The sequence below is a fragment of the Cupressus sempervirens genome, chromosome 2, assembly GCF_028749045.1.
Source record: "Cupressus sempervirens isolate cs-2001-9-10 chromosome 2, ASM2874904v1, whole genome shotgun sequence".
Lineage (NCBI taxonomy): Eukaryota > Viridiplantae > Streptophyta > Pinopsida > Cupressales > Cupressaceae > Cupressus > Cupressus sempervirens.
Window position 1 is genome coordinate 314,156,945 of NC_143119.1, and position 72,089 is coordinate 314,229,033.

General features: G+C 34.8%; 3 protein-coding genes and 1 long non-coding RNA gene across 4 annotated transcripts; 3 read left to right on the top strand and 1 right to left on the bottom strand.

The window, feature by feature from the left end:
• Positions 1 to 31,242: 31,242 nt before the first annotated feature.
• Positions 31,243 to 32,170, top strand: LOC149572352 (uncharacterized). The gene is made up of 2 exons (XM_089815816.1): positions 31,243 to 31,896; positions 32,072 to 32,170. The coding sequence occupies exons 1-2, from the start codon at positions 31,243 to 31,245 to the stop codon at positions 32,168 to 32,170; spliced, it is 753 nt and encodes a 250-aa protein (XP_089671942.1).
• A 478-nt stretch (positions 32,171 to 32,648) lies between these two features.
• LOC149572353 (uncharacterized) lies at positions 32,649 to 34,977 on the bottom strand. Its single transcript, XM_089813542.1, has 4 exons — positions 34,242 to 34,977; positions 33,807 to 34,103; positions 33,286 to 33,684; positions 32,649 to 33,159 (listed from the first exon to the last, which is right to left on the bottom strand). The coding sequence occupies exons 1-4, from the start codon at positions 34,974 to 34,976 to the stop codon at positions 32,773 to 32,775; spliced, it is 1,818 nt and encodes a 605-aa protein (XP_089669668.1). The 5' UTR covers position 34,977; the 3' UTR covers positions 32,649 to 32,772.
• A 31,899-nt stretch (positions 34,978 to 66,876) lies between these two features.
• On the top strand, positions 66,877 to 67,456 carry LOC149572354 (uncharacterized). The gene is made up of 2 exons (XM_089815817.1): positions 66,877 to 67,368; positions 67,433 to 67,456. Exons 1-2 carry the CDS (start codon positions 66,877 to 66,879, stop codon positions 67,454 to 67,456), a joined length of 516 nt encoding a protein of 171 aa, XP_089671943.1.
• Positions 67,457 to 67,530: 74 nt separating this feature from the next.
• Positions 67,531 to 67,980, top strand: LOC149572355 (uncharacterized). Its single transcript, XR_016359095.1, has 3 exons — positions 67,531 to 67,567; positions 67,706 to 67,789; positions 67,901 to 67,980. It is a non-coding gene; the product is annotated as an uncharacterized LOC149572355 (long non-coding RNA).
• The last annotated feature ends 4,109 nt before the right edge of the window (positions 67,981 to 72,089 follow it).

Here is a 72,089-nt window from a genome sequence, read left to right on the forward strand (position 1 = left end):
GATACGAGGAAATGTAGGTTGTATCTTAAGCAATATTACACCATAGCTTTCCACTATATGGCCTTGATATCATACACATAATCTAAAATTTTAAGCTTATTCATGTATAACTTTTAATCTTGCATGAATTTTAATGTAAAATTGTGGTATCAATTTTTTAAAAACCTAAATCTAATTGTTGTTTTTAAAACCTATTCGAACAAAAATAAATTTAAAGATTAATAGTGTAAAAGTAAACTTTAAAGTATCCAAAAGAACTAACAATTCATTGCCAATGCTTGCTAATTGAGATTGATGTGGAATAGAATTGTATCTAATGCTTGGCTCTAGCAACTCAAAATATTCATTGAGAAGTGACTCTAGAAATGAAGAGTACACATATATACTGTCATTTTCATAAGAAATCAATGATGGAGTGGGAGGAAGAGAATAAGGAATACAACTTATGTTTGTTATTTGTGTTGGATTATCAAAATAATTATACCTTTTCATTTCAATACCTAGGAACCTCCTCATAGTTGTATGAAAAAATGGTGGGTGGACTTTGTGAAGAAGAGATTTATTGTGCATTGGTTAAAGAAGAAATCCAATATTTTGCATTGTTTGATATCTAAGTCCTTGTCATTTATTTATAAATTGGCATTTTCTTTTGATGTAGTGTATCAAATAGTCTTTTCTTGGATATTGTTGTCCTGAGGGATCCATCATATGCCATCAAATTTGGAAAGGGCCTATGTGTGTGAGGAACTATACCTTGGGTAATAAGTTTTTTGTTTTGATGATTGTTCCAATATTTTTCTATTTCATTATCTTCAAGGCAAATATCCAGTGATCAAAGACCATTTGAAATCATTTGACAAATGAAATGATTTCATACCAGTTATATAGATTTTTTTATATATTAAATATTCAAAAAGAAAGAGGCAAAAAAAAAACTAATAAGAATTTTTTTGAATAGAATTAGGTTGACCTATTAGCGCGATAATTAAATCTTCTTCATTTGGTAAAATATCTCCTAATCTGATGTTAGGTCAAAGACAATTTAACCCTCACAATCTATTGTTCTTTCTAGATCAAAGAAGACTTAAAAAAATCTTCTGAGAAGAACAAAAAAATTCTCTAAACCCTAGAATTGAAATCTAGATGTAGGAATAACCCTAAACCTAAATCTTTAAACATTGTAAATAGTATTTAATAGTGTTTGTAACCACTTTGTTAATCTTTTGTAGATTGGATCATATATCAGTGAATTGGCCTAATGACACATTTGTCATTGATGTCAATGGAGGAGAATAATATATACATGAAAAATACCTAAACTACTTAAAGGATAGATGAGAATTTATAGAGTAATACATTGATTCTTGATCAATGGAGGAGATGTACTTCATGGTTGAGATTTGAGCATGAAAAATATTTACAACTTGTCTAAAAGAGAGATGTATGTTTGCATTTGTTGGAAACAAGAATGGAGTAGTAAAGGTGGATGTCAAAGACATATATTTTGTATTCATGGAACATTGATTTTTTTCATCATATGTTTGTTAATCTCATTGCAAGATATATTGTCAGTTAGGTTCAAAATACTTAGTCATAATGGATAGACAGTAGTAACTGAATTACTAGTTTGTAATGTTAACTAAGCTCACAAAGGAACCATGCAAATTTTTTTAACTATGTAGGAAGTAAGCAGTGTCAATTGAGTTGCTGGGTTAACCGAGTTGATAGTTCACACCAAGCTATAGTGTCAACCAAGTTGGCAATGTCTACTGAGCTCTAGTGTGAACTAAGTCAAAAAAGAAATTTTGTTCCAAGATGAAAATCAAGCTGGCAGAACAATGTGAATTGAGTTAGAAATGTCTACCAAGTGATCAGCATGAACCAAGCATCTAGAATCAGTTGATTTCCAGAGTTAGGCAAGGTGATAGTGTTTCCTGAGTATCTACAATATTGCTCATGTAAGCCATTGGACCCAAGTTACTATACTGAGATGACTTAATAATTATTTTTGGAATTAATTATGTTGTAGCTGACCTATGATGGAATTATTTGGATGAATATAAGTATAAGGATTTTTTTTAATCCAAAATATATCATTCGTTGTATTACAATTCAAGCATTAAGCAAATATGGAAGAGTAGATTATTTGAAGGCTACAAGCATTCCAAGGAAAGGAAGAGACTTATCTATCATAGTCGGGTGATCATTTTACTTCAAAGGATATTCATCAACAATCAGAATTGCATTTTAGAGATCAATCTATTGAGTCATCGTAATAGGTTCATCAGTCCCAAATCCTTTAACCAGATGGACCTAATAGTCCTTTTCAAAAACTCCTAACGGATTACATACTTAACTCTATTGTATTAATCCTTTCACAAGGTGGACCTAAAAGTCCTTATTGCTCTTAACCCAGTAAGATTTTTAGAAGTGATCATCTATAAGCCTTAATAGGCTGACTTTATTACTACATTAGTGAAGCATTGTGGGTGTGATCCCCACCCTAGTTTTACCTTCTATTTGGAGGGTTTATGGGTTACAAATTTTGTGTTATGGTGTTGTTACTTTACTATTTTATGTTTCATGCATGCAAGTATATTAGACAACTTAACAATGTGTTTTAGTTTAATAAGTTCCTGATTCACCTCTAGACCCCCCGTCCCCTCCTCCCTTCCCTCTTAGTTACTGAGGTCGCATTACATTTTGAACAATTGGTATCAGAGCAAGGTTCTCATATCAAAAATTTTAGCAACTTGAGAGAAAAGATCAAAGACAATGGAAGTATAAAAGATAGAGAAAGCCATTAAGAATGTAAAGTTGGATCTACGTGTGGCCATGGAACAAATGAAGAACTTGAAGGAGCAACTCTCTCAATCCCTAAAAGGAAGAAAATAATTAGCAAAAAAGATAAATGAAAATCTCTACATAGAAGAAAGAATTGAAGATATTTGTGAAGAGATAAGTTCAGATGAAGTAGATGCAGCTATAGAAGATCTACTTGGAAGGAACCTTATTCTTCAAGAAGTTAGAATAATGAAAAGTGAACAGTAGATTTATTCAATCCAAATATGTGAAGTCATGGAACAAAAGAACCAAGCTGAAAATGATAAAACTATGGTAGAAGTCAAAATGCTACTCAAAACTAGGATAGAAGAAAAGGACAATAAAATCCACTAGCTTTTACTACATCAACAAGATACTGAAAATCATTTGAACAATGCAAACCAAGAAATCATCAATTTAAGTACAAAAAATGAAGGACTTGGGAATGATCTTAGAAAAGAAATAGAAACCAATGGGAGAATGATGAGATCACAAGCAAGCATGGATCAGTTAGCTGAAATATCTTAGAAAACACTTAAAGGGAAAGAAGGATTGGGCTACACTGAAAAAGGAAATTCATCACAACAAGGAGATCAAAAAAATAAAGGCCTACAATAATGTTACAGTTTCAAAAAACATGTACATAAGGCAAGTGAATGCACAAAGAAAACCATGTTTGAAGGAAAAAATTTTACATGCAATAAACAAGGCCATAAATCTTTAGAGTGTAGAACCAAGAATTAGAATCCTACTGAACAACTCTCTAAAACAATCTTTGGCTGGGACTATAACACTTGGTATAGATGTTATTTAGGTGGAGATTTTGGACATATAGGAGCTAATTGCATGAAGACTCATCTCAGAAAGAGGAATCCTACCAAAAGATGCTATGTATGCAAAGAACTTGGTCATCTAGAAAAGAACTGCATGAATAGAGATAAAGTTGCAAATGAGAAGAAATCAAAGGTTGACAATATTAGGAATCAAATGAAGTAGAAATGGGTGAGGAAATTTCCAGAGAATTCAAGTGAAAGAAGTGAGGCTATTGACACCCAAGACAATGGGTTGGGTGATTCAATCATCTCTACTTGAACAAGAAATGAGACCACTAGAGTTGTGATCAAACTCATATTCCACATCAGTTCTAGTCATCCAAGACAACATATCAGATGCACTTGGACATAAGTAAAGAAATAGACCAAACCAAGTTGATAGTTCTAACCGAGTAACTCCTTTGGCCTAACCAAGTAGTTAGACCAAACCAAGTCACTCCTTAGACCTAGCCAAGCATGGGTAGACTCGACCAAGCCACTGATGTAACCAAGCATCATAAGTTAGTGATAGCTAAGCATTCAAGGATTGAAGACCTAACTAAGATTCTTCTAGCTACCTAGGTATAGAGCATTCAATGAAGAACTAAATAAAAAATTTGATAAAAAGGTAAAATCACAATTTCATTTTCACCAAAAATTTAGAGCTTTCTAAAGATTGCAGTATTCATCGAGCTTCAATGCACCTAGCTAGGAAAGAACATGGAGAGAATTCAGGCCTCAAACAACAACACATGTAAGTTCAGTTCACTCTTAGTTTTTTTGTTCTTTTATGTTCAAAAATTCTTTCCTTCAAAAGGAAATGTTGTTTGGAAGAAAGAAACCCCAGTTCTATGTCAGAAAAATGAATTCATAAAAGAGATGGGTGAAAACTTTGAAAGCATCATGGATGCATACTTTGACAATTTCAAAGAATGGATGTGAAGCAAGCTTAGGATCCCTAAGAAACTTGTAGAAGGTCTATGAGTAGGATATATATTTTCTAGTTGACTATGACAGAGTTCGCATATAGGAAGTCAAACCCAAGATTGCATGGGTAAAACCTCTAGCATATGAGGTGAATATTGATGGTACAAAAGACATTGTTGAGACACTCATCAATGAGCCTATAGATCCCAAGGCTACTTATTTTGGAATATATGATGAAGCTAAGACAAAAATCTCACCTCAGATTCAAATTCCTCAAATTCTAAAAAGAGGGAAGAAGAGGCTAGAAAGCATTGGAAAGAAGCTTGCCAAATCAGACTCTCCTCTCGAGCTCACTGAAGGCAAGGGTGATGATGTAGAAGAGGAAGAAGAATAAGAATAAAAGGTAGAGGAACCTCCAAAGAAGAAGGTGAAGACTCCATCCAAGCCTCCACTTAGGAGATCTACAATGTCTACCTCTATGATTACTACCTCCAAGCCAAGAAAACCAACAAAGAAATTAAAACTGCAGGATAAGGATGAAGATGAAGACAATACCCCAATTATATCTTTGAAGAAGGCACCTCCTACCTTTGAGAAACAACTAGAAAGTATAAGGGAAGGAAGGACTATGACATGATTTAAATACTTCAAGTATGACTCCAAAAGAAAAGAGGACCAAAAAAAAATTGAGGAAGCATTGGTTGTGAAAATGGAACAGTAGAAATATGACCCTTCTAAGCTTAAAGGAAATGCTCCTAAAAATATATTGAAGTTTGTTTGATGCCATTAGGACAATGCAACAAAAATACAGGACATTAGAAAGTAGAACCTAAGAATTTTCATGCCTAATCTCTCTGATTAAGAAATAGAGAAGGAAATGTCAAATAATGAAACCAAATAAACTCCAAGATTTAAAAAATTTCAAGTTTTTTAAAATAATATAGAATATGTTGGAAAATACACAACAAAGACATGGAAGAACATTTTGACATCAAGGAACAAGGCACTCTTCCAGAGATTCAAACAATTGAGGGTTCTGATGTTGAGAAGATTGCATCAGAAGTCATGGCATCACTCCCCTCCACTCCACCTAAGTCATCATTTGAGTATCAATCGCTTGATTTGAACATAGTTTAATTGAGATTTGAAGTGAAGTCTATTTTACCTTCATCAAGTTTTGTCACAAAAGAAACTAAGTAGCAGGCTCCCATAGTCTCAACAAAGCAGCAACAAAAGGACTTGGTTGACAAAGGAAAAGTTATTATTCCTTCTTTAGCAGCCAAGAGAAAGGGAAAAGAGAAAATAGTTGATGGTATTGATCTTGATGAGGAGATTTTAATCCCATATTGGGACCAATAAAATCTACCAGCTGAGGAAATGGACATTTTGGGAGAACTATGGAAGAAAAGAGAAAGTCAATGAATGCTAAGAGCTAATAGAGATAGGAACAAAGTCTTGGAAGACATCAAAGAAATATTTGTAGATGCTCTATCCATAGAGGAAAATGATTAAGTCCCTATTATTGATCAATTAATTGATATTTTGCATTAATTCAATGAGGACACTAATGAGCAACACAAATCCTTATGAAAGCTAAAAGGAAGTTTGAGAATAAAGTGCTTGAAAATATAGCACAGAAGATTGCATTAGATCAAGTAGAACTATCTACTTTAATTTCTAAATTAGAAATTGTTGTAAAAAATGTTGTATCTTTATTTTTAAAGTTAAGTGATTCCACTAACTTTACCTAGGAAATAAAAGAGAAACTGGTCAAAGTTGATATGGACTTGAAAGATAGCACACAAATAAATTGGCACTAAATCCTAGCTCCTGTTCTATTCATTTTACAAAAACCAGATTCTTGATAGATCTTTAGGCATAACTACTAAGGGAAGAGGCCATAATAAGAGCAACATTGATTGATATACAAGGTATGATACTTCCTCACATGGACATTACGCAAAAGAGAATGGATCATACAAGGACATTGGTCAAAGACAAATCAATGAATTGTAGACCATATGTATGAGTTATTAGCAGAGCTTCAGATTGATCTACACATCTTGAAGGTGCTACAAGATAATTGGGACAAGAAATTATCTATAATTTTGAAGGTACACAATGATTTTATTTCTCATTTTGGTATAACCTTGTAAAATTTTGGCATTTATAACAAAAAAAAGAGGGAAAGAAGATGCACAAAGGAGAAAGAAGATGTACATTAGGGAAAGTATATAGAGAAAGTAGAATGTACATATTTATAGAAAGTCAGCTCTAGTAAAAGGATGTTCATATTAGTTTATCAAAGAATACAAGACAATAATAAAATAGCTAACTTTTCATTGATATTTCACCTCTAGAATGTCAATTTATGAAAGAATTCAACTTTGTGCCCTTAGTTGTATCCAAAAACAGAGAACCCCATCATTCCATTTCTCTAGAATTTTATAAACATAAGTGAATTCTTGTCATCCCTCAAGATTTAGAGCTCTATTATCTCCACCAAATCCAATAAGAATTTAAGAATACATCATAGTACATCTAAGCTAACAAGTTTAATTTAGTTAACTCACCATCAAATCAAAATAATGTCTCTACCATATTGGCCTTCTTTGTGGACCAAACATTCGGTGTGATACCTCACACAAGGAACCATTTTCATAATTTTTGGGTACCTTTGGTTATAAATGTCATAGTAAATGTGGGATATTTTCTTATCCACAAGAATTTTGGGGTTAATATTGAATTTTGGTAGAAAAAATTCCCAAAGCCATAACTTTGTACTCATATGTTTGAGTTGCTATTGTAATATAACATTCGAACATTTGAAAAAAGTAATTAAATATTTCATCCATTTTATGTTCTCTTTCTTATAGAAGAAATTTTGATAAACTTTAATATCTCCCAAACAATAGAAAATACTATTCTTTGACTATATTTTTTAAAATTTGTTAAGAAAGGTTCACTTTGTCCTTGAGAAGTAGTGTTCCAAAAGTGTTTTATTTTACTTTTACCAGTGGAAAAGTGTGTAATATGATAACTTAAACTTAAAAGAGGACACACTAATTCTAGCTACCCAATTATGTGATAGGATTTCATAAACAATAATACGCCGCATTTTAACCTAAAAATAAATTTGCACCAAATCTTGAATGTTATTTTTTAAACTTTGTTTAATGTTTGAAAAGAGGCCTCCAACTAATTTAGGTTGACAAATTTAATTAGTTTTTAAAGAATATTGTAATTAATTTCTTTTTTTCATTTCTAAGCCTTCGGAATTATTTCTTCCATTTAATCATGTTTTTCTTGGCTTAGATTATATATATATATATATATATATATATATATAGTTTTTTTGATTTGATAATGTAGACTTATGAATATAAAACAACTTATCTAAAAGCTCTATAGTTGTTTAGCTCCTTCCATAATTTGAGATTTACTAGTTGTGTCAATATAAGAACTTTAAAATGTATTGTACGAAACCAAAATAGTTAGAAACTACAATTCCAAGTATATGCAAAATGTACTGACATAATGCCTCAAAGTTACAATAGAATCTATGGCTGGACTATTAGTTGACCATCCTCTATATATGTTATTCATATTTTAAAGATTTTTCAACCTTGGGCGGGGACTACAACTACATGGTAGCAATTTTTATTATTATTATTTTTTCTCTAGAAAGGATATGGTTCATATCACCACCCTTAAAAATCACACACTAAGGGAAGAATTAAGCTGGGGAAAAAAATTCAAATTTGACTATTTAACACTTTTGGTCTAGTAATTAATCTTAGAGTTTGATGTTTAAGTTGTTTTGGATCGGAAAATGACTTCACTATTGTTCTTGGTTCTCGCATTTGCTAAAAAAAAATTGGTCTTGCAATCCAACTCCCACACAATCCACACCCAACAGATCTAAGCATACTAAATCTAATCTACACCATTTCCCAATCATCCAATGGGATTAGAGCGCAGTGCATCACATGGCCATTCTTGAATCTCCCAATGAGATTAAATCCTGAGCATTTCCCACCAAAATATTTGACTTACAAATTTAATGCCCGGGCTTCGCTTTTTTGTTTCTAGTTAACATCTTCTTTTTGAATAGCCTATCAGCTAATAATCTTGGGTTGTATATTAAATAATTGTTCTTGTGTGTCATTTAGTGCACATTTAATTCATTTAATTACTATTCATACTAATAACTTTATGATACAAAATTACATTCACCTAGATGTTTTTTCTACACTGGTATTATTTTATGATTGTTTGTTTGACATTCTTTTCCATGAACATTTTAATTAATTGATATTTTTGTTCTAGTTAATGTGTGTTTATTGTCTTTTAAAACATTTATGAAGACGAGTACGAGTTTTTTTATAATTTTTTTAGTGTGTTTGTTACCAACATTTTGATTCACAATGATTTGTGAGTAGGAATATGGAATTACTTACCCTGATGATGGAATCATTAGTTCATTCTTCATGTTGATACTAGATAATTTTTAAAAGTAGCAAGCCACTAAATTTGATAATTTTCTTGAATATGAACTTCCTCTAAAATTGTGTCATTCATCTCATCTTAAATGATGCTTGCCCCATGAGAATGTATGGATAAGTAGAATGTAATATCCCTGTCATAAAATAGACTTTTAATCATACTATTGTTAATGGTCCGATTGATTTAATATATCTCAGACCCCTTTTTTTTTTGTTTTTGTAGTTGTGTTATCAGTGGCTATCTTTGTACACCCTTAGAAAGTTTTCCATGATGGGTATTTAAGAATGGATTGTAGGTAGTCTTTAGGTATGCAATTTGGATTATTTTCCATATATTATGAATTCCTGTTGGAGTTATCTATTGTTCAGTATTTCGGAAGTGAAAGACCTTCCATATTTGGTTTATCCAATTTCGGTGGGATTTCACTCTCACCCTTTTTCGTGGCCTATAACACTTCTCTCAGATGTGGCAAATCGAAGTTTCATCTTTCGACATATATTAATTAAAGAGTTATTCATATTCAAGTCTCTATTATTGTGTTTGGGTTTCATCTAAATCTATTGTGTTTATGTATGAACAAGATTGCATTCACTGTTGTGGATTAGATACCTAATCGTGTGGCTTCTAGACATTCCTGTATTGCTTCCTCGTTACTCGTATGACCTTCATTCTTACCATCCACCCACACCTCCATACTTCCCTTCCATCCTCCATCTATCCACCATATGGCTTACCGTGTAGCCATGTTGGCTCTCACATTGTACACCATCCCCTCCATCCCCATTGTAAGGTCATTCTTGACCATTGTAGGACACCATTGGATCACTATACAACCTTCTAAACCATACAAATTGCTTCTTCTTCCACCATATGACCAGAACATAACTTTTATATGACCATTCCTATGTCTTCCATATTGTATGATCTCTACCCTAGACAATCTGTACTACCATCAAGCTAGTCATCTCTAGACCTCTACAATTGGGAAGATTACAGTGGTATTGGAGCTTCAATCCTACCAACCTATGGATTGTGAATGAGATTTTATAGCCAGAAGAGATGAAGAACCCATTCTATTGATAGAATGGTCACCGAGTTAGAACCCATAGTTGCCAAAATTGTGGCACTACTGAGAGAACTTGTGAGGAATCAGGCACATGTCAATGATACTCAATGACTCATGGAAGAAACTCTCAAGAAGTTGGTAGACAATAAAATATCTGGTGAACTAAATGGTCATAGCGCGGACTCGGTGTTGGGTAAATAAAACCCTCATATAGCACGCTCTTAACCTTCCATGTCATCTTTTCCACCACAGATGGAGGCACCATATAGAGGAAAACAACTGACCTTTCAAAAAATGCAAGAACAACTAAGGAAAGACAAAAATGTAAATTTGGATGAAGATATATCCTATAAAGATTACACAGATCTGAGAATGAGATACTCAAGAGGTAGAAACAAAGGAAATTTTAACGATGATCTCAGGAGGAAGTTGAGTAAAGTAAATTTATCTCCATTTGAAAAATCTAGATCCATATCTGTGCAAGCATGGGTAATGAAGGTCAATACGTACTTCCATCTTAATCCCATGCTAGAAGAAGAAGCAATTAGATTTGTGGCATTATATTTGGAGGGAGTAGCACATGAATGGTGGCATCACAACACCATCACACTCAGGAATTATCAAATAAATACATATTCAAAATTCACTAAGAGATTGATAGATTTATTTGATGGTAAAGATATGGAAATCAATTTCAAAGATTTAACAAAGCTAAGGCAAACTAGATTAGTTGACCAGTACATTGCAAAATTTTAGAAACTCTTTGTTTTGGTCACAGAAATTTCTGAAAGAAGAAGGATAGTGCTCTTCAAGGACAGATTGATAGAACCACTGAAAGGTTGGGCAAAAGCATTCAATCCTACCACCCTATCAGAGGCCATTAAGAAAGCATAGACTATGGCATCATTATCAGCATTATCCTCTCAAAGTTAATCAAATTCCAAACCAAAGGTATTTTTGAGGGACAAAGATAATATACCTCCACCCAAGAAGTCATTGTTGGAATAAGCTTTTAGATAAGAGCTCTAAAGGAAGAAACTATGTTTCAACTACAAGGGACCTTGGGAATGTGGCCACAGATGCCTCAGAAAAGGAAAGACCCTCTACATCGAGGTTGTGTCTGAAAACAAGGATGAACAATAAGAAATACCCTCTGAAGACAAGCATCATCATGACAACATCAACATGGTTAGTTTAAACCATATGAAAAGAATTGTAGCATTGGTATGGTGCGAAGTAACTATCGCCCTTATCGATAGCCTAAGGTTCATAGTGTTTCATGTATGGGGAACCCTTCAAGGATAAAGGGTTATGGTGGTGCTTGATAGAGGGGCTACTCTAAACTTCATAAACTCATTTTTGGTGATATGAAGAAGTCTATAGATAGAGACAAACATAGGATTCCAGGTCAAGGTTGTTGGAGGGACTCTTTTGCCCTACAAATACCTTGTTCCTTAGCTAAGTATCACAATGGTATCATTACATGGTGACTGAGGATTTCTTCATAGTGGACCTTGATGATATGGAGGTTATTCTGGGCATACAGTGGATGGAGACACTTGATGAAAACACTCAGAGCTTCAAATGGATAGACTTCACTTTTTTTGTAGATAGAAAGAAGGTTGTTCTCTATGGAATGGTAAATGAGGGTCCAAAGGAAGTTTCCACACATTAGTTGGAGGCAATTTTTTTGTGTGATGTCATTGCTTGGGTTGCACATTGTTTTGTCTCGATAGAACCTATAAAAGGGCAATGCATACCTCCCTAGGATGATGATCTCCAAAATATTTTGAGTGGACATGATACAAATTTTATAGACATTCCTCCTAGCATACTGCCTCATCGAGGGTTTGAATATACTATCGAGTTGGAAGCTAGAGCCAAGTTGGTCACAAGCACACCCTACTATCATCCCAAGAAATTCAAAGATGAGATCGAAAAGATGATTTAGGAACTACTAGAGAAAGGATGGATCTATCCCACTTCTAGCCCCTTCGCATCATCAGTCGTATTGGTCAATAAGAAGAACAAGACAATGCGCATGTGTGTGCACTATCATGTGTTGAACAAAAAAACAATAAATAATAGATATCCCATTCCAAGGATAGATGAGTTGCTAGATGAATTACATGGCGTAGTCTATTTTTCAAAAATAGATCTCTATTTTGGATACCATCCGATCCATGTGAGGGATGAAGACGTGGAAAATATGGTATTTCATTGTCACTATGGGCATTATGAGTTCCTGGTCATGCCATTCAGATTAATGAATACAACTTCTATGTTCTAATCATGTGTGAATCACATTGTCAACAAATAATTATGTAAGTACTTGGGTAAACATACAAAGTTGTGTAACCTTTTAGGCTGACTTATCAGAACAAGTGAATTTGAGTAGTTCTATCTAAAAATCTATTTTTAAAAAAATTATGATCTAGATAAAGTCATTCTAGCTAAGTTATATATGTTCTCACACTTTTCCAATTGGAAATGTCCAATAAATTCATGTTTTATACTAGTTTGTATCGAACTACTAAAGAAATAAAATTATTTCTAAAAAATGGTATTTCAATAACTCTTACTATTTTTTATGATATTTTTCTTAATAATATGTAAACACCATTTTATAGAGCTCAGTGTCAAGATTATTCTCATATAGAGTTTATAATGTTTTAATTAGATATAGTATATTGTAATTAAAAAAATCTACAACCATGTATTTTAACACTTGAAAAGATGTCAGTTTTGAGAAAGAAAAAAATATTTGACGATATCAAAAAAATCTTAAAATTATATGATGTTCTAGAGATAGAGTCCACTTCTAGAATGCATAATTTTTCTCCTGGTTAGAATAGATTTGTTTTGAAAAAGGTAGTAGGAGATGAAAACTTTGATTTCAGGTGAGTTGAGATTTCAATCCTTATAAAAGAGAAAATAGGTCTAAAGCCAAAAGAAAAAAATTATTGTTCTAGATATATATGTTATCTATAACATTTTCTGAGATCAAAGGGAAATAAGTTTATTTCCATATAGTTTTGTGGTGGGAACTAGACCCCTAATTTTCAGCGTTTTTCAACACCTAAAAAATTAGGAAAAATATATCAATTCTTATTCCAAATAATTATTAAAAATTATAATCCTAAACTTCATCCATTTCTACACATTTCATTAGTTTACGTCATTTCCAAATTCAAAATAATAATGCCAAGTTTATGTCATTGAAGGTGAACAATTATACTTTTGTTAGTCTTTTCCTTTACAAAAGAGTGATAGATTTGTGCTTTTACCCACTTACTAGTATTTTTTGATGATATTCTTATTTATAGTAGGACAGGGGAAGAGCACCTAAAGCATCAGGATGAAGTACTAAGGATAATGCAATATCAGTCTCTGTTAACCAAGCGATCCAAGTGTGAATTTGGTATGAAAAAAATATTGTACCTAGGACATGTTGTCAGTAAATACGGTGCTCAAGTTCATCAGGGGAAGATTTGGGCCCTATTGATAGGCCTCCTCCGAAATCACTCATGGAGTTGCTAGGAATTTTTGGACTATGTAGTTATTACTAGAGGTTTGTAAATGGGTTCTCTCAGCTCAGTGCACCACTAATAGATCTGACAAGAAAGGGATATTTCTAGCGGAATGAAAAGGCACAAGTCACCTTTGATAAGTAGAAAGAGGCAATGAGCACTTGTCCCATACTTGCATTACCTGATTTCACTCGACCATTCATTCTAGAGTGCAATGCATCCAGAGAAGGCATTGTCATTGTACTGATGCAAGATAGACAACTGATAGCCTATGAGAGCAGGAAGCTTATGCAAAAAAAACACTTATATTCCATCTATGACAAAGGGGTTTTGGCCATTGTACATGCACTAACCAAGTTCCAACAGTATCTAGTGGGTGCCAAGTTTTTCATTCATACAGATCACAATAGTTTGAGATATTTTCTGGAGCAACGAGACTTAAATGAGAGACAACAAAAATGGGTAAGAAATGTTTATGGTTTTGATTTTGACAATAAATATGTGAAAGGAAAGAACAATGTGGTTGCAAATGCTTTGTCTAGGAAACCCGCCATCTGCTTACTAACCCAAATTTCAGATAACTGGAATGAACATTTGTTGGTAGAATATTCCAAAATCACATTTTCTTGTGAGATAATGGATGGAAACACCTGGGATGATTGGTACAAAGTGGTGGATGACATAATTTACCATAAGAATCAAATATTTTTAGTGTCAGAATCCAAATTGAAGTAGAAAATATTGAAGGAAGCACATGACTCACCCTTGGCAGGACACTCGAGTTTCCTAAAAACTTACAAACATCTCAGGGAGAGGTTTTCATGGAAATGTCTTAAAGTGATGTATTGGTATGCATGAGAGTGTGCGGTCTACTAGCAAAACAAATCCGAACATACTCTACCTACCAGATTACTGCAACCTTTGCCAATTCTAGAATAGAACTTGGAAAGTATCTCAGTGGATTCCATTACTAGACTTCCTAAGGTCAATGGAAAGGATTGTATTTTCATGGTGGTTGATAGACTGATGTAGTACATACATTTCTTCACCATCCCCTAAGACTTTCAGGCCACACAGGTATCCAATCTATTTTTTAGAGATGTTTTTTGTCTACATGGGTTACCCTAAAACATTATCAATGATCGGGATGGATTCTTTATCAGTATCTTCTAGACAAAACTATTTTGACTAGTAAGGATAGAATTGTCACCAACTACTAGTTACCACCCTCAGATAGATGGACAAATGAAGATTGTGAATAAGTGGCTTGAAGGTTACATTCAAAACTATGTTTTAGCATAGCAATAGGCATGGGTCAAATGGATACACCTTAGGGAATATTGTTACAATGCCACATGCCACGTGTCCATTGGCACGGTACCATTCAAAGCTCTGTATGGGTACAAACCCCTTTCCTTCATCGACACAATTCTCGGTGATTGTCGTGCATTGAGGGTGAGGGACTGGCTTTAGGAGGGACAATACATTGTAAGATGCATGAAGGAGAACTTACAATACACATAGACTCAACAAAAGATTCACGCCAACAAACACTAAATAGAGTAGATTTTTGAAGTAGGAGACTTGGTCTACCTCAGGCTCTAGCCATACCAACAATTCATATTGAAAGAAAAGGGAAAAGAAAAATTGAAGCCACAATTTTATGGCCCTTATCGTGTAGTGTGCCGCATTAGTGAAGTCACCTATGAGTTGGAACTTCCAGAGGGGAGCTGTATTCATAACATTTTTCATATTTCTTTCCTGAAGAATGTTGTGGGATAGAACGTCACAGTAGCTACACAACTTTCACTGCTCAACGAAGAAGGAAAGCTCATATTGGAACTAGTAGAGATTATTGAAGTATGTGGGAAGACCCTATGGAATCAAATGATGAAGGAATATTTGGTAAACTAGAAACACTTATTATTGGATGATGCAACCTAGGAAGGCAAGCACATTCTATAGTATCCAGCATTATGTTTACTTGAGTACAAGAAAATTTTGGGACAAGAGGACTGTAATACATCCTTCATAAAATAGATTATTAATCAAACTATTGTTAATGGGACAATTGATTTAATATATCTTAGACCCATTTTTTTTTGTTTCCATAGTTTTCTTGTCATCGGCTATCTTTGTACACCCTCAAAAAGTTTTTCCTAATGGGTATTTAAGCACGACTTGTAGGTAGCCTTTAGGTATGCAATTTGGCTTATTTTCTCTATACTATGAATTCTTGTTGGAGTTCTCTGTTGTTCACCATTTGGGACATGAAAGACCTTCCCTATTTGGTTTATCCAATTTTAGTGGTATTTAACCCTCACCCTATTTTGTAACCTGTAACACTTCAATCAGATTTGGAAAATCAAAGCATCATCTTTCGACATATATTAATTGAAGGATTATTCATATTCAAGTCTCTATTATTATGTCTAGATTTCATCTAAATCTATTGTGTTTATGCATGAACAAGATTGCATTCACCGTTGTGGCTTAGATACCTAATCGTGCGACTTCCAGACATTCTTGTATTGCTTCCTCATTGCCCGTACAGCCTTCATTTGTTCCATCCACCCACACCTCTGTACTTCCCTTCCATCCTCCATCTATCCACCATATGGCTTAACGTATGACCATCTTGGCTCTCACACCATACACCATCCCCTCCATCTCCATTGTACGCTCAGCATAGACCACCGTACGACTATCCTTGACCACCATACGGCCCCATCAGATCATCATACGACATTCTGAACCATACATATTGTTGCCTTTTTCCACCATACAACCAAAACATAACTTTCATATGGCCATTCCTTTGTCTTCCACACCATATGGTCCCTACCCTAGACAATTTGTATGCCCATCAAGCCAGTTGTCTGCAGCCCTCTGCACTTGGGAACATTACATAGAATATACTATATGATGAAATAACAAAGTAGAATATACAATATGATGAAATGACAAAGTATAATTTTATATTAGATAAGATTGAGTTTAAAATCAGAGGATTATTCTAAGGGCACTTGCTTGAACAAAATACCATTACACTTTGATAGATTAAAAATCTAATTCAGGATCTAAAGCATTTTGGGAATAGGACCCAGTACTTGAATGCTTTCTAATAGTTATGATAGGATTTGTTCACTTGATACCTACACTTATTGGCTTAATGCCCAATTCTTTTGACAACATTGTACCAATACTTGTAACTATAAAGTTTTTAGTACAATGACGACTACCAAAAAATGAATAAAATGTACCCTTAGCTATAGAAATTAACCAATAATGTGATACCACATCAACTGTGCAAATGTGGGTACCTTTATGCACGACCATTCTTCTCACTTTTTATTTGGGTTATTTTGGACAACTTTCCAAAAGGCATGCTAATGTGGCATCATAATGGGTAATGTGGACTTGAAACCTTAGTTATAATTAGATGACTCACCAAATAAGCTACTATAAAAAATTGGGAGTGATTTGAAATTTCCACATAGGATTTTCATAAGTGTGAAGTTAAGTTGTTCAAGTACTGGGTCCTCTCCCCTACTAACTCAAGGACTATTTTCCCACTTTTAAAATGCATACATCATCCTATCCTACTACTTGCATGTGGAGTGCAACTTGTTTCTTATTTCTTAAAATACCCTTTCCATATTTGCTTCAATTTCTCAATTCTTGCAGTGAATAATGTTAGCAACACCAATGCCTCTTCACAAAATCTATTTGGCATTTTAGTACTACCTAATTTAATATATCTCAATTGAATAGCTTTTTTGTATACTCAACAAACATAACTCTATTGAACATTGAATTTCATACATAAATAAATCTAGGCCCTTGCTTAAGTCAAAAAGTGCGAAAATATTTTTGATCCTTGGTTGCATTTTGAGAGATTTGGCTTCCATGAGATAATGTTCACCAATTTCATTGGTGCTCATTACTACCAAATGAATCCCCAAATCCATTCTTTTATGGGTATCCTCAAATTGGTTCCACAAACATTCCCATAGTTCCAACCACTCTCATATATGATGGTTGACAACTTGAATCTTCCATAAGGAATGTATTGTTGTCTTCTATTGGTGCTTATCATATACTACAAAGTATGAAATTTCTACAACATTTATTTTAACATCATTCCCTGTTTACTAGCCTAAGTCATTTGGGTTATTTTCAGTGATAAGTATGTGGAAACATTTTTTTGTAGTGACCGAGATGTAAGATTGTCATATTGTCCCAACAATCTAGCTAAAGTCTTTCTATGAGAAGTCTATCAACTTAAATATAGTCAAGGTTTTATATACATAAATACATAGTAATGCCCCACCAAGGGATCCAAAAGAAATAACCTAAAGTTTTACTAAGTTTGTCACCTTTTTTCTAATTTTTAAACAAGAAAAATAACATACACATCAAAGACATAGTAGTGGAAGCAAAAACATACAATCAACTATAAGCATACATAACAGGTTACATTCCTTAAGGATCCCATGACATTGAATCACATTTAAATTTAACTAATACTAAGTCCATCAAATACCACATCCATATGAAAGAATAATTATAAAGTCCAATGTCCATTTAAATAACATACATTTGTTCTGAATGCCTCTTCGTAAATGAAATTTGGAATGCTCAATCATCCACTGTACATGTCACAAGGTATGAAAGGCTAAAAGTATATACATATGTAGAAATAGAAATACATCATCCCCCTCAGATCCATGATACAAAGTACAATAAAAATAAATGAAACCATCTACCATACATGATATATCCATCCATCATAAAAGATATAACATCCAACATGAAATATAACCATCCATCATAATGATAAATAGAAAGAATGAAAGTAAATGTAGACAAGGAAGCTCCAGCCATGGTGACTAAGAATGCATCGCAATGGTAAGAGCGAAAAAGCACTACCATCCAACTGCATGGAACCTAAATGGCCCACTCCCACCACACCAAGGATATGGTCTCAAGTCCCAAAAAAGATATCATACCAAATTTATCAAAATACTCTCTAAGTCTAGGAAATCCTAAAAGCATTCTAACTCAAAGGGTTCCAAGATAGGTCGACATCTATACCCAGAGGCACACAAAGACACATAGGAAACCTACTATGTAAACGGGCAAGTGTCATCACATGAATCACGCTGAAGTTACCCTGGCAGTTTGTTAGGACTCTTGGTCCCTAGTGATCCATATGTGGCCACTAGTATCCTATCGTATTGACAAGGCATACTATGGATGCAAGGTCACAACTAAGCATTCTCTCTACTCTCATCCTAGTATGTACTAGCACTCGGGGCATGGGTGAGAACATACAAGACTCTTATTAGGTTCATTTTATTCCCATTTAGTGTAATGTTTTCACTTATTAAACAACTTATAATGAGTTACCCAACCACTTAGGGCCCCAACCCCCATTACAAGCCACTTCTTGACACTACAAGTAGATAACCTACCCTAGGCTCATGAAATCACAAATCACACAATCATATAAAATCACCTTAGTCCTATACGAGTGACTGGAAAGCATCAAAGATAAATCATAATAACCACATCAATTCTCTATAAGAAAGTCGAAAGCATCCCAAAAATACTCATCAAAGACTCCAAAATGGTCAAGTCAATTATGTCATAACATTACATCATCAAGAACAAATCACTCAAAACACCTCAGTCCTATAAAAGTGACTCGAAAGCTATTCAATTATAACTAATCGATTACTCAAAAATGGTTAAGTCAAATATGTTGCAATATGACATCACCAAGAAAGAAGTAAACTAACACCTCAGTCCTTTCAAAGTGACTGGAAAGCAATCCAAATATAATTGATAGAGGACTCAAAAATGGTTAAGTCAAGTAGGTCATACATTCACCTTAGTGTCACACAAGAACATTGGAAAGCAATAACAATCAATAGAATAATCACACATCATAGAGCATACCAGACACATTACCATGGTTGGGTTAAAAAGATCAAGATCAAAACATCATAACATCACATTCTCATATCTCCCAAGCCTTTGGTAAATGTCCTAAATTGGTCAACACTCTACTCAACCCCAATCCCCAAACATAGAAAACACATAGAAACAAGATAATCTCATAGTTGTGTTTGATTTGGGAAAATATTGTTGAGTTAATGTAGGGTTTAAGTTCCAGTTTCATATATGTTTCAAGTAATAAGTTTTCATAGTTAACCCTTATAATGAACCCATTTCTATATTTAAATGATTGTATAATTACTCTATAAATAATCTAAGGATAATAATTTATTTAACGAAGTTATAAAAGAAACAATTATTGATTTTAAATAAAATAATTACAATTGTATTAAAATTAATATTATCGATAATTAAATAAATTAAAATCCCATTGAATAACTTTAATTATCAATTAACTTAACTAATTAAATTAATTAATAATTATATAAATATCTATATTAATATCCCAATAATTATTAGTCATTAATACTTAATAAAATTATCAATAATTTCATTAATTAAAAATTACTATATTAAAATGCATTAATATTTAAATTAATAAATAATCATAAAACATGTTAATAAATATTATCAAATAAAAATAAGTAATATTAAGATCTTATTAATATATATTATTATTATTAATTAAAAATAATAATAATAATAATGAAATATATTATTAATTAAAATAATAATTAAAAATTAATATTAAAAAAAACTATTAACAAAAATTATTAATTTAAAATAAAAATAAAAAAGTTTTATTAAAACAAACTTTAACACAAATCGCCGACCTTTTAATAAGTCGTGCGGCCACAGACCTATTTGTTGCTGCCAGTAGCAATTATAACTCCTACCGCCAATAGCAATTATAACTGTTGCCGCATACAACAACAAGGCTTGTGTACATCGGTAGGGGTGTTGTGAGGTAGGGGAGTAGTCTCCCCCCCCCCCCTCGCTATATATATTTTTAATATTTTATTTTATAAAATTAATTCCTTTCAAAAATAAATTTTATTTGAATAATAAATGAACAACCCCCACTATAAAACTATATTTATATATATTATAAATGTTTGCAATCCTAGTTTAAGAGGAGAAATTTGACTAGCCATTCGAATTTCTAAATTAAAATTTTCTTTTCTAGATCTCAAACCCTCCTTGTTTTAAATACAATTTCCTTTTTCCTCTTTCAATCTTATTATACAAATGAGATACATTACAAATATTGTAGATTTAGAACAAGAGAGCGATAGATTCATGCAACGAAATCTAGAGAATCGATTTCAACAATCACGAAGAAGACAAGATTATCTAAATAACATAATTCTAACTGGGTGAACAAAACTCAAGAACCTACCTTGTTTTCATGCTAAAATTGCAAACACCCAAGAAGATGGTAGCAAAATCCCTCCTCTCAATGTTTTCTCCCTTATGAAATTCTTTTTCCTCCTCCAAACTTCGCGATCCCTTACCAAAACTTTGGTCCCTTGAAAATGAACCCTCAATTGGTGATAAAGAGTTCCCTCCTTAAATCGGAGCACTAATTGTGCGTTCACCCGAGAGAACTCTCTGCTCACCAAACTTCGTCCCTAATTAACTTTTCTTAATCTTTCCTTTATCTTTTCCATGCACATTAATTGAATTATTAAATTACTTTATTTAATTTTCACTTAACATCTTTTTAATTAATTAATTACATTTTAAACTCATGCACGCATTATGCAATTAATTATATCTTTATTAAATTCACTTGTTTTATCTTTTTACTTAATTTCTTATATTTTAATCTCATGCGTACATATGCGATCTAATTTTTTTTAATAAATTAATATATTTTTACTTTTTAATTTATTTTCGAAACTTAATTGATAAAATATTTATTAACTTAAACAATAATAATATTTAGCATTTATTTAAAAATGAACTCTAAATATATTATTATTAAATTAAATAAATATTACCACATTCTAAATTTATTCTTATAACTTTTATCTTCAATTTTAAAAAAAAAAAATTTCCAATTAAATATTAAAATATCATAATAATTTTTCACTAAATTAAATCATTAATTTAATCTTTTAATTAAACTTAATTAATAGATAATTTACCAAAGGCTCATAAAATAAAATATGAAAACCCATCATAGAAAAACACATACAAAATTAAACTAAAGGGTTATAATCACATATTAACATCATCCGACACATTCAGAGGGTACACAACTCAGATACTTGTCCTAATTTTCTAGGACAAATGGCTCAAAGGTTTAGGATTTGTACTTAAGAATTTATCTCCGATCTCTTACCATTGAGATAATGAGATAGGGTATGCTCATCCTAACAATTCAAGGAAGTTGATACCTAGTACTTGCAACTTGCATAAAATCCACACATGTACAAACACAATATTCTAAGCTAAACAGGCAATGGCAAGAAGTGGTGCATCATGTAGATCCTGACTAGTAGGTGACTACGACTCCCTTCCTTAACCACATTAGAAACACCATACATAAAAAAAACATACACGCACACCATACGCATGCATTATGGGGTAAGTATCCATAAGAAAACACATAATAATCCATCTAACTAATCATCATCAATAATTGAAAACACTATAATAATCATCATGCATAAGTGACGTATAGAGTACCAAGTAATCTCATCATAAAATCAACTAAATCTGAAACAATATCTAAAAATTTCAAAATAATGCTACTATTCATCGAGCATAAAATAGGCCTAAAAGAGTTTAGCAATAATAATAAAATGCAAACTAGGAGTAGCCACCACACACACACACTATTTTTAATAACATTTACATTAATAATGAATGGATGTCAATGATTTTATAATATATTTATTTTGTAATATAACAAAAAAAATTACAAGTTATTTGGTCAATAAGCTCTAAATGTACACATATTATGACTATTTTCAATAAATAAATCCTATTTGTTATCTTATAAACATAAAATAAATAACAATAATTTATACTTGACATTTATTATGGTTTCTTATAATAAATGTCTTTAAAAAACATGTAGTGTAGTGATCAAAAGTGTTTGAATTGAAAGTGAAATGTTGTGTATTCAAATCTTATAACATCTTATTATACTTTCAAATTCAAAATATAGGGTAGTTATTTTAATTGAACAACTAAAATAAATATATAGTGCAATGTTTACTTTGTAAAGATTGTGAGTTCAAAACATATTGTACTTGATACTATTGCATTCACTTTGTCTAATCGTTCAATTAATTTGAACTAATAGAAACACTTCATTTTTTTCACTTCCTAAATAATTACAGTTTGTATAATGTTCAAATTTGTATTTTTATTTATTTTTAAATTAAAAAATATGTATTTGCACTCTCATTGATTCAAACCAATTTGTGTTATAGGGACGTTTTTAAAACTATTTAAACTATATGGTTGGAAAATAATTAGATTTTTTTATTTTCTATATTCTACTACACATATGTTAAACTTCGGAATAATTTTTTATTTACACATTGTATTAATAAATACCATTTTTATCTTTATGTTTCTTTATAAGAACAAATTTTAAAATTGTAATACCCAATATAATTATTTTAAAGAAAATTATATTTTTAATTTACTCTCTAAATACATTAGATCATCAAACATGATAAAAAAAAAAAAAATGAATAGTGAGAACACAATTATTTTTTAAAATTTCACTCCCCACTCAATCTTGGTTAGGTTCTCTATCTTTTCTATATTCTACTACACAAATATTAAATAAGGGAATTGTTGTTTAACATATTTTAAAAATGTAACACATTACTCTCTTTTTTATCGGTAAGAAGGTAAGAAGCTGAAGCTAATATTAATTATTGTGTTGTAGTTTATTATTATTATGATTAATTATTAAGTGTGAGCACGAGTAGATTCAAACCCAAGACCTGTTTGATAAGAGACTCACAATTTACCGTTGTGTTCTAGGCTCTTGCCTAATAAATACAGTACTTCATTAAAGATAATAAAGAATATTAAATGAATACTTAGATCACAATTTATTTTTTAATCCAGTAAAAACTCAATATTATTTTTAAAAATATCAATTTTCCTTATTAGAAAACAATAATATGTTTTAGTAACATAAATGTTTGACTTTTGATTCATTTGAATTCAAAGAAAAATAATTAATTTTAAATTAATACACACCAAAAAAAAGTTGTAGTTGGATATTGGAGTTAATGATCTAATTTCATGAAATCTTTAAAATAAATTATCTATAGTATAATCTATAGTAAATGTTACAAATGATTTATAATTAACAAAGGGTTAAAGACTTATTTTAATGATCCAATAGTGTTAGTGTTTAATACAAAAGCATGACAAATTTTAACTACTTATATTTAATGTTATACTTACAATTTATTACATATTAACTTCTTTTTATTTCACTTTTTATAATAATTTTTTAAAGTTTTTAAATAATAAATAATAAATATACCATAAATCATATTAAAAATATTCATATAAAATTTGAGTGGTTGTTCAATCTCACAAAGTCCAACACTAAAGTAGTATTTTTTGTAATTTTTTTCTATTTATATATTCAACTTATGAAAAAATAATATATTAGTATTTGTGAACACATGAATTATATTACATTTAAAATATTATAAAATCAGTTTATATTCAATAAGGACAATACAAATACAATTAACTATAAGACAAGTACAAGCCACTACGTGGCACTTGTTACTTTTAAGTCTAAACCAGATGCATTGCCAAAGAGAGTGGTGGTGGGCAAAATTTTATTTTGAATTATTCAAAATCTTTTCCTAAGAAATAGAAGCCCCTAATTTGTAGGAAGTAAGTGGAAAAGGGGTGGGACTATTTCTTGCCACTTGTCAAACATTTGAATTTTATACTTTTAGTTAAAAATAATTTTATGAGAAATTAATTCTTTTACTTAATTTTTTATTTATTTTCCTTCAATTTTGGAGCAGCTTGAATATAAAATATTTCATGAGACCCTAATTTTAAAATTTGGCTCTATTTTATAGGAAGCCCCCTTTCGTAAGACCTCAGAACTTTGAAAATGAGCTAGTGTATCCTCGTCTGAGATTTTGGCACAATTGGTGTTGATTGAAATAAGTAGAATATATCGTTGATAGATAAATGTATAAAGATACATAAATAAGTTGTAAACTAAAAGCCAAATAGTAGTGCCACTACCTCTTTGAAAGAATACATGAGAATAACTTATTAGACAACAGCCTAAATGATGGTATTCAAATATGTTGAGAGGCATGACAAAAAACAAAAATATCAAAAACAAATCATAGAAATTGTAAAATCTTTCTAAGTGTAAGAGCGCAAAAATTTATAGCATGCTTTAAGGAAGAAGGAGTGGGATATGTGGACTGTAAGAATAGTTCCAACAATGTGGCATTCTCAATAAATAGATTAACGACTCAATGAATAGATTAATGAGGAAGGTAGGAGGGGTTTTTCGCTTTGCTAGGGTTTCTTGCTTCATGCGATCTTTCAACCTTTTGTGTACTGCTTTTCATCTAAACTTTCCCTCTAGTAGATCCACTTGTCACACTGCATTTACTATGGGAGTTTTTTAGGCTAGGATATAATGGCTCTGGCTAGTGGTGAACCGGTTGTTTCTGGTGTTCACACCGTTGCTTTAGTCTGCCATGGTGCCTCCATAGAAAAAACATCCGCACAAATTTGTCTCGAAGGTTTTTCACGAGGTAATCCTGACATTATCCTTCCTTTGCAAGAATTTGATGCTGCATGTGATTGGTTAGAATAGCACACCTTGATAGGTTATTTTGTGGGTAGGACTCCCCCTGAAGCTATGCTCCTAGAATGGGTTAACAAGAGAAGGACTCCTCATGGAGTCCACCTTGACGCTGTGCAATTTTTATTTTTATTTTTGCTTTACTAACCCTTTGCCGGAAAACGCGGTCTTTAACAATGGACCATGGTCTATGCATTCTTCCTTGCTTGTTTTTCAAAAATGGTCACAAGACTTCATAGTCTTGGATGATAAAAAGCTTAGGGTTCCTGTATGGGTCAAGTTCCCAAGTTTACCCCTGCCTTGCTGGCCTTTCATTGAGTCCATTGCCAAAACCCTTGGCAAAGTTGTCACCAAGGAGCCTAAGAAATTCTTCAATACCCGCTCATAATGACGCATTTACATAGAGGTGGATATTTCCAAGGATTTCAAGGATTCTGTGAAAATTTGGATTGGGACTAAAACCTTCTCTCAGAACATTCTTTACTTGAACCTCCCCAACACCTTTTATAGGTGCTAGTCTGCAAAATACAAGATCAAGGATTGCCCTCTAGCTACACCTAGGTTCAAGCCCATGTCTAAAGAGGCACCTGTCAAATAGGTTGAAGGGAAAAAAGAAGAATGGGTTACTGTTGAGCGTAAGGACAAGGCTCCCTCAAATCCCTTGCCCCCCAAGAAGTCCTACGCTGCGGTCACTGTGGTTCCTCCTACCCCTACAGGAGCGTCAATTCTAACCAGCGTAGGGATGTAGGCAACAGAAAAAGGAACTGCTTTCGAAGTTTTGCAGGTTTCAAACCCTACTGGTTTGCAGGGGATTACGATAGCCACTAGGGTTTCTACCTTGGTTACAGTGTGAACTCCTCTTTTTGCCTCTTCCATAGCACCACTAATGACACGACATTCTTGCAATCATCCTAGATGTGTGGAGATAAAAGAGGTGAAATGTCAGGCTATAAGTCCGGAGGGTTTTCCATCTGACTTCAGCCATGTTTCTACCTTCTTGCAGAATAACTACTCCTCTCTTGAGGACGAAGATGATATGGAAGAGTTCTCATGAACTTCCTATCATGGAATGTTCGAGGTCTCACAGACCTCTTCAAAAAGTATTATGTTTGGGATGTCCATCATAGACTTGGTAATTTAGATTTTCTCTATCTGCAAGAAGTTAAATTTTTTGGTTTCATGCTTGCTTTGGCATGCCATGTAATTTGGCAGGATGGCGTGATATTTTCTTCCCAGCATGAAGCTGGCCGAGGTGGTGTAGTTACTCTCCTATCACCTCACCTTCATTCTGTTATTATTTCGCATGGTTGTAACCCCATGCATAGAATTATTTGGCTTTTTCTTTCCATTAACAATCATTCTTTTGGAGTCATTAATGTTTATGCTTCCAATGATGCTAGGGAAAGATCTTAGATGTGGGCTTGGCTGGCTGAAAACTTGCCTACAACTACTTAGGTTATGTGTGGGGACTTTAATATTGTTGAAGTGGCATTTGACAAAGATGACATTCTACATTTTCACTGGACAGCTGAGGAAAGACAAGCCTGGTATTACATGCACAATAAATTGGGCCTTTTTGATCCCAATACCAACCACCACCATAGATAGTGGGGTTTGGCACACTTGGTCCAACTTTCAAGCTAGATCTAACTACATATTAAAATGCCTTGATCATGCTATGATCACTGGGAAATATTTTTTCTCTTTTTCTAAGGATCGAGATTTGCTTGTCATTCTCCTGCTAGATGTGATGTTATCTGACCACTACCTCATTTATTTTGTCATTTCTTGGCAAACAACTATCCCAAAGGTGGCCAAGTCTCAATTCTTCGTCAACACGTCTGTGTTGATGCATGCTTCTACCATTTTGCACATCCTACGTGTTTGGAACTTGGAGCCACGTCCACATTCTCAAAGCGGTTGGATTCAATGGTGGAATGATGCCATTACTAGAACTACTTGGTTCTTGTGCATTTATGGTTGACAATTGGCTATGTTCCGTAAACGGTCATATGAAGTCAGCATGCTTGCCCTCAAAAAATCCTCTGAGGCCCTCACCCTCAACCCCTTTGATGTGGACTTGCAAGTTTAGCTTACCAAACTTGACCATGACAAACAAATTGCTGATAATTATGTTGTGTGGGGAGCCCAAATCAAAGCCCATCTCCACTAGTTGGAGGTCGGCGACAAAGCCTCGAAAGAGTTTTTTTCAGGCTCTTCATGCTCATCATACCTCTATTGGGATTAAAAAAATAAAACAAGGAAATGTTGTTCTGTCTAGTCTCCTTGCCATCTTGCAAGCTTTTGTTCAACACTATGAGAACATGTTTGCTTCGTAGCGAAATTCGGTTTCTCAAGAGGAAGCTCTCAAAAAGGTGTATTTATGTTACTTCAAACCATCTAGTAGCTAAGAAAAACACTTTTTGTGAGAAACTTCTTTCCCTCCAAGACTTTAAAGAGGTAGTCTACACCATGGCAGATGACAAGTCCCCTAGGTGTGATGGGTTCCCTTGTGAATTCTACAAACACCTTTGGGAGCATATAGGTCTTGATCTACACAAAGTTAATCTTGAAGCCTATCACTCTAAAAGCTTAGGAGCTATTATAAACAAAGGAAATATCAAATTCATACCTAAAGCTGGTGATCCAGAGGATATATGTAATTGGAGACCCATTACCCTTCTAAATGTGTCATACAAGATCATTGCCAAGGCACTCTCTCTCAAAATCAAGCACATGTTGCTCTTAATTGTGCGACCACAGTAAACTGGATTCATCATGTCCAAATATATTCTTGACAACATCATTGCTATCTGGGAGGGAATGGAATGGGCTCGCAAGTCCAATAAGAAGGCCATCTTTTTAAAGATAGATTTTGCTAAAGCCTTTGATCGCATTGAATGACCCTTCATCTTGGCTATGCTCTAGGATTTGGGTTTTCGCCCCAACTTCCTCCAGTCCATGGAGATGCTCTTTGCAAATGCTAATGCTTGAATTACTATCAACAATTCACAATCGGAGGCTTTTGGAACTTTTTTCGTTCCATCAAACAAGGTTGTCCGCGAGCTCCTGCACTTTATGTCCTTGCTATGGAAGGTTTTTGATATTTACTTGTGCATTCTATTTCCTCAGGACTAGTTCGTGAAATTTCCTTGCCTGAATCATCCTCCCAATTAGTCAATGGACACTTTGCTAATGATTCTTTTCTCACTCTTTTAGAGGATGAAGAAAACATCAATAATACTTTAAGTTTCCTGGACACCTCTTGTCAAGCTTCTGGTTCTGCTATTCAATGGCATAAAATGCTCTACTTCCACTAGTCCTTTCTACCAGCTCCACCTTGGCTCAGCCAGTTTGAGTGGAAATGGGTTGCTCACAGAGAAATCTTCTACTTTCTTGGCATTCATTTTGCATTCCAGGCATCGCTTGTGGAACTTTGGAATGGTGTGCTGGCTAAGATTAGCAAAAAGCTCGACTACTGGATCGCAAAGCCACTCTCCTTTGCAGGAAAATTTGAGATTTTCTCTAAGATTCTTGCAGCCACTCATATGTATTACTCCTCTTGTTGGGCTCCATCCAAAGCTTCTTACATGAAGCTAGAAAGATTGCTCAAGAATTTTCTCTGGACCTCTAGCTTTGATCACCATGGCTTTCACAGAGAGGCCTGGGATTTCTGTTGTCTCCCAAAAGATTTTGGTGGTCTTGGCTTGCTTTCCACTCAGAGACAAGTTCTTTCTCTTTGTGCAAAATGGATTATTAGGGCTCTCTCAGGAGATGAAGCTTGGAAGATTCTGGTTTGGCACTGCATTTCTTCTAGCTTCCCTGTCAACAGGCCTGCTTGGAAGGGGATTGGTTTCCAAACCCTTCTCATTATGCATGAGCCTGTCATCATTCAAAGCTCCTTCGTCATCAAGAGCATTTGGAAAGCCTAGGATGTTGTTAAACCTTAGCTTTGATGGGCTGGAGATGAATTTTGCAATGGCCTCTCCTTGAATCAACATAACATATGGTGGTCTCCCCTATTCGCCATTCAAGGTACTCCACTCGCCAAGACTCAAGGGGCCAGTGCTCTACATTTTTTCAAACATGGCATCAAAACTCCTAAGGACCTCTTTTCACGTGTCACCATGAGTTTCAGGACCTAGGAAGATATGCAAGTACAATACCGCCTTATCCACTCAGACCAGTAGACTTTTTACCTTCTGCTTTCTTTCATCCCTGTTCACTTAGTCTATAAAGTGGGGATTCAATCTATTTGCCCTTAGTGGCTTGATTGGAGGTGGTTTCCTGCCACTCCTTTTTCTAATTACAAGCCAAGTTTGGGCTGTAGGTGGCTTTCGCCTCATCTTCCCATGGTGGATACGCTAAACCATAGATGGCATTTGCAATCTTCCCTTTCTTAATGGAGAAAACGCTTTGACACCATATGCTATAACTGAACCCAAGATTGCACATTTTTCTTGGTGCCTGGCCTTCCAAGGTTTTCCCCTGGGGCCTCGGCTCAAACACATTTGGGTTCCTGACCCTAGATGCCCCTTTTTCGGACAACCAGAGTCTTTCTTGCATATTTTTTGGTTCTGCAAGCATGCTTAGAATTATTGGCACTGGATTCATATTTTTTCAAGCCATTCAGACTTGAGTCTTTCTCTTAGCATATGATGTTATTGGGTGACCCTCCTAGATTTCCTCAGAAGTTTACCTAGATTTGGCATACCTTTAGGCTGAAGATCTTGTTTTCTCTATGGAAAGATAGGAATGTTGTTCTTTTCACACACAGTTTTTTGGATGTTAACATTGCTATGTATACTAAGGCATGCATTTGTAATAATGTAATTATGCAAATTCAGGTGCAAGCTAATAAAGTTTCACTCGAAGTTGATCACCTGTAGGAGCTACTCAATCACTGGGGCAATGCACCTTGTACTATTGCCAAAGTTCCTCCAGATGCCTCAGTGGAGATCTTGATGCACCACGACCACCATCCTTGGTGCCACTCCTCTAGCCACTACTCGCACACCTCGTGCTCCTAGGCTTCCCACTGCCACTCTACCAATGGTGGTGATGGCAGATGGAGGCGCTGCTCAGCTTCCCCACCCCGTGGTGGTACCGGTTGGTCCCTGGCTCCTCCTCTTGGTTGTCATCATGCACGCTCAGGGAAGTGGCCTCACCTATACCTGGCGATTTCTCCTCCGTAGCTTGAGGTTAAAGATGCAGAGGCTGCCACTGTTGCTGCTACTGGTGATGATGGCTGGACTGTTCCCAGCCTGCCCCCCAATCCTAAAGATGATCCACCACCCTCTGTCGGCACTGCTTTGGTATCCTAAGGTTGCCTTATATGTTTTTCTTTTATGAATAGTTTCTGATTCCAGCTGTGGCCGTGTTTTTAGTCTGGCTTTGACTGTTTGAACTCTTTCGCGGGGTGATATTGTATCCCCTGACCCCTTTTTTGTGAATTGTAAACTGAGTATATTTTACTAATAGAAAAGGCCACTATTCATCAAAAAATGAACAGATTAACTGTTCCTGCTGACGTGTACTCTTATTGTTGGAACAAACATGTAGAGGAACCGTTGCCCCAAATGCGAATCTCTCCACCATTATCTTTAATTTGGGCGCCAAACAGAAGAATTCCTTAACACTTCTAGTGCCATTATTTTAACACCAGATCAGGATTCACAACACTTGAAGGTATAATGCTTCAGCTCTATGCCCTTTCATTAAAATCTGGTCCAAGTTTCTCTTTTTTGAGTTCTTGGAGCTTTATTTCCTCCTTGCTTTTCAATGGCAGACAAAACCTCTGAAGCCATGAATGTGCACTTTCTCATAAATACTAAAAATCAGCGCATCGTATATGCGGAGGCTGGTAAAAAGTTTGTTGATTTTCTCTTCAGTTTTCTTCCTATGCCCATCGGATTTGTACTCAGATTGCTATCTGAATCCCAATCTGAATATGGTGCAAGAGTTGGCTCTGTCTCCAATCTCTATCATAGCATTGAAAAGCTGCCCTTTCTGTTTATGGGCACCGACAAATCCCAGCTGCTTGACCCCAAATTTATTACTTGCTACTCTAATAACTCTCTCAGGATTGATGGTGGAAATTATTACGTCCGTTGTTATATGTCGAGTAATACAGCCTTAACTCACAATATCAGCTCTAACAACACTGATAGATGTATCTGCGGGTGTTATATCAATCACCTCGTTCAGTTGCGGCAGAATACCAATAATGTCAACCAGGCCAGCGGAAGCAGTAGCAGCCAAACTGCAGGTCAAGTGAATGGCGGTTATGTGAAGGAGATGATTACATTTATCATAACTGATGATCTCAAGATAATAGGGAGTTCAACGATCACTAGCATAACGTTGCTCAATCAGCTCAACATCAAAGATTTAACAGATCTTCAAGAGCGCAATGCAATTGTTGATCGCAGCAAGGTTAGGGGTTCAATTAGTTGTATTCAGTTTTGCTTGGGTATACGCATCGCTGCATTTGATAAGAAAATAATAAATTTTGATTAAATAAAGGAAGGCGGCCAAAACTGTAGGGATTTAATTTTGTTACAATTGAGTAATTTAATCAAATCTTTATAATATTGTTAAACTTTTACAGGCTCTCGAGATTCTAAGGGCATCTTTGGTTTCAACAACTGTGTTGAATGATGTCTTCAGAGCCGAGTTTTCTGTGTCAGAAAAGGTAAAGTTTATTTAAAATTTCTTGATTACAGGGAGATGAAATTCATCTTCAGCTTCGTTAAACACTTGCTTGATATCTTATTTTCTAAGTTGCCGATTCGGGTTCGGGGACGGGTTCGGGTTCGGGGTTCGGTTCGTGGGTTCGGGCAATTTTTTTTTCCCCATTTGGGTTCGTGGGTGGGTTCGTTAGTGTGTATATATATATATATATATATATATATATATATATATATATATATATATATATATATATATATATATATATATATATATATATATGCAAAAAAAATATAAACTCATATAGTTGTAAAAGTAAAACTGAGTCATTCCATAGTATGAATATATCAATGTTACTTGATTATTGATCAATGCCAAATGTCAAAGATAAACATTAAATACTCACTCATTAATCTATGCTAATGTTGTAAATAAAATCATACATTGAATTACTAAAATGCAAAATGGAATTTCAAAACATAGACTACTTCATCAGATTGATAGATAATAAATTATGACTTAATAAAGTTTGAAACTGTGAAACATAGTGATAAATCATAAATGACTCAATGAGTCAATGACAAATGTTTAAACATAGTTTATCAAAGATGCAAATGCCCTTCAAGGGTCAAATGGGTCATCAAAATATGAGGGATCAATGGCTTCATCCTCATCTATATCATTGACATTTTCCACATCATTGGAACCCAAACCGGTTCCACTAGCCCCAGATGCAGCCACATCCTCCTCCTCGTCCTCCTCAACATCTAGCAAGGCAATTCTAGATATATCTTGGACAGTCATATCCAAGTTAGAAGTCTCAGGTAGTACATCCCACAACTTCTCTGGTCCCTTCTTATATCCTGGATCCTTGCGTGATAAGAGGCGCCAGTTGTTGTGAATAAATACCAAGTCCTCTGCTTTCTTTGAACCCAACCGGTTACGCTTCACTGAGTGGATAAAGGAGTATGTACTCCAATTCCGCTCAGCAGCAGAAGAGCTTGCAACCTAGAGAGACAACCAACAAATTTTAAAAAATTAGCTAAGTAATTTTACAATACAATAGGAATTTAAGAGTGCTAATTCGACAAGCTAAGTAGCCATAAGAAAAGGAAAAAAAACTTAAATACATACTTGTGACAAGATCTTAATGGCAAGAGGTTGGAGGTACAGGTAACTTTCCCCATGTAAGTACCACCATCCAATGGCATCCAATTTACTTTGGTCATTGATTGCATCAGGCTCTGCATTTTTGCTTGAGACAAAATCAACAAACTCTCTCCTAACATTTGATGCCACATCAGGATCACTAAAGAGCCTGTTAAGTGCCCTCTTATACCCAGCAGCAACTTCAGGATCTCTATATGGTGCCACTCTACCAGGAATCGCAAGTATCTCACTGCTATAATATCTAGGAGAAAGTGCATATGCCAAGAGGTGCAAAGGTGTAGTCATCTTGTTCCAACGATGTAGAACAATTTTCTCCACCTTAGTGTACAAGGTATCAGGATCCTGCTCTCTCCTCTGAATGACCTGGGATGTCAAATGATGTACATGTAAGTTATCTTGATGTAGTGTTAATAACTTAATTAAAATCAAAAATCAAAATCTCTCAATAAACAAGGATAAAGTATTGTATAAAAATTTAAACTTACTGATTTCATTCTTTCTAGCATAGAGTCCATGGCATCATATATGTTTCCCAAACAAGGCTCATCCGTGTCGGCATACCGAAGCATAGACATGATGGGCTCGGTGAGTTCTAATGCATATTCCACCCTATTCCAAAAATTATCACTCAAGATCAAATCCTTTACAGTTTTGGCCTTTTCTGTATCAGCTTGCTTCCATCCACCCCATTTGTTGCTAATAACCATTTGACCCAATGCCTCTTTCACCCTCACAAGTCGTCTAAGGACGATTGTGTGTGAAGCAAACCTTGTTTCAGCAACCTATTACCATGTTAATTCAAATTGTAAGTTAATATGATAAGTTGATAACACAAAAATTTAAGAATATGTATTAAATTTTGTAAAGTATGACACAAAAATTAATATGATAAATGAAGCTAAATAAAGTTTAAAATTTACCTTCAATAATTCCAAGCGGGAGAAAGTTCTGAAAATTGCTTGTGACATATGGTGGTTTGTCACAAACATTTGGATCTGCTCACCCTCCTCATACACATTTTTCATCCATTCAATTTGGCTGCCCATTGTTTTCATCACCAAGTTCAAGGTGTGGACAGTGCATGGTGTCCAAAAGATATGCTCATATCGTGCTTCTACCAAAGCACCTGCAGCCTTACAAACTTTAGCATTGTCCGTTATTACTTGGACAACATTGTCAACTCCCACGGACTCTATGGATTCAATGAGAAGTTGGGCAATAAAATTTGCATCCTTTACTTGCCCTTCACAATCAACCGCCTTCAAAAACATTGCCCCCTTGGGGCAAACAGCAATCACATTTATTAAAGGACGGTTTTTGCAATCTTTCCATCCATCAGAGACAATGCTCACCCCCGTTTGGATCCAAGAATCTCTTATTGGTTTGAGGAGGTTTTCTACATTCTTTCTCTCCTTATGCAATATGGTGGTTCTCAACTTTTCATATCCAGGGGATTGGTAACCATGAGGTGCATCATTTATTGCTTTCACCATCTCTCTCCAATAAGGGGATCTCACTAGATTGAATGAAACACCATTTGTAATGAGGCAACGCCCAACCTTTATATCAGCAATTTCTCTCTTGTCATTTTCAAATGCCGTATCTAATGGGCCTCTCTTGCGGGATGCGGGTGTTTCTATTTCATCTTCATCCATAGATGGGGTAGGTATGAAGGGATGTGGTTTACTAATTGTTTGAGAGGGTGGTGTTGGTGGTATTTGCTTTGACTTATCTTTTTTTACCTTTGACACTAACCTATCAGCCTCTTCTTGTTCTTTTAACATGCCTGCTATTTGAGGAGCTGACAACCCTTTTTTACCTCCCTCTGGGGGCCCCTCACACATGGAAATCCCTTGACCTGGTGGACCTATCAAATGATGTTTAACCCGGAAATAGGAGCTTCTATATTGGTTTTGGCAAAAATTGCATTTCCATATATACCCTCCCCCACCAGCACATTGCTCAATTCTTGTTGTATACTTCCACAAAGGAGAGCCTTTATCAATTTTAAATCTTTGGGATCCCACCCCACCCACTGAACCCTGACTACTCATTCTTGGATTCTTGCAATCTATAAAAACAAATTTAAAAAAATATTTCAAAACTTATACAAAACTTGATAAAAATTTAGAACAATAAATATAAAAAATTTAAAAAACTAAAAACAAACTATGAAAGAAGCAAAAGGAAGGATCAAATGCATACCTGGAACACTCAACACTGATTATTTGAAGGATTTGAAACTCCACAAATAATCTCTACAACCTTCTCTTCAAACTTGCAAAATGGCCACACCAAAATGAGAGAGCAAAATGACAAAGCAAATGAGAGATTAGATGAATGAAATGCATCTAATAGGCCTTACTTTAGGGTTTGGCAAAAAAAATAATGAAAAAAACATTATTTTATTGCTTTTTTGGGCCACTTTTTGGCCCCACCTGCCGCGGGTCCGCCCGGATTCGCCCGGGTCCGCGACCGGTCCAGGCAGGGTCCGCATTTTGGCCTGCGGGTCCTCCCGGGTCCGTGCAAGCACGGACCCGGGAGGACCCGCAGGCCAAAATGCGGACCCTGCCCGGACCGGTCGCGGACCCGGGCTCGGATCCGGACCCGAATGAATCCGGACCCGGACCCGAGCTCCAGGGTGCGAATCCGGTAACTTAGCTTATTTTGTGTTAAACCCTTGTATGGTGTTGCAGGCGTCTATTGAAGAATGAGAAAATGGATATCACGAGGTTAGAGTTGCAACGTTTGCAATACTACAAAAATTCAATCATGCTAATAATAATCTGATTTATTTACAGTTATGAAATTTTTTAATCTGCTTCAACAGTTCTACCTATTTAATAATTTATAGTCTTGTTTGTACGAATTGAGAAGAAATTGGTCAGTTTTTATAGGCATACTGATATAAACAGATTTTCCATAAATGTAACAGACTCTGCATGTTCTTTATATTATTATCTCTACCTTTTCTGGCAGAGATTAATGGGTTCAACTTGTGGAGCGGTTTTCCACATCTATTTTCAAATTGGCTTTAGAGTACTTTTAAAGTTGGTTGCTTATTAATATTTTATTAATATAATTTCTTGTTGAATTTTTCCTTTTATAATTGGTTGTTTTCTTTGAATTTGCTCATGTGCAATTAACCACATGCCTACCAAACGAATCTGTTAAATGCTTATTCTCCTTTCCGCTTTATGCAATATAAAACCCACGTGTTACTTAGCAAATAGCGAAGATGCTTTTGTATATTTGCTCCTCTACGTTAGAACAAGCACGTATATTCAGGTTGTTAGTGTGTATATTCAGGGTGTTAGTGTCCATAGCGATTCAATCCCTATTATAGCACAGGCCCATTTACATTGCTTGGGTTCCATCAATAATTTAGGATTTCTATTGAACGATATTGACAGGTATCGGTCATTGCATTCGTATTCTTGCATCCTTGATCGGGAATAATTATAATGGTGTTTGACTATAATTAATGTCCGTTTCACTGTATTTGCTTTAGATAACTCATTCTTGTGAGAAATATAAGTTAAAAATTTATATCTCACAACTTTAACTCAAAAATCTTTGTCAGAAAGCTAGAGCTTTAACCTTTCAACCAAACTTGTCGAATGCAATGAATAGAAGAGGAAGATAGATTCAAGTATGCTTGCTTGCTTTCTATTCAATCTTTCATTAAACTATTACAAAATCTGTGAGCATTTGGCTTCAACCAGAAAACTCTAAAATAACCCTAAATTGGTAAAAATTCAAACAACTTTAATACCTCAAAACTTTAAACCTACAACTCTAATGGCTGCATACAATGGTGCCTGGAGCAATCACTGCTTCAACAAGACAAGTTCAACAATAATAAACTTATAGAGAGAACAAGGGAAACATGTGCAACTGCAGGCACAAACTTCTTTTCTTCTTCCTTTTTCTGTTCTGCTCTGCAACTACTGATCTGTTGAATATGCTTGAACTTACTGAATGAATGAATAAACATTGCTTTTGTCACATTCCATTTTCCCCCTCTTTTTTTATTTCAAAAATCTCACCTACCGTATTTATGTTTTTGTCTGTTCTAGACGTCAGAGGTGGTAGGTGAGTGTTTGGCTCTAGGGGCCAATGTCGACTACTGCATTAAATATTCCAACACTCCCCCTTTGTCTTGAGCCAAACAAACAAGGATCAATGCTGATCCAAATCAATTACACCAAGACACTCTCTTAGGTGTACAAAAGATCCAATGCCTAAAGGCTTAGTAAAAATGTCTGCTAGCTGCTACTCAGACTTGCAAAATTCCATCATGATATCCCTATTCTCCACCAACTATCTGACGAACTGATATTTGATCTCAATATGCTTGCTTCTCCCACGGAAGACTGGATTCTTGAACAATGCAATTGATGAGATGTTGTCACAATAAATTGTGGTTCCATCCTTTTGCCTTTCATTCAAATCTGTCAAGATCCTCCTTATCCAAATTGCTTAACATGCTACTGCATTTGCTGCTATGTATTCAGCCTCTGCTGTAGATTAAGCAACAATGGTTTGCTTCTTGGATGCCTATGAAATTGCACCCGATCCCATGTGAAACATGTATCCGAAAGTGCTCTTCCTATCATCTAAACTTCTAGCCCAATCACTATCAGTATAACCTACCAACTTAAATTCATTTGATGTAGTATATAAAATTCTAAATTCATTGGTACCTTTCACATACCTTAGGATCCTCTTTCCCGCTTGCCAGTGGGAATCCTTTGGTGTTTCCATAAATCTAAAAATTAAACTTGCTGCATGCATTAGGTCTGGCCGAGTTGCAGTCAAATATATTAGACTTCCAACCATACTCTTGTATAATGTTGGATCCACTCTCTTGCTAGAGTCTTCCTTGCTCAATTTCAGACCTACTGTTGTTGGTGTGGGGGCTGCCTTACTATTCTGCATTTTAAATCTCTCCAAGATCTGCCCTGCATATTTTTCTTGAGAGATGAAGATGTCATTATGCATTTGTTTTACTTCTATGCCTAGAAAGTATTTCAGGAGACCTAGGTCTGTCATTTCAAATTCACTTTTCATGGCCTCTTTAAACTCACCAATTAGAGCCTTGTCATTTTCAGTAAAAGATAAGTCATCTACATACAAGACAACCATCAATACATTACCATTTGTTGCCTTGATGTAAAAAGTGGGCTCACCATTGCTTTTGCTAAAGCCATTGCTCATCAAATATGAGTCAATCCTGCTGTACCATGCCCGTGGAGCTTGCTTGAGCCCATAAAAAGCTCTCTTCAATCTATATACTTTTTGTTCTTCACCTACAACTTCATAACTAGGTGGCTGCTCCACATATACTTCTTCTTTCAATACACCATTTAGGAAGGCGGACTTCACATCCATTTGAAATAACTTTCACTTGTGCCAAGCTGCAATTGCTATGACAACACGCATGATTTTCATTCTTGCAACTGGTGCATATGTCTCATCATAATCTCTTCCATACTGTTGTTTGTAGCCCTTGACTACCAGCCTTGCTTTATGCCTATCAATTTTTCCTTCAACATTACATTTGGCTTATAGACCCATTTCACTCCAATCACTTGCTTCTTGAGAGGCAATTTAGTTAGCTCTCATATCTCATTTCTTTCTATAGCATCTATCTCCTTATCCATGGCTTTACACCATTTCTTCTCTTTGATTGCTTCTTCAAAATATATTGGATCACTATGAGAAAATAATGCAAAATCAACACTCTCATCATAATCTTCATACCTTTCATCTTGGTATATCTCCCTAAGACTTTTAGTCTTTCTTGGTAATAGGGAGGAGAGTGTGGGATCAGAATATTCACTACTGTTGCATTGTCGACTAGCTCGATCTTCACTGGTACTTGGTACTGACACTCGTTCATGCCTATAAGAGCTCGGCAATGTCTTAATTTTCTTGCGTTTTCTTCTATTTGCTCCTTCTTCTTGATGTTCGTCAGTGTCTTCTTCACTCATAATTGGCACTTTACTAGAAGTGCTTGGTGACTCATTAATTGAACCATACCAAGACTGATTTTCAAGAAATTTCACATCTCTTGAAAGAGTCATCTTGTTGTTCAATGGGTCATACAATCTGTATTCCTTTGATTCTGAGTTGTACCCTGTGAAGATGCACTTTACACCTTTGTCATCCAATTTATGCCTTTTTTCTTTAGGCACATGTGCATATGCAACACATCCAAACACCCTTAGGTGTTCAACTATCCATCTTCCTCATGACCATTCTTCCATTGGAATTTTGTCATGGACTGCCTTTGTAGGACACCTATTAATTAGCTAAACTATTGTTGCCACAACCTCTCCCCAAAATTCAGTTCGGAGACCTTTCTCTTTCATCATGCTCCTTGCCATTTCAACAATGGTCCTATTCTTTCTTTCAGCCACTCCATTTTGTTGTGGTGTGTAGCTGGTTGTGAGCTCTTTCTTTATGCCATGTTTCCTTCAAAAATTTACAAAAGAATTGGAGGTATACTCCCCTCCTCTATCTGATCTTAGGACTTTGATGTAGTGTCCACATTCTCTTTTAGCCTCGGCTTTAAATTCTAAAAATTTATCAAATGCTTCAGATTTATTTTTTAAGAAATACACCCATGTCCTACGACTAAAATCATCAATAAATTTCATGAAATAAGTACTCCCCCAAATGGAAGTAACTTGCATAGGACCGACTAGGTCAGTATGCACTAACTCTAATGGATATCTAGCCCTCCTAGAATTTTTAGAATTAAAGGGAAGCCTATGTTGCTTACCCAAAATACAAGCCTCACACTTGTCACATGAATTCCCTATGCGTGGCAAACCTTCTACCATTCTTTTATTTGACAATAAATTTAAACCAGCATAGCCAAGGTGACCATACCTGAGGTGCCATAGCCGTGAGGGGTCTTCAATCACACTCCTTAGAGCTAATTGTGTGGGAGGTGCAGCACCAACTTGAGATGAGAAACATGTCTCTATCTTCAAGGGAAACATTTTGTTCTTTGTCATTTGAACTGCTGTGAGTAAGTTCTTGCTCCCATCCTTTTCATTGATGACACACTTGTCATTCTCCATCAGCACCTTGTATCCATTTTGAATGAGCTGACCAATGCTCATCAAATTGTGCTTCATACCAGGGGCGAAATACACATTTTGTATTTCCTTCTTCTCACCTTTCTTGGTGCGGACCATAATAGATCTTTTGCCCACAACTCGTAGGGTTCCATTGTTACCCATCTTAATTTCTGATTTGAAACTCGTGTCAATGAATGAAAATAAGGTTTCATTACCACTCATGTGGTTGCTACATCCACTGTTGAGATACCAAACCTCAGGGCTTCCTTCTTCACCAACATTACACATGATTATGGTAGTGGCATTATTTCCACTTCCCTGACTGATCATTTTGCTTCTTCCAGCATTCATTTGCATAATGCCCATATTTTAGATAGTAGTAGCATTCTAAATTACTCTTATTTGAGTTGTATTTTTTCTTACCTCCTCTTGAAGTATTTTGTGAGATACTTGCTCCATCTGCTCTTCTTGAGATTTTTGCTGCAGCATTCCTTTGTCCTCCATTACCTCGGCCTCTACCTCTAGAGTTTCTACCTGAGCTATTTCTTCCTCTCCCCCTTCCTCTTGGATTTGACTGAGCCTTGAATGCTTGCTCTTGGGAAGAAGAAGATGTAGATCTATTGATCCTATGCTCATGGGTTTGAAGTGTACCCATTAACTCATCCATTGTCAAAACAGTGAGGTCTTTTGCCTCTTCTATAGTCATGACCAAATTGTCATATTTATGAAGTAAACTCCTCAATATCTTTTCCACTATCCTCTGCTCTTGATAATCTTCTCCATTTGACTTCAATTGGTTAATCACATTGGAGGTCCTTGAACTAAAATCTGCAACTAATTCATTTTCCTTCATCTGAAGGTTCTCAAACTCCCTCCTTATGTTCTGTAACTTTACAGTGCGGACTTTATCAGTCCCCTTGAAGTTTGTTTCAAGGATATCCCATGCTTCCTTTGCATAATTTGCTGCTACAATATTTGGAAATACTATCTCTGTCATTGCTACTTCAATAAGACTTAATGCCTTTGCATCTTTCCTCCTTGACTCTTTCAAATGAGTCTTTTGTGCATTTGTGAGGGTAGCATACTGAGTTGGATCAGTCATATCATTGAATCTATTAACAACAAACTCCCACAAATCATTTGCAACCATAATGATTTTCATTTTATTTGCCCATGATCATAATTTTTCCCATTAAAGGGTGGTGGCTGCTGCCATATCTAACCTGCATCTCCTACCATGTCAAATATCCCAAGAAAACAAATGCCCTAACTCACTATGGAGGTGGGGCCTCAAAGCTCTGATACCATGTGAGAAATATAAGTTAAAAGTTTATATCTCACAACCCTAACTCAAAAATCTTTGCTCAGCACATGAAGGTGCCAAGTGCCAGTTTTACTCGGCACATGAAGGTGCCAAGTGCCAATTTTGGTCAGCACCTAAAGGTGTCAAGTGCCAGAAAGAAAAAATAGGTGCCAAGTGACAAACAGAAAATAGGTGTCGAGTTAGCTCGGCACAAGGAATCCGAGTAAGCTTGCCACACAAAAGGCAATGCTCGGCCACAATGAAATTCTCGGCACCAATGTATGCCAAGTGAGCTCGGCTCCAATTAAGATTTATAATTTAGAAAATATTAACAAAAAAGAGGATACTGAGTGTTCTGTTTCAAACTAAAAATATTATAACTTAAAGAAATTCAACGTGAATGCTTTCACCATTAAAACCAAAAAGCCAAAGCTTTAACCTTTCAACCAAACTTGTTGAATGCAATGAATAGAAGAGGAAGATAGATTCAAGTATGCCTGCTTGCTTTCTATTCAATCTTTCATTAAACTATTAAAAAGTCTGGGAGCATTCAGCTTCAACCAGAAAACTCTAAAATAACCCTAAATTGGTAAAACTTCAAACAACTGTAATACCTCAAAAATTTAAACCTGCAACTCTAATGGCTGCATACAATGATGCCTGGAGCAATCACTGCTTCAACAAGACAAGTTCAACAATAATTAACTTATAGAGAGAACAGGGGAAACACGTGCAACTGCAGGCACAAACTTATTTTCTTCTTCCTTTTTTTGCTCTGCTCGGCAACTACTGATCTACTAAATACGCTTGAACTTACTGAATGAATGAATAAACATTCCTTTTGTCACATTCCATTTTTCCCCTCTTTTCTGATTTCAAAAATCTCACCCACCGTATTTATGTTTCTGTCTGTTATGGACGTCAGAGGTGGTAGGTGAGCATTTGGCTCTAGGGGCAAACGTCAACTGTTGCATTAAATATTCCAACAATCCTAGATATCAATTCATTTCAGTTGAGGATAAAATACATTTTCCTTTGATCATAGAATACAACGCCCTCATAATTCAATACGTTCTCAAAAACCTTAAATTTAGTTCCACTGGAGATCCATTTTTTAATTCATTTGATTACCGTCAAAACATTTTAATTCTTTAAAATCAATATGAGAATGCACTCGGTTATCATCTACTATAAATCATTATGGAATCTGTCTAGATTGAAGGGAATGTATGATAATTGTAAGGCTACATTATTAGCCAATCAAATATATATATAGAGAGACTGTGTTTGTAAGTTAAGGAAAAAAATTGTGAAACTTTTACAAACTTTTATATTGAGAAATCAAGGAGTGCTCAACTTTTTCAACACAATAAAATTTACAAATTTCTTTGTATGACAAGTTGTATCTCTCTGTGAATGTAGAATTTTGCTTGGAGAGATTTGAGCCTAAAAGTTCTAAAGTGACATATGTACCCTTTGCAATATGAGTCTTACCATTTCATACAAAACAATTCTTTTTAACCTATTTACATACTTAAAAAATATTTTGTAGAGAACAGTTGGCTAGATTTGTGATGTTTATAGTCTTTTCTCATTAACTTTCTTATAATTTCTCCATCGACTATATTACTAGACATTTATAGATTTTTATGTAAGCATCAGATCTATATCAAATCATTGTGGATCTTGAGTGAAAGTATAATATTTTAGCATTTGAAGATGTAAAGAGTTTGATATAAATGATTAATAAAAATAGAGTTGTTAGCACTTAGATGTGTTGAATTATATTTCTTTGTGAATTTCTATGTTCATTTTCACTTCATCCACCTCCAACAAGTGCTATCAAGGCAGACGTTAATTAAAAATCCTATCACCATTTTTGATAGATGAAGCTAATCAAGGTTACTAGTCAATCATTTCACCAATTGTGATAAATGTAATAGGGAAGTTAATCAAGAGATACATACAAAAGTTTGGTAGTCACTATTTAAGATTTGCGATAGCAAAGTAGATATCACAAAGAGGATTGGTGATGAAGTTTGAGGAGTTTCAAAGCATTAAGGTGCTTACATATTTTGCCAAAACATCAAAGAGATCAATTGACACCACTTGTAGCAACAAAGTATTGAATTGATACCACTGCAGAAAGATGAAGTTATTGAAGTAGACCAAGCCTAGCTACTAATATAAGAAAGATCAAATGAATATGGGAAGCAACAATGATAAGACATCTTAGCTTATGTAGATATGGACTTCAACACATCTTATGTTAGGAACAAGTGTATATTATAACATTCTTATAACATTCAAATGTATAGTTCCTTTCGTACATTCTTTTCTTAGTTAGAAGTAGTGTGATCACCCGATCCATTGGATTGGGTGATCTCAACTTTCACTAGTTCCACTATTGAATGCTTCTCCCTTCTTTTTCTAAGTTTTGTTCATCTAGCTCCTTGCCAAATCTCAATAGTTTTTTCACCTTTTTTTTTCATTGCTAGGTGTTGGTGATCTGATTTTACAATTTATGCTCAAGTGACCATTCTTATGACAAAAATAGCAAACTACACTTCCATTGATTCAACTCTTATATTTGCCTCTAAAATGTGTCCTAAAACAATTTTTTGCAATATGTCCATATTCACCACAATAATGAAAACTATAACATGTCTTGTAATCCCAATTGTAGGAATGATCTTGTTTGGATGTATTTCCTTGCATTTTGGTTGTCCAATTAGGTTTTGCCTTATATCTCTATTCATGTGCCTTATGGCCATACTTATGACAATTATGGCAATATCCTTCAAATATAGGTACAACAGGTGTGTTATTGGTCTTTGATATACATTCTTGTGCTTGATATCCATGTTTGTTATATGGTTAAAGTAATGTCAACTGAATTTAGGCTTGGGATTGGAGTTACCAATCTTGATCTTGCAGATTTTTGTTGTATGTCCTAGTTTCCCACAATGATATCATATGGGTTTGTTGATTTTTGGCTTTGCATTCCTTCATTCTCCACTCTTTGATGATTCATCTTCTTTAGTAGGTGATAGGTTCTTGGTATAGCCTAGTCTAGAGGTGTCACTAGATCTTCTTTGTGTTCTCATTAGTTTCAAAAAGTATCGTGCGACTTCATTATGTTTAAGTTCTAATTGTCCTGGTAGACATGCATGCAAAATTAACAATATCAAATTTTCACAATCCATTCGTAATGCAAGTTCATTTTAGATTTTATTGTGTGTGTTTTTTAGCATCATCATTTCATATCACTCTCTGTAATCCATCATCAGCTGGATGAGAGAGTGCAAGATGCATGCAAAATGTCAAATTATAGGTAAGGCATGTAAACTGTTTTATAGAACGCCTCAAAGAAATGTGGTCTCTTTAACTTGCACCACAGACTAACACTAAAGCATTAGTAAGGTGGAGTCGACAAGGTTCAAGAAGAGGAAACAACTGTAGAAGAAGAAAGTGTTTTTCCTTGTTGGTTAGGTCTCTCCAGTTGTTGGTGATCCCAAAAACCTTTGATCTAGCTGAGATAAATAGTCCAAAATGTTCTAATGAAACTTTAAAGGTACTAGTGGAAGACTTTAGCAAGCATAGGTTCACATGCCTGAAATTATCAAAACAAGCATTGTCATCAGACCAAATGTGTCCAATACAGTTATTTCAAGCTTGATGATGAAGATATGGAAGAAATGGAGCACACTTTTATAACATTATCTAGGAATTGGAACTACATGAAGCCCAGGAGATAGTTACTATAATAAAGGATGTGATGAGGGGATGATTACCATCATAAAGAACATGATGGGAAAAGCAAATATTTCCCACCAAATGCGGATGAGATAAAAGGTCATAAAGCACAGTTAAACATATGACTAAATGGAAGATGAAAGGGAACCATACAGTAATGGTTTAAGTTTCTCCACAAGAATGAAATGGAGCCATATATTAGCTATGCCTAGATATCTTAGATCTATAATAGTCAAGATAAGAAATTAAGGTAAATAATGTTTTTTATCAGTAAATTGAGGATTCAATGTTTGAATACCTCATTAATGGGCATGTTAAGACACTTAAAGAAAATTGAATGGTAGTAATTTCTTATTTCTCAGTAGCAAGTTTTATTTCAAATTTGTAGAAAACATTACACTACCTAATCAATCACAAGAGTTGATAGGTCTTTCATTATTTGCTGCAGATGATTACCACAAAAAATATATATGTAGCAAATACAATTGGAAAGAGTGAAAGTAAATTTGTATCACCTGGAGAATTTCCCTTTCCCTTTCAGCTGTTAGCACTTCTGTTTTCTTCATCCTGGCTAGCTATTGTGTACTGAAACCTTGTGAAAACAATTGTAACCAAAACTCGAAAAGTCATAATACAAGCATATCTTGATGCCAATGAGAAAAAAACTTATTCGAACACTCAAAATCCCAAAACTTTATGAATTCTTCAAAAATAATGAAAAGAAAAAAAGAGAATCCTCTTCACCGAGTCAAAAGATTGATCATTCTCGTATCTAGTTTTTGGACCATTCAGATGCATGCCCATGTCAACTTCATTTGATCCCTACACACAAAAAAAAACAAATAAACTCATTCAGTATATGGCACTATTATCCATTCTCAGACTAGATGCGCATCCTAAACAGGAAGAAGTGAACAACAGCATAGATCTTTTTGTTGCCGTAAGCGTTGTAGGTAAGCATTTTTCTGTTTACGAAACTTCATTGAAAGTGCCTGGAGATCTCTGGCAAGAGGTCTCTGCATGTAGAATAAATTAATTTGATTGTTAAGTATAATGATAATGAGATTCTTCGTACTGATGTCTTTAAATAGGACCTTGTTTATTGATTTAATCTCTTGATCATAACTCACATATTCTAATAGTTGTATTTTATTGGCTAGAAGACACACCTAAACATTCTTCTGAACGTTTGCATCCTTAGATAGGCCTTGCCCTAAAATCTTTTGCAACATCTGCTCACTTCTTTTCAGCAAGCATGTTATCTCTTGGGTCAGTTCTTCAATTGCATGTTGATTTGTCGTTGTGCCACCAAATGTTGGCATCAATGCCTTAGCTTAAAACTTTTTTAGCACAACAATTTTGCTGGGTGTGCATTGCATGTTAGTTGCTATCTCTTTTGATATATCCACCCATGCTAGAGGTAGGCCAATAACTACAACATCTCCTCTCTGAAACACACACATGCATTTAAGGGTTAACATAATAATTTTCAAAACATAATAGAATTTTATCAATACATGGACTCCACATCAGATCCAACTCAAAAAAAAAATGTGAGTTTTATATAAACAAAATGTTGTTGTTCTAAGTGCAGGAATCTATACTTATAGTAAAAGCTAAGCCAAACTACTCCAAATAACAAATCAAAAACCTATTCCATGGTGAAAAGAAAAATAAAGATTTTGGCAGATAAACTTTCATATCAAGAAAAAATATAGGAAATGCTTTGATTTGTTTTGATTTATCAAACTTCAAGAAGTTTCCAAAAAACAAAAATAGAAGATATTGCCTACAAAAAATATTGACCAAAAGAAAGTGCCTTGGCATCTGTTTTGTACCTAGTGGATTGCTTCCCATGTTGCTTGGGATAATGAATGTCTTGCATCTATTTTCACAACTAATTCATTGTTGAAATTAAGTTTCCAAAGGAGGAGATGACCTGTGCTGAAGAAATACCCAATTCCATTATATAATGCATGGCTCAATGTAGGTTCTTTCACTTTGGCAATGAAAGGTTTCAAATCTTCTTCAGTAAATTGAAGAAACTGGGATCTTTCCCCACCATCTAAATTTTAATACGTTAAAAAGTCAATGGCAGTAAGCTGGGCATGGTTTCTTGTTGGCACAAACACTAGAGCTAGTTTGCCTCCTTTTGCATTCTGAATTATTGATGTGTAAGTTGGCTTGGTCATTTCTTGCATTCAAGCTTCAAAGTAGGCTATATCAACACCCTAGATATGAATCTCTAATGGTATAGGATAGACATCGGGGGGAATTAAAAAGGCCTTGTGCAGTAGCTCCAATCCACTCACCAAGATCTTTAGCATTTTCAAGTGAAGTGGAAAGAGCAACAATGTGAATATGATTTTTAATTTGAGGACAAAAAGATTGGCAAACCAAATTAGGAACCATTGAGATTAAAAAAAATAGGAAAAGATTAGAGAAACTATTAATGACAAAGAAACCTGAATTATGTTTAGGAATAGGAATCTTCTTTGTTATGTATTCACATACAACATCAATGTTGTACTTTAGTTGTGCAAATATTAATACAATTGGAGCTCGATCAGCAATGGTATCCTAATAGAACCAAAACATTTACAACACCTTAGAGTCACAAAGAAAAACAAATGATGATATTAGAATTAGTAACAATCATCAATGCATTTAGCATTGAGATTAAATATATTTAAAATGCACAGAATGAATTTCAACTTACCTGAATAAATTTCTGAATTGCCTCGTGCTGGTTGTTTGCTACACTCTCCTGGATGAGGTCACTTTTTTCCTATAGAATAATAATATGCTGAAGATTTGCATAAACAAATTACAAATCACTAAACTAAGTTATTATTATACACATCTGGAAATCAACAAATGAAACATATTGTAAAAGCTTTATGCATGCATTTTCAAATCCAAGGACATCACACAAAGGACTGTCTTCATTTCCACTACCATATGCCCTACAATGTGAATTGAATGACGTTAATTATTTACCATGCTCCAAACCAAAGAGAAAAGCATCATTCCACTTTCATAAACCTTTCAATCATCCATTATCAATAAGAAATAGTACTTATCTAGACCATCCTTGTTCACAATGTCCTCCATACATATGCATGAGAAACTAAAAATTTAGAAAATTTTAGATAGAACCGAAGTAGGACACAATAACTTACTGGAACAAAAAGATGTGTCAATTTTAGCATATGATTGACTTACCTCAAACAAGCTTCACCCTTAGAGCCAATTGAAGATGAAGATGATAATTTCTATTTCATACAAAATTAAGAGAATGACTAAAAAAGCATTAATAATAAAGGAAATAAGGTATGTTAGTTTGAGCTTCTCTTCATTTCGAGAATACTTTAATATTCTCTACTTAACAAGGCCAACCACGTGAAGGTGGAAGCTCATTTGGCCTCACCCTCCTCCCCCTAACATCAATCTAAATTCCCCATTAACATCTAATTACATACTTCATTCATTTCATTCATCCATTTATGAACTATAATATTCAATCAATACAATCACATAACATTCATTAATATGATATAAAATTCATTAATACACAATAGTAATCAAGACTTTATATTATATTATTAGAAGATTTTACAAAAAAAATTTCCTGTTCAACTATAGGCACCAAGGCAAATGAATAGGGCAAAGAAAACCCCCAGTATAGCCCAAGACTAGAGTCTTGTATACATTATAGATGCCCTTTATAAGGGTCTTTAAGAAGGCAGACCTCCTTTTATACAAGGGGAGAATTTTTGATAGAAGACCTCCAAAAATAAATATAAGGCTGGATCAAAATCTGTCTCAGCCAAATTCCCTTCCCAACATATTGGGGATTACAAATAATAGCGGCTAAAAGAGTTACAAATATTAATGTTGGAGGAAATTGGAGTGACAAATTTTTTAGGAGATCTATGGTTTGGTTAAAGAAATGGTGGACATTGGAGGTAAATGTTGCAATCCTTGAATAACCTAGAATAAAAAAACAATGTTCCATGGCAATGAAAAGAAGGGGGGTAATGATTCACTTTACTGATGCAAGATAGACAACTGATAGCCTATGAGAGCAGGAAGCTTATGCAAAAAAAACACTTATATTCCATCTATGACAAAGAGGTTTTGGTCATTGTACATGCACTAACCAAGTTCCAACAGTATCTAGTGGGTGCCAAGTTTTTCATTCATACAGATCACAATAGTTTGAGATATTTTCTGGAGCAATGAGACTTAAATGAGAGACAACAAAAATGGGTAAGAAATGTTTAGGGTTTCGATTTTGACAATAAATATGTGAAAGGAAAGAACAATGTGGTTGCAAATGCTTTGTCTAGGAAACCCGCCATCTGCTTACTAACCCAAATTTCAGATAACTGGAATGAACATTTGTTGGTAGAATATTCCAAAATCACATTTTCTTGTGAGCTAATGGATGGAAACACCTAGGATGATTGGTACAAAGTGGTGGATGACATCATTTACCATAAGAATCAAATATTTTTAGTGTCAGAATCCAAATTGAAGTAGAAAATATTGAAGGAAGCACATGACTCACCCTTGGCAGGACACTCGAGTTTCCTCAAAACTTACAAACATCTCAGGGAGAGGTTTTCATGGAAATGTCTTAAAGTGATGTATTGGTATGCATGAGAGTGTGCGGTCTACTAGCAAAACAAATCCGAACATACTCTACCTACCAAATTACTACAACCTTTGCCAATTCTAGAATAGAACTTGGAAAGTATCTCAGTGGATTCCATTACTAGACTTCCTAAGGTCAATGGAAAGGATTGTATTTTCATGGTGGTTGATAGACTGATGTAGTACATACATTTCTTCACCATCCCCTAAGACTTTCAGGCCACACAGGTATCCAATCTATTTTTTAGAGATGTTTTTTGTCTACATGGGTTACCCTAAAACATTATCAGTGATCGGGATGGATTTTTTATCAGTATCTTCTAGACAAAACTATTTTGACTAGTAAGGATAGAATTGTCACCAAGTACTAGTTACCACCCTCAGATAGATGGACAAATGAAGATTGTGAATAAGTGGCTTGAAGGTTACATTCAAAACTATGTTTTAGCATAGCAATAGGCATGGGTCAAATGGATACACCTTAGGGAATATTGTTACAATGCCACATGCCATGTGTCCATCGGGACGGTACCATTCAAAGCTCTGTATGGGTACAAACCCCTTTCCTTCATCGACACAGTTCTCGGTGATTGTCGTGCATTGAGGGCGAGGGACTGGCTTTAGGAGGGACAATACATTGTAAGATGCCTAAAGGAGAACTTACAATACACATAGACTCAACAAAAGATTCACGCCAACAAACACTAAATAGAGTAGATTTTTGAAGTAGGAGACTTGGTCTACCTCAGGCTCTAGCCATACCAACAATTCATATTGAAAGAAAAGGGAAAAGAAAAATTGAAGCTACAATTTTATGGCCCTTATCGTGTAGTGTGCCGCATTAGTGAAGTCACCTATGATTTGGAACTTCCAGAGGGGAGCCGTATTCATAACATTTTTCATATTTCTTTCCTGAAGAATGTTGTGGGATAGAACGTCACAGTAGCTACACAACTTTCACTGCTCAACGAAGAAGGAAAGCTCATATTGGAACTAGTAGAGATTATTGAAGTATGTGAGAAGACGCTATGGAATCAAATGATGAAGGAATATTTGGTAAACTAGAAACACTTATTGTTGGATGATGCAGCCTAGGAAGGCAAGCACATTCTATAGTATCCAGCATTATGTTTTCTTGAGTACAAGAAAATTTTGGGACAAGAGGACTGTAATATATCCTTCATAAAATAGATTATTAATCAAACTATTGTTAATGGGCCAATTGATTTAATATATCTTAGACCCATTTTTTTTTGTTTCCATAGTTTTCTTGTCATCGGCTATCTTTTTACACCCTCAAAAAGTTTTTCCTAATGGGTATTTAAGCACGACTTGTAGGTAGTCTTTAGGTATGCAATTTGGATTATTTTCTCTATACTATGAATTCTTGTTGGAGTTCTCTGTTGTTCACCATTTCAGACATGAAAGACCTTCCCTATTTGGTTTATCCAATTTTAGTGGTATTTAACCCTCACCCTATTTTGTAACCTGTAACACTTCAATCAGATTTGGAAAATCAAAGCATCATCTTTTGACATATATTAATTGAAGGATTATTCATATTCAAGTCTCTATTATTGTGTCTAGATTTCATCTAAATCTATTGTGTTTATGCATGAACAAGATTGCATTCACCGTTGTGGCTTAGATAGCTAATCGTGCGACTTCCAGACATTCCTGTATTGCTTCCTCATTGCCCATACAGCCTTCTTTTGTTCCATCCACCCACACCTCCGTACTTCCCTTCCATCCTCCATCTATCCACCATATGGCTTAACGTATGACCATCTTGGCTCTCACACCATACACCATCCCCTCCATCTCCATCGTACGCTCAGCATAGACCACCGTACGACTATCCTTGACCACCATACGGCCCCATCAAATCATCATACGACATTTTGAACCATACATATTGTTGCCTTTTTCCACCATACAACCAAAACATAACTTTCATATGGCCATTCCTTTGTCTTCCACACCATATGGTCCCTACCCTAGACAATTTGTATGCCCATCAAGCCAGTTGTCTGCAGCCCTCTGCACTTGGGAACATTACATAGAATATACTATATGATGAAATAACAAAGTAGAATATACAATATGGTGAAATGACAAAGTATAATTTTATATTAGATAAGATTGAGTTTAAAATCAGAGGATTATTCTAAGGGCACTTGCTTGAACAAAATACCATTACACTTTGATAGATTAAAAATCTAATTCAGGATCTAAAGCATTTTGGGGATGGGACCCAGTACTTGAATGCTTTCTAATAGTTATGATAGGATTTGTTCACTTGATACCTACACTTATTGGCTTAATGCCCAATTCTTTTGACAACATTGTACCAATACTTGTAACTATAAAGTTGTTAGTACAATGACGACTACCAAAAATTGAATAAAATGTACCCTTAGCTATAGAAATTAACCAATAATGTGATACCACATCAACTGTGCAAATGTGGGTACCTTTATGCATGACCATTCTTCTCACTTTTTATTTGGGTTATTTTGGACAACTTTCCAAAAGGCATGCTAATGTGGCATCATAATGGGTAATGTGGACTTGAAACCTTAGTTATAATTAGATGACTCACCAAATAAGCTACTATAAAAAATTGGGAGTGATTTGAAATTTCCACATAGGATTTTCATAAGTGTGAAGTTAAGTTGTTCAAGTACTGGGTCCTCTCCCCTACTAACTCAAGGACTATTTTCCCACTTTTAAAATGCATACATCATCCTATCCTACTACTTGCATGTGGAGTGCAACTTGTTTCTTATTTCTTAAAATACCCTTTCCATATTTGCTTCAATTTCTCAATTCTTGCAGTGAATAATGTTAGCAACACCAATGCCTCTTCACAAAATCTATTTGGCATTTTAGTACTACCTAATTTAATATATCTCAATTGAATAGCTTGTTTGTATACTCAACAAACATAACTCTATTGAACATTGAATTTCATACATAAATAAATCTAGGCCCTTGCTTAAGTCAAAAAGTGCGAAAATATATTTGATCCTTGGTTGCATTTTGAGAGATTTGGCTTCCATGAGATAATGTTCACCAATTTCATTGGTGCTCACTACTACCAAATGAATCCCCAAATCCATTCTTTTATGGGTATCCTCAAATTGGTTCCACAAACATTCCCATAGTTCCAACCACTCTCATATATGATGGTTGACAACTTGAATCTTCCACAAGGAATGTATTGTTGTCTTCTATTGGTGCTTATCATGTACTACAAAGTATGAAATTTCTACAACATTTATTTTAACATCATTCCCTGTTTACTAGCCTAAGTCATTTGGGTTGTTTTCAGTGATAAGTATGTGGAAACATTTTTTTGTAGTGACCGAGATGTAAGATTGTCATATTGTCCCAACAATCTAGCTAAAGTCTTTCTATGAGAAGTCTATCAACTTAAATATAGTCAAGGTTTTATATACATACATACATTCATACATACATACATAGTAATGCCCCACCAAGGGATCCAAAAGAAATAACCTAAAGTTTTACTAAGTTTTTCACCTTTTTTCTAATTTTTAAACAAGAAAAATAACATACACATCAAAGGCATAGTAGTGGAAGCAAAAACATACAATCAACTATAAGCATACATAACCGGTTACATTCCTTAAGGATCCCATGACATTGAATCACATTTAAATTTAACTAATACTAAGTCCATCAAATACCACATCCATATGAGAGAATAATTATAAAGTCCAATGTCCATTTAAATAACATACATTTGTTCTGAATGCCTCTTCGTAAATGAAATTTGGAATGCTCAATCATCCACTGTACATGTCACAAGGTATGAAAGGCTAAAAGTATATACATATGTAGAAATAGAAATACATCATCCCCCTCAGATCCATGATACAAAGTACAATAAAAATAAATGAAACCATCTACCATACATGATATATCCATCCATCATAAAAGATATAACATCCAACATGAAATATAACCATCCATCATAATGATACATAGAAAGAATGAAAGTAAATGTAGACAAGGAAGCTCCAGCCATGGTGACTAAGAATGGATCGCAAAGGTAAGAGCGAAAAAGCACTACCATCCAACTGCATGGAACCTAAATGGCCCACTCCCACCACACCAAGGAGATGGTCTCAAGTCCCAAACAAGATATCATACCAAATTTATCAAAATACTCTCTAAGTCTAGGAAATCCTAAAAGCATTCTAACTCAAGGGGTTCCAAGATAGGTCGACATCTATACCTAGAGGCACACAAAGACACATAGGAAACCTACTATGTAAACGGGCAAGTGTCATCACATGAATCAGGATGAAGTTACCCTGGCAGTTTGTTAGGACTCTTGGTCCCTAGTGATCCATATGTGGCCACTAGTATCCTCTCGTATTGACAAGGCATACTATGGATGCAAGGTCACAACTAAGCATTCTCTCTACTCTCATCCTAGTATGTACTAGCACTCGAGGCATGGGTGAGAAAATACAAGACTCTTATTAGGTTCATTTTATTCCCATTTAGTGTAATGTTTTCACTTATTAAACAACTTATAATGAGTTACCCAACCACTTAGGGCCCCAACCCCCATTACAAGCCACTTCTCGACACTACAAGTAGATAACCTACCCTAGGCTCATGAAATCACAAATCACACAATCATATAAAATCACCTTAGTCCTATACGAGTGACTGGAAAGCATCAAAGATAAATCATAATAACCACATCAATTCTCTATAAGCAAGTGGAAAGCATCCCAAAAATACTCATCAAAGACTCCAAAATGGTCAAGTCAATTATGTCATAACATTACATCATCAAGAACAAATCACTCAAAACACCTCAGTCCTATAAAAGTGACTCAAAAGCTATTCAATTATAACTGATCGATTACTCAAAAATGGTTAAGTCAAATATGTTGCAATATGACATCACCAAGAAAAAAGTAAACAAACACCTCAGTCCTTTCAAAGTGACTGGAAAGCAATCCAAATATAATTGATAGAGGACTCAAAAATGGTTAAGTCAAGTAGGTCATACATTCACCTTAGTGTCACACAAGAACATTGGAAAGCAATAACAATCAATAGAATAATCACACATCATAGAGCATACCAGACACATTACCATGGTTGGGTTAAAAAGATCAAGATCAAAACATCATAACATCACATTCTCATATCTCCCAAGCCTTTGGTAAATGTCCTAAATTGGTCAACACTCTACTCAACCCCAATCCCCAAACATAGAAAACACGTAGATACAAGATAATCTCATAGTTGTGTTTGATTTGGGAAAATATTGTTGAGTTAATGTAGGGTTTAAGTTCTAGTTTCATATATGTTTAAAGTAATAAGTTTTCGTAGTTAACCCTTATAATGAACCCATTTCTATATTTAAATGATTGTATAATTACCCTATAAATAATCTAAGGATAATCATTTATTTAACGAAGTTATAAAAGTAACAATTATTGATTTTAAATAAAATAATTACAATTGTATTAAAATTAATATTATCAATAATTAAATAAATTAAAATCCCATTGAATAACTTTAATTATCAATTAACTTAACTAATTAAATTAATTAATAATTATATAAATATCTATATTAATATCCCCATAATTATTAGTCATTAATACTTAATAAAATTATCAATAATTTCATTAATTAAAAATTACTATATTAAAATGCATTAATATTTAAATTAATAAATAATCATAAAACTTGTTAATAAATATTATCAAATAAAAATAAGTAATATTAAGATCTTATTAATATATATTATTATTAATAATTAACAATAATAATAATAATAATGAAATATATTATTAATTAAAATAATAATTAAAAATTAATATTAAAAAAAACTATTAACAAAAATTATTAATTGAAAATAAAAATAAAAAAGTTTTATTAAAACAAACTTTAACACAAATCGCCGACCTTTTAATAAGTCGTGCGACCGCAGACCTATTTGCTGCCGCCAGTAGCAGTTATAACTCCTACCGCCAATAGCAGTTATAACTGTTGCCGCATACAACAACAAGGCTTGTTTACATCGGCAGGGGTGTTGTGAGGTAGGGGAGTAGTCTCCCCCCCCCCCTCGCTATATATATTTTTAATATTTTATTTTATAAAATTAATTCCTTTCAAAAATAAATTTTATTTGAATAATAAATGAACAACCCCCACTATAAAACTATATTTATATATATTATAAATGTTTGCAATCCTAGTTTAAGAGGAGAAATTTGACTAGCCATTCGAATTTCTAAATTAAAATTTTCTTTTCTAGATCTCAAACCCTCCTTGTTTTAAATACAATTTCCTTTTTCCTCTTTCAATCTTATTATCCAAATGAGATACATTACAAATATTGTAGATTTAGAACAAGAGAGCGATAGGTTCATGCAACGAAATCTAGAGAATCGATTTCAACAATCACGAAGAAGACAAGATTATCTAAATAACATAATTCTAACTGGGTGAACAAAACTCAAGAACCTACCTTGTTTTCATGCTAAAATTCCAAACACCCAAGAAGATGGTAGCAAAATCCCTCCTCTCAAAGTTTTCTCCCTTCTGAAATTCTTTTTCCTCCTCCAAAATTCGCGATCCCTTACCAAAACTTTGGTCCCTTGAAAATGAACCCTCAATTGGTGATAAAGAGTTCCCTGCTTAAATCGGAGCACTAATTGTGCATTCACCTGAGAGAACTCTCTGCTCACCAAACTTCGTCTCTAATTAACTTTTCTTAATCTTTCCTTTATCTTTTCCATGCACGTTAATTGAATTATTAAATTACTTTATTTAATTTTCACTTAACTTCTTTTTAATTAATTAATTACATTTTAAACTCATGCACGCATTATGCAATTAAAATATCTTTATTAAATTCACTTGTTTTATCTTTTTACTTAATTTCTTATATTTTAATCTCATGCGTACATATGCGATCTAATTTTTTTTAATAAATTAATATATTTTTACTTTTTAATTTATTTTTGAAACTTAATTGATAAAATATTTATTAAGTTAAATAATAATAATATTTAGCATGTATTTAAAAATGAACTCTAAATATATTATTATTAAATTAAATAAATATTACCACATTCTAAATTTATTCTTATAACTTTTATCTTCAATTTAAAAAAAAAAAAAATTCCCAATTAAATATTAAAATATCATAATAATTTTTCACTAAATTAAATCATTAATTTAATCTTTTAATTAAATTTAATTAATAGATAATTTACCAAAGGCTCATAAAATAAAATATGAAAACCCATCATAGAAAAACACATACAAAATTAAACTAAAGGGTTATAATCACATATTAACATCATCCGACACATTCAGAGGGTACACAACTCAGATACTTGTCCTAATTTTCTAGGACAAATGGCTCAAAGGTTTAGGATTTGTACTTAAGAATTTATCTCCGATCTCTTACCATTGAGATAATGAGATAGGGTATGCTCATCCTAACAATTCAAGGAAGTTGATACCTAGTACTTGCAACTTGCATAAAATCCACACATGTACAAACACAATATTCTAAGCTAAACAGGCAATGGTAGGAAGTGGTGCATCATGTAGATCCTGACTAGTAGGTGACTACGACTCCCTTCCTTAACCACATTAGAAACACCATACATAAAAAAAACATACACGCACACCATACGCATGCATTATGGGGTAAGTATCCATAAGAAAACACATAATAATCCATCTAACTAATCATCATCAATAATTGAAAACACTGTAATAATCATCATGCATAAGTGAGGTATAGAGTACCAAGTAATCTCATCATAAAATCAACTAAATCTGAAACAATATCTAAAAATTTCAAAATAATGCTACTATTCATCGAGCATAAAATAGGCCTAAAAGAGTTTAGCAATAATAATAAAATGCAAACTAGGAGTAGCCACCACACACACACACTATTTTTAATAACATTTACATTAATAATGAATGGATGTCAATGATTTTATAATATATTTATTTTGTAATATAACAAAAAAAATTACAAGTTATTTGGTCAATAAGCTCTAAATGTACACATATTATTAATATTTTCAATAAATAAATCCTATTTGTTATCTTATAAACATAAAATAAATAACAATAATTTATACTTGACATTTATTATGATTTCTTATAATAAATGTCTTTAAAAAACATGTAGTGTAGTGATCAAAAGTGTTTGAATTGAAAGTGAAATGTTGTGTATTCAAATCTTATAACATCTTATTATACTTTCAAATTCAAAATATAGGGTAGTTATTTTAATTGAACAACTAAAATAAATATATAGTGCAATGTTTACTTTGTAAAGATTGTGAGTTCAAAACATATTGTACTTGATACTATTGCATTCACTTTGTCTAATCGTTCAATTAATTTGAACTAATAGAAACACTTCATTTTTTTCACTTCCTAAATAATTACAGTTTGTATAATGTTCAAATTTGTATTTTTATTTATTTTTAAATTAAAAAATATGTATTTGCACTCTCATTGATTCAAACCAATTTGTGTTATAGGGACGTTTTTAAAACTATTTAAACTATATGGTTGGAAAATAATTAGATTTTTTTATTTTCTATATTCTACTACACATATGTTAAACTTCGGAATAATTTTTTATTTACACATTGTATTAATAAATACCATTTTTATCTTTATGTTTCTTTATAAGAACAAATTTTAAAATTGTAATACCCAATATAATTATTTTAAAGAAAATTATATTTTTAATTTACTCTCTAAATACATTAGATCATCAAACATGATAAAAAAAAAAAAATGAATAGTGAGAACACAATTATTTTTTAAAATTTCACTCCCCACTCAATCTTGGTTAGGTTCTCTATCTTTTCTATATTCTACTACAAAAATATTAAATAAGGGAATTGTTGTTTAACATATTTTAAAAATGTAACACATTACTCTCTTTTTTATCGGTAAGAAGGTAAGAAGCTGAAGCTAATATTAATTATTGTGTTGTAGTTTATTATTATTATGATTAATTATTAAGTGTGAGCACGAGTAGATTCAAACCCAAGACCTGTTTGATAAGAGGCTCACAATTTACCGTTGTGTTCTAGGCTCTTGCCTAATAAATACAGTACTTCATTAAAGATAATAAAGAATATTAAATGAATACTTAGATCACAATTTATTTTTTAATCCAGTAAAAACTCAATATTATTTTTAAAAATATCAATTTTCCTTATTAGAAAACAATAATATGTTTTAGTAACATAAATGTTTGACTTTTGATTCATTTGAATTCAAAGAAAAATAATTAATTTTAAATTAATACACACCAAAAAAAAGTTGTAGTTCGATATTGGAGTTAATGATCTAATTTCATGAAATCTTTAAAATAAATTATCTATAGTATAATCTATAGTAAATGTTACAAATGATTTATAATTAACAAAGGGTTAAAGACTTATTTTAATGATCCAATAGTGTTAGTGTTTAATACAAAAGCATGACAAATTTTAACTACTTATATTTAATGTTATACTTACAATTTATTACATATTAACTTCTTTTTATTTCACTTTTTATAATAATTTTTTAAAGTTTTTAAATAATAAATAATAAATATACCATAAATCATATTAAAAATATTCATATAAAATTTGAGTGGTTGTTCAATCTCACAAAGTCCAACACTAAAGTAGTATTTTTTGTAATTTTTTTCTATTTATATATTCAACTTATGAAAAAATAATATATTAGTATTTGTGAACACATGAATTATATTACATTTAAAATATTATAAAATCAGTTTATATTCAATAAGGACAATACAAATACAATTAACTATAAGACAAGTACAAGCCACTACGTGGCACTTGTTACTTTTAAGTCTAAACCAGATGCATTGCCAAAGAGAGTGGTGGTGGGCAAAATTTTATTTTGAATTATTCAAAATCTTTTCCTAAGAAATAGAAGCCCCTAATTTGTAGGAAGTAAGTGGAAAAGGGGTGGGACTATTTCTTGCCACTTGTCAAACATTTGAATTTTATACTTTTAGTTAAAAATAATTTTATGAGAAATTAATTCTTTTACTTAATTTTTTATTTATTTTCCTTCAATTTTGGAGCAGCTTGAATATAAAATATTTCATGAGACCCTAATTTTAAAATTTGGCTCTATTTTATAGGAAGCCCCCTTTCGTAAGACCTCAGAACTTTGAAAATGAGCTAGTGTATCCTCGTCTGAGATTTTGGCACAATTGGTGTTGATTGAAATAAGTAGAATATATCGTTGATAGATAAATGTATAAAGATACATAAATAAGTTGTAAACTAAAAGCCAAATAGTAGTGCCACTACCTCTTTGAAAGAATACATGAGAATAACTTATTAGACAACAGCCTAAATGATGGTATTCAAATATGTTGAGAGGCATGACAAAAAACAAAAATATCAAAAACAAATCATAGAAATTGTAAAATCTTTCTAAGTGTAAGAGCGCAAAAATTTATAGCATGCTTTAAGGAAGAAGGAGTGGGATATGTGGACTGTAAGAATAGTTCCAACAATGTGGCATTCTCAATAAATAGATTAACGACTCAATGAATAGATTAATGAGGAAGGTAGGAGGGGTTTTTCGCTTTGCTAGGGTTTCTTGCTTCATGCGATCTTTCAACCTTTTGTGTACTGCTTTTCATCTAAACTTTCCCTCTAGTAGATCCACTTGTCACACTGCATTTACTATGGGAGTTTTTTAGGCTAGGATATAATGGCTCTGGCTAGTGGTGAACCGGTTGTTTCTGGTGTTCACACCGTTGCTTTAGTCTGCCATGGTGCCTCCATAGAAAAAACATCCGCACAAATTTGTCTCGAAGGTTTTTCATGAGGTAAACCTGACATTATCCTTCCTTTGCAAGAATTTGATGCTGCATGTGATTGGTTAGAATAGCACACCTTGATAGGTTATTTTGTGGGTAGGACTCCCCCTGAAGCTATGCTCCTAGAATGGGTTAACAAGAGAAGGACTCCTCATGGAGTCCACCTTGACGCTGTGCAATTTTTATTTTTATTTTTGCTTTACTAACCCTTTGCCGGAAAACGCGGTCTTTAACAATGGACCATGGTCTATGCATTCTTCCTTGCTTGTTTTTCAAAAATGGTCACAAGACTTCATAGTCTTGGATGATAAAAAGCTTAGGGTTCCTGTATGGGTCAAGTTCCCAAGTTTACCCCTACCTTGCTGGCCTTTCATTGAGTCCATTGCCAAAACCCTTGGCAAAGTTGTCACCAAGGAGCCTAAGAAATTCTTCAATACCCGCTCATAATGACGCATTTACATAGAGGTGGATATTTCCAAGGATTTCAAGGATTCTGTGAAAATTTGGATTGGGACTAAAACCTTCTCTCAGAACATTCTTTACTTGAACCTCCCCAACACCTTTTATAGGTGCTAGTCTGCAAAATACAAGATCAAGGATTGCCCTCTAGCTACACCTAGGTTCAAGCCCATGTCTAAAGAGGCACCTGTCAAATAGGTTGAAGGGAAAAAAGAAGAATGGGTTACTGTTGGGCGTAAGGACAAGGCTCCCTCAAATCCCTTGCCCCCCAAGAAGTCCTACGCTGCGGTCACTGTGGTTCCTCCTACCCCTACAGGAGCGTCAATTCTAACCAGCGTAGGGATGTAGGCAACAGAAAAAGGAACTGCTTTCGAAGTTTTGCAGGTTTCAAACCCTACTGGTTTGCAGGGGATTACGATAGCCACTAGGGTTTCTACCTTGGTTACAGTGTGAACTCCTCTTTTTGCCTCTTCCATAGCACCACTAATGACACGACATTCTTGCAATCATCCTAGATGTGTGGAGATAAAAGAGGTGAAATGTCAGGCTATAAGTCCGGAGGGTTTTCCATCTGACTTCAGCCATGTTTCTACCTTCTTGCAGAATAACTACTCCTCTCTTGAGGACGAAGATGATATGGAAGAGTTCTCATGAACTTCCTATCATGGAATGTTCGAGGTCTCACAGACCTCTTCAAAAAGTATTATGTTTGGGATGTCCATCATAGACTTGGTAATTTAGATTTTCTCTATCTGCAAGAAGTTAAATTTTTTGGTTTCATGCTTGCTTTGGCATGCCATGTAATTTGGCAGGATGGCGTGATATTTTCTTCCCAGCATGAAGCTGGCCGAGGTGGTGTAGTTACTCTCCTATCACCTCACCTTCATTCTGTTATTATTTCGCATGGTTGTAACCCCATGCATAGAATTATTTGGCTTTTTCTTTCCATTAACAATCATTCTTTTGGAGTCATTAATGTTTATGCTTCCAATGATGCTAGGGAAAGATCTTAGATGTGGGCTTGGCTGGCTGAAAACTTGCCTACAACTACTTAGGTTATGTGTGGGGACTTTAATATTGTTGAAGTGGCATTTGACAAAGATGACATTCTACATTTTCACTGGACAGCTGAGGAAAGACAAGCCTGGTATTACATGCACAATAAATTGGGCCTTTTTGATCCCAATACCAACCACCACCATAGATAGTGGGGTTTGGCACACTTGGTCCAACTTTCAAGCTAGATCTAACTACATATTAAAATGCCTTGATCATGCTATGATCACTGGGAAATATTTTTTCTCTTTTTCTAAGGATCGAGATTTGCTTGTCATTCTCCTGCTAGATGTGATGTTATCTGACCACTACCTCATTTATTTTGTCATTTCTTGGCAAACAACTATCCCAAAGGTGGCCAAGTCTCAATTCTTCGTCAACACGTCTGTGTTGATGCATGCTTCTACCATTTTGCACATCCTACGTGTTTGGAACTTGGAGCCACGTCCACATTCTCAAAGCGGTTGGATTCAATGGTGGAATGATGCCATTACTAGAACTACTTGGTTCTTGTGCATTTATGGTTGACAATTGGCTATGTTCCGTAAACGGTCATATGAAGTCAGCATGCTTGCCCTCAAAAAATCCTCTGAGGCCCTCACCCTCAACCCCTTTGATGTGGACTTGCAAGTTTAGCTTACCAAACTTGACCATGACAAACAAATTGCTGATAATTATGTTGTGTGGGGAGCCCAAATCAAAGCCCATCTCCACTAGTTGGAGGTCGGCGACAAAGCCTCGAAAGAGTTTTTTTCAGGCTCTTCATGCTCATCATACCTCTATTGGGATTAAAAAAATAAAACAAGGAAATGTTGTTCTGTCTAGTCTCCTTGCCATCTTGCAAGCTTTTGTTCAACACTATGAGAACATGTTTGCTTCGTAGCGAAATTCGGTTTCTCAAGAGGAAGCTCTCAAAAAGGTGTATTTATGTTACTTCAAACCATCTAGTAGCTAAGAAAAACACTTTTTGTGAGAAACTTCTTTCCCTCCAAGACTTTAAAGAGGTAGTCTACACCATGGCAGATGACAAGTCCCCTAGGTGTGATGGGTTCCCTTGTGAATTCTACAAACACCTTTGGGAGCATATAGGTCTTGATCTACACAAAGTTAATCTTGAAGCCTATCACTCTAAAAGCTTAGGAGCTATTATAAACAAAGGAAATATCAAATTCATACCTAAAGCTGGTGATCCAGAGGATATATGTAATTGGAGACCCATTACCCTTCTAAATGTGTCATACAAGATCATTGCCAAGGCACTCTCTCTCAAAATCAAGCACATGTTGCTCTTAATTGTGCGACCACAGTAAACTGGATTCATCATGTCCAAATATATTCTTGACAACATCATTGCTATCTGGGAGGGAATGGAATGGGCTCGCAAGTCCAATAAGAAGGCCATCTTTTTAAAGATAGATTTTGCTAAAGCCTTTGATCGCATTGAATGACCCTTCATCTTGGCTATGCTCTAGGATTTGGGTTTTCGCCCCAACTTCCTCCAGTCCATGGAGATGCTCTTTGCAAATGCTAATGCTTGAATTACTATCAACAATTCACAATCGGAGGCTTTTGGAACTTTTTTCGTTCCATCAAACAAGGTTGTCCGCGAGCTCCTGCACTTTATGTCCTTGCTATGGAAGGTTTTTGATATTTACTTGTGCATTCTATTTCCTCAGGACTAGTTCGTGAAATTTCCTTGCCTGAATCATCCTCCCAATTAGTCAATGGACACTTTGCTAATGATTCTTTTCTCACTCTTTTAGAGGATGAAGAAAACATCAATAATACTTTAAGTTTCCTGGACACCTCTTGTCAAGCTTCTGGTTCTGCTATTCAATGGCATAAAATGCTCTACTTCCACTAGTCCTTTCTACCAGCTCCACCTTGGCTCAGCCAGTTTGAGTGGAAATGGGTTGCTCACAGAGAAATCTTCTACTTTCTTGGCATTCATTTTGCATTCCAGGCATCGCTTGTGGAACTTTGGAATGGTGTGCTGGCTAAGATTAGCAAAAAGCTCGACTACTGGATCGCAAAGCCACTCTCCTTTGCAGGAAAATTTGAGATTTTCTCTAAGATTCTTGCAGCCACTCATATGTATTACTCCTCTTGTTGGGCTCCATCCAAAGCTTCTTACATGAAGCTAGAAAGATTGCTCAAGAATTTTCTCTGGACCTCTAGCTTTGATCACCATGGCTTTCACAGAGAGGCCTGGGATTTCTGTTGTCTCCCAAAAGATTTTGGTGGTCTTGGCTTGCTTTCCACTCAGAGACAAGTTCTTTCTCTTTGTGCAAAATGGATTATTAGGGCTCTCTCAGGAGATGAAGCTTGGAAGATTCTGGTTTGGCACTGCATTTCTTCTAGCTTCCCTGTCAACAGGCCTGCTTGGAAGGGGATTGGTTTCCAAACCCTTCTCATTATGCATGAGCCTGTCATCATTCAAAGCTCCTTCGTCATCAAGAGCATTTGGAAAGCCTAGGATGTTGTTAAACCTTAGCTTTGATGGGCTGGAGATGAATTTTGCAATGGCCTCTCCTTGAATCAACATAACATATGGTGGTCTCCCCTATTCGCCATTCAAGGTACTCCACTCGCCAAGACTCAAGGGGCCAGTGCTCTACATTTTTTCAAACATGGCATCAAAACTCCTAAGGACCTCTTTTCACGTGTCACCATGAGTTTCAGGACCTAGGAAGATATGCAAGTACAATACCGCCTTATCCACTCAGACCAGTAGACTTTTTACCTTCTGCTTTCTTTCATCCCTGTTCACTTAGTCTATAAAGTGGGGATTCAATCTATTTGCCCTTAGTGGCTTGATTGGAGGTGGTTTCCTGCCACTCCTTTTTCTAATTACAAGCCAAGTTTGGGCTGTAGGTGGCTTTCGCCTCATCTTCCCATGGTGGATACGCTAAACCATAGATGGCATTTGCAATCTTCCCTTTCTTAATGGAGAAAACGCTTTGACACCATATGCTATAACTGAACCCAAGATTGCACATTTTTCTTGGTGCCTGGCCTTCCAAGGTTTTCCCCTGGGGCCTCGGCTCAAACACATTTGGGTTCCTGACCCTAGATGCCCCTTTTTCGGACAACCAGAGTCTTTCTTGCATATTTTTTGGTTCTGCAAGCATGCTTAGAATTATTGGCACTGGATTCATATTTTTTCAAGCCATTCAGACTTGAGTCTTTCTCTTAGCATATGATGTTATTGGGTGACCCTCCTAGATTTCCTCAGAAGTTTACCTAGATTTGGCATACCTTTAGGCTGAAGATCTTGTTTTCTCTATGGAAAGATAGGAATGTTGTTCTTTTCACACACAGTTTTTTGGATGTTAACATTGCTATGTATACTAAGGCATGCATTTGTAATAATGTAATTATGCAAATTCAGGTGCAAGCTAATAAAGTTTCACTCGAAGTTGATCACCTGTAGGAGCTACTCAATCACTGGGGCAATGCACCTTGTACTATTGCCAAAGTTCCTCCAGATGCCTCAGTGGAGATCTTGATGCACCACGACCACCATCCTTGGTGCCACTCCTCTAGCCACTACTCGCACACCTCGTGCTCCTAGGCTTCCCACTGCCACTCTACCAATGGTGGTGATGGCAGATGGAGGCGCTGCTCAGCTTCCCCACCCCGTGGTGGTACCGGTTGGTCCCTGGCTCCTCCTCTTGGTTGTCATCATGCACGCTCAGGGAAGTGGCCTCACCTATACCTGGCGATTTCTCCTCCGTAGCTTGAGGTTAAAGATGCAGAGGCTGCCACTGTTGCTGCTACTGGTGATGATGGCTGGACTGTTCCCAGCCTGCCCCCCAATCCTAAAGATGATCCACCACCCTCTGTCGGCACTGCTTTGGTATCCTAAGGTTGCCTTATATGTTTTTCTTTTATGAATAGTTTCTGATTCCAGCTGTGGCCGTGTTTTTAGTCTGGCTTTGACTGTTTGAACTCTTTCGCGGGGTGATATTGTATCCCCTGACCCCTTTTTTGTGAATTGTAAACTGAGTATATTTTACTAATAGAAAAGGCCACTATTCATCAAAAAATGAACAGATTAACTGTTCCTGCTGACGTGTACTCTTATTGTTGGAACAAACATGTAGAGGAACCGTTGCCCCAAATGCGAATCTCTCCACCATTATCTTTAATTTGGGCGCCAAACAGAAGAATTCCTTAACACTTCTAGTGCCATTATTTTAACACCAGATCAGGATTCACAACACTTGAAGGTATAATGCTTCAGCTCTATGCCCTTTCATTAAAATCTGGTCCAAGTTTCTCTTTTTTGAGTTCTTGGAGCTTTATTTCCTCCTTGCTTTTCAATGGCAGACAAAACCTCTGAAGCCATGAATGTGCACTTTCTCATAAATACTAAAAATCAGCGCATCGTATATGCGGAGGCTGGTAAAAAGTTTGTTGATTTTCTCTTCAGTTTTCTTCCTATGCCCATCGGATTTGTACTCAGATTGCTATCTGAATCCCAATCTGAATATGGTGCAAGAGTTGGCTCTGTCTCCAATCTCTATCATAGCATTGAAAAGCTGCCCTTTCTGTTTATGGGCACCGACAAATCCCAGCTGCTTGACCCCAAATTTATTACTTGCTACTCTAATAACTCTCTCAGGATTGATGGTGGAAATTATTACGTCCGTTGTTATATGTCGAGTAATACAGCCTTAACTCACAATATCAGCTCTAACAACACTGATAGATGTATCTGCGGGTGTTATATCAATCACCTCGTTCAGTTGCGGCAGAATACCAATAATGTCAACCAGGCCAGCGGAAGCAGTAGCAGCCAAACTGCAGGTCAAGTGAATGGCGGTTATGTGAAGGAGATGATTACATTTATCATAACTGATGATCTCAAGATAATAGGGAGTTCAACGATCACTAGCATAACGTTGCTCAATCAGCTCAACATCAAAGATTTAACAGATCTTCAAGAGCGCAATGCAATTGTTGATCGCAGCAAGGTTAGGGGTTCAATTAGTTGTATTCAGTTTTGCTTGGGTATACGCATCGCTGCATTTGATAAGAAAATAATAAATTTTGATTAAATAAAGGAAGGCGGCCAAAACTGTAGGGATTTAATTTTGTTACAATTGAGTAATTTAATCAAATCTTTATAATATTGTTAAACTTTTACAGGCTCTCGAGATTCTAAGGGCATCTTTGGTTTCAACAACTGTGTTGAATGATGTCTTCAGAGCCGAGTTTTCTGTGTCAGAAAAGGTAAAGTTTATTTAAAATTTCTTGATTACAGGGAGATGAAATTCATCTTCAGCTTCGTTAAACACTTGCTTGATATCTTATTTTGTGTTAAACCCTTGTATGGTGTTGCAGGCGTCTATTGAAGAATGAGAAAATGGATATCACGAGGTTAGAGTTGCAACGTTTGCAATACTACAAAAATTCAATCATGCTAATAATAATCTAATTTATTTACAGTTATGAAATTTTTTAATCTGCTTCAACAGTTCTACCTATTTAATAATTTATAGTCTTGTTTGTACGAATTGAGAAGAAATTGGTCAGTTTTTATAGGCATACTGATATAAACAGATTTTCCATAAATGTAACAGACTCTGCATGTTCTTTATATTATTATCTCTACCTTTTCTGGCAGAGATTAATGGGTTCAACTTGTGGAGCGGTTTTCCACATCTATTTTCAAATTGGCTTTAGAGTACTTTTAAAGTTGGTTGCTTATTAATATTTTATTAATATAATTTCTTGTTGAATTTTTCCTTTTATAATTGGTTGTTTTCTTTGAATTTGCTCATGTGCAATTAACCACATGCCTACCAAACGAATCTGTTAAATGCTTATTCTCCTTTCCGCTTTATGCAATATAAAACCCACGTGTTACTTAGCAAATAGCGAAGATGCTTTTGTATATTTGCTCCTCTACGTTAGAACAAGCACGTATATTCAGGTTGTTAGTGTGTATATTCAGGGTGTTAGTGTCCATAGCGATTCAATCCCTATTATAGCACAGGCCCATTTACATTGCTTGGGTTCCATCAATAATTTAGGATTTCTATTGAACGATATTGACAGGTATCGGTCATTGCATTCGTATTCTTGCATCCTTGATCGGGAATAATTATAATGGTGTTTGACTATAATTAATGTCCGTTTCACTGTATTTGCTTTAGATAACTCATTCTTGTGAGAAATATAAGTTAAAAATTTATATCTCACAACTTTAACTCAAAAATCTTTGTCAGAAAGCCAGAGCTTTAACCTTTCAACCAAACTTGTCGAATGCAATGAATAGAAGAGGAAGATAGATTCAAGTATGCTTGCTTGCTTTCTATTCAATCTTTCATTAAACTATTACAAAATCTGTGAGCATTTGGCTTCAACCAGAAAACTCTAAAATAACCCTAAATTGGTAAAAATTCAAACAACTTTAATACCTCAAAACTTTAAACCTACAACTCTAATGGCTGCATACAATGGTGCCTGGAGCAATCACTGCTTCAACAAGACAAGTTCAACAATAATAAACTTATAGAGAGAACAAGGGAAACATGTGCAACTGCAGGCACAAACTTCTTTTCTTCTTCCTTTTTCTGTTCTGCTCTGCAACTACTGATCTGTTGAATATGCTTGAACTTACTGAATGAATGAATAAACATTCCTTTTGTCACATTCCATTTTCCCCCTCTTTTTTTATTTCAAAAATCTCACCTACCGTATTTATGTTTTTGTCTGTTCTAGATGTCAGAGGTGGTAGGTGAGTGTTTGGCTCTAGGGGCCAATGTCGACTACTGCATTAAATATTCCAACACTCCCCCTTTGTCTTGAGCCAAACAAACAAGGATCAATGCTGATCCAAATCAATTACACCAAGACACTCTCTTAGGTGTACAAAAGATCCAATGCCTAAAGGCTTAGTAAAGATGTCTGCTAGCTGCTACTCAGACTTGCAAAATTCCATCATGATATCCCTATTCTCCACCAACTATCTGACGAACTGATATTTGATCTCAATATGCTTGCTTCTCCCACGGAAGACTGGATTCTTGAACAATGCAATTGATGAGATGTTGTCACAATAAATTGTGGTTCCATCCTTTTGCCTTTCATTCAAATCTGTCAAGATCCTCCTTATCCAAATTGCTTAACATGCTACTGCATTTGCTGCTATGTATTCAGCCTCTGCTGTAGATTAAGCAACAATGGTTTGCTTCTTGGATGCCTATGAAATTGCACCCGATCCCATGTGAAACATGTATCCGAAAGTGCTCTTCCTATCATCTAAACTTCTAGCCCAATCACTATCAGTATAACCTACCAACTTAAATTCATTTGATGTAGTATATAAAATTCTAAATTCATTGGTACCTTTCACATACCTTAGGATCCTCTTTCCCGCTTGCCAGTGGGAATCCTTTGGTATTTCCATAAATCTAAAAATTAAACTTGCTGCATGCATTAGGTCTGGCCGAGTTGCAGTCAAATATATTAGACTTCCAACCATACTCTTGTATAATGTTGGATCCACTCTCTTGCTAGAGTCTTCCTTGCTCAATTTCAGACCTACTGTTGTTGGTGTGGGGGCTGCCTTACTATTCTGCATTTTAAATCTCTCCAAGATCTGCCCTGCATATTTTTCTTGAGAGATGAAGATGTCATTATGCATTTGTTTTACTTCTATGCCTAGAAAGTATTTCAGGAGACCTAGGTCTGTCATTTCAAATTCACTTTTCATGGCCTCTTTAAACTCACCAATTAGAGCCTTGTCATTTTCAGTAAAAGATAAGTCATCTACATACAAGACAACCATCAATACATTACCATTTGTTGCCTTGATGTAAAAAGTGGGCTCACCATTGCTTTTGCTAAAGCCATTGCTCATCAAATATGAGTCAATCCTGCTGTACCATGCCCGTGGAGCTTGCTTGAGCCCATAAAAAGCTCTCTTCAATCTATATACTTTTTGTTCTTCACCTACAACTTCATAACTAGGTGGCTGCTCCACATATACTTCTTCTTTCAATACACCATTTAGGAAGGCGGACTTCACATCCATTTGAAATAACTTTCACTTGTGCCAAGCTGCAATTGCTATGACAACACGCATGATTTTCATTCTTGCAACTGGTGCATATGTCTCATCATAATCTCTTCCATACTGTTGTTTGTAGCCCTTGACTACCAGCCTTGCTTTATGCCTATCAATTTTTCCTTCAACATTACATTTGGCTTATAGACCCATTTCACTCCAATCACTTGCTTCTTGAGAGGCAATTTAGTTAGCTCTCATATCTCATTTCTTTCTATAGCATCTATCTCCTTATCCATGGCTTTACACCATTTCTTCTCTTTGATTGCTTCTTCAAAATATATTGGATCACTATGAGAAAATAATGCAAAATCAACACTCTCATCATAATCTTCATACCTTTCATCTTGGTATATCTCCCTAAGACTTTTAGTCTTTCTTGGTAATAGGGAGGAGAGTGTGGGATCAGAATATTCACTACTGTTGCATTGTCGACTAGCTCGATCTTCACTGGTACTTGGTACTGACACTCGTTCATGCCTATAAGAGCTCGGCAATGTCTTAATTTTCTTGCGTTTTCTTCTATTTGCTCCTTCTTCTTGATGTTCGTCAGTGTCTTCTTCACTCATAATTGGCACTTTACTAGAAGTGCTTGGTGACTCATTAATTGAACCATACCAAGACTAATTTTCAAGAAATTTCACATCTCTTGAAAGAGTCATCTTGTTGTTCAATGGGTCATACAATCTGTATTCCTTTGATTCTGAGTTGTACCCTGTGAAGATGCACTTTACACCTTTGTCATCCAATTTATGCCTTTTTTCTTTAGGCACATGTGCATATGCAACACATCCAAACACCCTTAGGTGTTCAACTATCCATCTTCCTCATGACCATTCTTCCATTGGAATTTTGTCATGGACTGCCTTTGTAGGACACCTATTAATTAGCTAAACTATTGTTGCCACAACCTCTCCCCAAAATTCAGTTCGGAGACCTTTCTCTTTCATCATGCTCTTTGCCATTTCAACAATGGTCCTATTCTTTCTTTCAGCCACTCCATTTTGTTGTGGTGTGTAGCTGGTTGTGAGCTCTTTCTTTATGCCATGTTTCCTTCAAAAATTTACAAAAGAATTGGAGGTATACTCCCCTCCTCTATCTGATCTTAGGACTTTGATGTAGTGTCCACATTCTCTTTTAGCCTCGGCTTTAAATTCTAAAAATTTATCAAATGCTTCAGATTTATTTTTTAAGAAATACACCCATGTCCTACGACTAAAATCATCAATAAATTTCATGAAATAAGTACTCCCCCAAATGGAAGTAACTTGCATAGGACCGACTAGGTCAGTATGCACTAACTCTAATGGATATCTAGCCCTCCTAGAATTTTTAGAATTAAAGGGAAGCCTATGTTGCTTACCCAAAATACAAGCCTCACACTTGTCACATGAATTCCCTATGCGTGGCAAACCTTCTACCATTCTTTTATTTGACAATAAATTTAAACCAGCATAG

Coding starts and splice junctions, on each gene's coding strand:
- LOC149572354 (XM_089815817.1), top strand. CDS start 66,877: ATGGCAGACAAAACCTCTGAAGCCATGAATGTGCACTTTCTCATAAAT. Junction 67,369..67,432: donor GCAGCCAAACTGCAGGTCAA/GTGAATGGCGGT, acceptor TCAAGATAATAG/GGAGTTCAACGATCACTAGC.
- LOC149572353 (XM_089813542.1), bottom strand. CDS start 34,976: ATGGATGAAGATGAAATAGAAACACCCGCATCCCGCAAGAGAGGCCCA. Junction 33,685..33,806: donor TGCTAGAAAGAATGAAATCA/GTAAGTTTAAAT, acceptor TTGACATCCCAG/GTCATTCAGAGGAGAGAGCA. Junction 33,160..33,285: donor CCATTAAGATCTTGTCACAA/GTATGTATTTAA, acceptor TTGTCTCTCTAG/GTTGCAAGCTCTTCTGCTGC.
- LOC149572352 (XM_089815816.1), top strand. CDS start 31,243: ATGGCAGACAAAACCTCTGAAGCCATGAATGTGCACTTTCTCATAAAT. Junction 31,897..32,071: donor CAATTGTTGATCGCAGCAAG/GTTAGGGGTTCA, acceptor AAACTTTTACAG/GCTCTCGAGATTCTAAGGGC.